The following is a 72089-nucleotide window of genomic DNA, read 5'->3' as shown; positions in this document are numbered from 1 at the left end:
ACCTTGGTCGAAGTCTTCTTCTCCAATGCTGGTGTACCGCCAACAATGGAGCTCAAAATTGGTTTTTCTTGCTCTAGACCATTTCAGCCTGTTTCTTCATGTCAAAACTGATTCTTAGAGTCCCCTAAGCTTATTTATCACCAACCACGCACACCATATACTCTTGAACACACTTAAATCTAAAATTATCCAAGAATATGCATTTTCTTGGATAAAAATGGTGAATCACAATTCGAGACTTTATAAATGTATTTCCCACACTCAAAATATTTATTTTCTCCCCTAGAATGATTTTACAATGTTCATTACTGCCCAGATTTTTCCCAAGTGCAAGAACTCAAAAATTTCTTCTCTTTAAAAAAAAACGATAATTACACTCTCTCTCTTCAATCATTTGCTTCCCTCACTATTTCCATGATTTCTCCTTCAGATTATCATGGTAACACGTTTTAGAATAAGTTTAGAAAATAAGTTAGCGTTTGAAGTGGTAAGTTCCTCTTTTCAAGGAATTCTTTATTTTTTTTCTTTAAAAAAATAAAATAAAATAACTAAGTTCCACAACTGATATTATCAGTTAAATTTCGAAAATTTAACCAATTTTATGAATATTAATCATGTTAAAACAGAAGAAATAAAGTCTCTAAAATGCCCCTTGAACCAATCCCAAACTTGAGGGTATTATGGTCTTTTTGTAAATTCAAATATTTAATATTATGGCAAACCAAAAATTACACATAATATGATAAACTAATTTCAAGCATATTATTATTACTACTATGCTCATAATAATAATAATAATAATAACAATTTTTAATTAAATAAATAACTTAACCCGAGCCGTTATTTATTCACTTGACATTATTCTCCTATTGTGATTCCACAAAAACTCAAACATGAGAAACCATGAATTTTATTTCCATTGGAAGTCATACATATCCAATATTCCATCAAAGGAAAAGAAAAAAAAAATGACAAGGATGCACACAGTAGGAAAATTACGAAATTGCCCTTCCAGGAAAACGGATATTACATTATCGACCTCAAACATATGATTTGCATACCTTCGAGATCGACCAATCATCGCGAGCTCGTTACTTTGGTTTGCCTCAGCCTTAGAAAATAACTTAATTGAGATCGCCCTCTTCGAGCTCGCAGTGGCCAAGCTCGAACCTTCTTGATCGATGCTAGATCGCCAACAAGAAATAACCATGAAATTTATACAAGTGTCGAACACTTGTAATTGTAGCTTCGAGCTTAACTTGTAACCTCGAAACACCTTCGAGGCCACACGTATTTCCGTGCTCAGCGATTCCAACGTCGTCGTTTTAATACCTAGCGAGATTGTCAAACCCAATTCATATAAATGCTGGTGACATGGCACACTTGTTTATTTCAAGCTTACATTTTACGAGCCTTTCGAGACCATGATTTTCATTCTCGAAATTTGGGTGTAACATGTTAATTTTGAAAAATAAACAGTAAAAATGGGTGATTGACTAAATTACAGTGTTCAAAATGGTATGTTAACCCTTATAGAAAATATAAATTATATAAATAGATAATTTACTTTTTATAAATAATTTTTAACTTTTTGAATAAATAGATGATCAAAAGGTTAATTTTTAAAAATAAAGAGTCCAAACGGATAATCGCCAAAATAATCCTTATTATTAAGAAATTCTTGAAAACATGTAGATGTTTGCTATACAATGAACAGTATTATTGAAAACAAAAAAAAACTACAATCAAGATATTTTCACGTGTTTATTTAATGAGCATGTTGTACGAGTATTGTAAAAAAAATTCCTATCACTAATTATTATAACATACGCTTAAACCACGTTTATATGTTCTAGTATTTTAATAAAGCACAGCCAGCCAAAAGCAGAGTAATCAAATTTACGTGGCCTATTAGAATACTATCATTTGATGTTATGGTTTATTTATTTATTTATTATATCTATTGATGGAAATTAAAACTTTACACACCAGATTATTTTACGCTTTTTTTACTATTCATTCAAGTAAAATTTCATAAAATGTTGTTTTCTCTCCCCTCCCCTTTTTCTCTTTTATTAAATTTTTATTCTAGTTCATCTTGTTACCTTGTATTCTGTGGTCTCTTATCTTTCTAACAAATTCTGGCCCACCAGACCAGTAGTAGAAGAAGAAGAAGAAGCCAAATAGGCTTCTTAGACTCGTGAGGTTTATTATATGTATGAAAGAAATTAAAAGCTTCTTGAACAATCTTTCGAAAAAAAGCTTGTTCAACAAGCTTCAGTAGAAGTATCCACATATAAAAGGCCACCGAGATAGAGATAGAGGAGTCAGGACAGGACAGGAGAGAAGAGAAGAAGAACGAAAATAAAAAGCTTTGGAGCAAGGCAAGCTACGCATTTATCGGTTTGATTTATGCTATTCTTTTTCTTTATTGTTATTTTGGTGTGATTAGGTATTGAAATTTAATTTCATTTCATTTTTGTGATTATTGATAGTCTCTACTTTATTTGTCGAAGGTTTTGAGTGATTATTAGCTGATGGCTTTTCCTTTTATTTTGAAGTGTTTTTCACATAAAAGTTTTGTGTCTTTGATTGGGGAACTATGTTCTTCATTTAGCATATATATATATATATATATTCTATTTGGTTCACATTATTTGGAATATATATTGTAGCATCTCTTCATCATCAAATTGATTTTATTTATTTATATGGGCAAATGGGTATTGAAATAAAAAATAAATAGCACCCCACCCAAAGTTAGACTCTAGCTAGGCTTCTACATGAGAAAAATAAAAAGTTGTCTAGAGTGTTGTGGTACTAGAGGTGTGTTGAATCAAGTGTAGCAGGGTGTATGGTAAATTTATTTATCTAATTAAAATAAATGGTTTCTCTAAAAAAAATAATAAGAAATTATAAAATGAAAGGTTGAAATTATACCATAGTAAGGTATTTTTCTGTCTTATTGTAACCACTACCTATTTTTTTTTTTTGGTAATAATTGTATTATTTTAGTTCATGACATTTCAACTTAGTTAGTACCCAATCACATTTTAGTATAGTTGTATCTTTATTCTTTTTAAAAAGTTATAAAGATTTTTAATAATAATTAATTAAAAAAGAAAGAGAGAAATTATATTCGCATCCCAACTTTTTTTTTAACTAAATTTTAAAATTTATATTAGCATCTCTAATATTTTAACTAAATTTATGAGATTATGTTTTAAAAAAATCGATGACAATATAAAATCTATTAAAATAATATTGCTGTTTTCGTTTCAAAACAATTAAAATCTATACAATAAATTAAGAGAAATTGGTGGAAATAGACCCCATTTATAGTGCATTTTGCACAATAACCTACTTTCAAAACATTTTAGCTAAATGGCCTTTTTTATTAATGAATTTTTTGTATTACCCATCTTACCCTTAAAATAAAATAATAATAAATTAAAATTAAAAACTCTAAACTATCATCTTCCTCCTCTCACCCATCCACCCACACCCATCCACAACCACCCACTATCATCCCCCGCCGCCACCGCCACCACCACCACCGGCGACCACCAGCCCTTACCGCCGGCGAACATTGCTCATCACCGGCTGCCACCATTTCTCCACAAATCTGGTTACCACTCATTCAAAAGGTTGGTTTATAAAGCTTTTTTTTATTTTTATAAAATATGAGATTTTTTATATTGTTTTTGTAGATTTAAAATGCAAAATGATTGTTTTAGTATGTTGAAAGTATAAGTAAGAATTTAGGTTTATTTCTAGAGTTTTATGGAGGTTAAACCTTGAAAATCTGAAAAAATTAATGGTGGTTTCGGTTATTTTCGAGATTGAAAAATCCAGAATTTTTTGACAGCTTGTCTAATTTTTCGACAAGGAGTCTAAATTTTAGACCAGTTGTCTAAATTTTAGACCAGTGGTCGTATTTTTTCGACCACCTGTCTAAATTTTCGACCACCTGTCTAAAATTTAGACAGGTGGTCGAAAAAATACGACTACTGGTCTAAAATTTAGACAACTGGTCTAAAATTTAGACTCCTTGTCGAAAAATTAGACAAGCTGTCAAAAAATTCTGGATTTTTCTATCTCGAAAATAACCGAAACCACCATTAATTTTTTCAGATTTTCAAGATTTAACCTCCATAAAACTCAAGAAATAAACCTAAATTCCTACTTATACTTTCAACATACTAAAACAATCATTTTGCATTTTAAATCTACAAAAACAATATAAAAAATCTCATATTTTATAAAAATAAAAAAAGCTTTATAAACCAATATTTTGAATGAATGGTGGCCGGATTTGCGGAGAAATGGTGACAGCCGGTGATGAGCGGTGTTCGCCGGCGGTAGGGGGCGGTGGTCGCCGGTGGTGGTGGTGCCGGTGCCGGTGGCGGCGGGGGATGATAGTGGGTGGTTGTGGATGGGTGTGGGTGGATGGGTGAGAGGAAGAAGATGATAGTTATTATTAGGATTTTTGTTTTTAATTTATTATTATTTTATTTTAAGGGTAAAATGGGTAATATAAAAAATTCATTAATAAAATAGGCTATTTAGCTAAAAACTATTGAAACTAGGCCATAGTGCAAATTGCACTATAAAAATAGGCCATTTTGCCAAGGACCCCATAAATTAATTAAATTTATATTAATACTAGATACAGTAATTTGTAATACATATTTACTTAATTTTATTTTTAGAATTTATTAATTATTTTTATTAAATTTATAAATGTCATATAAATTTTAAATAAGTAAACAATATTATATATAAAAGAATGATAGAAACATATTAAATGAAAAATTAAACTAAAATATTGTTTATGATTTTTTAAAATATATATATAATATAGTAACCTTTTTATACATAAATAATAATTTTTTAAATAAAAATTAAGATGATAAATAAAAATTAAGATGATATATTATATATTATAATTATAATGATATTTTATAATATTTAAATTTATATATATATAAGTATTAAATATATGATTTTGTATTAAATATTATTATAATAATTTTTTATAATATTTAAATTCGTATTAATATAATTAGTAAAACATTAGGATTATATATTATTATTATCATAATAATATTTTATAACATTTAAATTTATATTAATATAATTATTAAATATTTTGTATTACATATTATTATAATAATGATATTTTATAATATTTAAATTTGAATTTATATTAAAATAATTAATAAATATATATTTTTAATTAGTTTTAAAAGTATATTCGGTTAAACATTTAAAATATTCCATTTAAGTTAATAAAATAAATTATTAAAATGAAGAATTTTTGTTATCTACCCACTTATATAGAAGAGAAATAACAATATCTTTTTAAACCAAAACTAATAGGAAATTAATTTTGATAAAACTTGCAAGATAAAATATTACCTTTAGAATTTTTAAAAAAAATCTAGTGTTAAACTAAATACAAGTAAAAAATATATTTTTCCAAAAATAAAAAAATGATCATTTTAATAACTTATTAGTTTCGTACACGTAGATAAGCTATATTCATAATTTCTTTTTATGACAATGTTTATTATAGTAATAATAAATTTTGTGTTAATTTTAAAAAAAATATGAATACTTTATTAGGTTGAATCTATGTTTATCTAAAAAGTCTAATAGTAGCATATCGGTCCAGCAAAAAAATTTAGGGTGCATTTGAAAGTTAGTGTAGTAATTAAGCTACATGTGAAAATACAAAATGCCTTTGAATGGTAGCTAATAATTACATATGAATTTTTTTGTTATGTTTGGAAATACGACTACTAATTATGCAATAAATTTTAATATTATGTAATAATTATTATATGATTGTATTTAGTAATTATACTTTCTCATAGAGGAGTGTAATTGAGACACCTGTAATTACTTATTAATCAAATATGCCAAATGTAGTAATTTTTTATTTACAACCTGTTTTCCAAATGCGAAATAAAAAATTAAGCTAATTTTTGTGAAATTTGATAAAAAAAAAAAAACTGAGAGTCTATTATCTCAAGGTAAAAACACAAACCCTCAGACAAAGTATAAACAAAAATATTAAAATTAGCATGGTAGCTGAAAAAAAAAATCTCTCCCTTCTTGAATATGATGCAGGTTTATTAAATAAGATACGTTGAAGAAGAGTGTTGAGAAGTGTGATAAAATTTGGTTTCGCAGTCTGACGGAATGAATATATTTACTGTTTTTGTTTGGGTTGGGAAAAGGAAGAAGAAGAAGAAGGAGAAAATAAAAAAGGACGGCGCGTGGGGTCGACCACCGGGTCCCCTCTCAGCGCAGAAGGAAAATTGACTACTCTCATCTTCATCGGTTCAGATTCATTCGAGGTCACCTCTCTCTCTCTCTCTTTCAAAATTTATCTTTTCATGTGTATTGTGTTTCATACCTTTTATCTTTTTTATGTTTAATATTCATGGATTTTATAAATTTTTGTATTATTTTGTTTTTTTTATTGTTCCTGTACGACTTAAATGGGATTTCATTTAATTAAACGAAAAGGTGGGTGAAAACGACTTCCATATTCTGTACACTGGTATAGTCTGTGGTCTATGATCGCTTATTTTATTTTATTTTTTTACAGTATGTTATTGTGTGGATGGAGATTAAGCTTGGTGAAGTCAAATGATTATAGATGTATGTGGAAGAAAAAAAAAGTGTTTTTTTGGCTACATTGTTTTTGAATGTATAAGATCTCAATTCTATATTTGTACGTGTATCTACTTAGTTGTACTTTGTGGCAGCTGTTCTGTTCGAATGGACCTACTTATGTTTCAAATGGGCAAAGCTGCATTCTTTTTCCTGTTCATGAATTGAGTCTACTAACAAAACATGGAGATATGCTTTTTTTACACTTCAGTATATCACTTTTCTTTTTCTTTTTCCTTTTGAAACTAGGTTCTCCGCTTAATCTTACAATAGTTGTGGACTAAGAAACTGCAGCAATTGCTATGTAGATATACAAGGACTCGAACCTCAAACCTTATGGGAGCAAATCACAAGCTTAATCGAATTGAGCTACCTCTTTTGGTCAACTTTTGCCTTTTCTGATTCAACTTTTACCCATATCTGGTGGCATATTTCTTCAAATTATTAGTAGTCTAACAAGGGCCAATTTGGAGCTTGCTTTTATTACTTGTATTGTCCCATTTTTCATCAATAATGAATGTAGACAGTACTTAAAAGTCTGAATAATTAATTGTTTCTTTACATATTTTCAAAAGAAAAGCTAGCACAATTTGAAAAAAAAAAAGGAAATCAGCACTTTGATTTTCATATATCTTTTGAGTGGGCATTGTCTGTGGATGTGCTAACATGTAGTTGGGTTTGTCCAAGGAAAAATCACTTCCATAGAGAATATGTAGAATATTTTTTTTTCTTTCTTTCTTATGTTTTAGAAGAAAATCAGAGTGCAAGTTGATGAAGCACCGACACTTATTCTTCACCCGAAGGGAAATTTTGAGGAATTTGATACTATCCGTATGAGAAACTAGATTTCCAAAATTCTTTTTGGTCATCTAATTTGCTCAATTTATTAATTGTAGTTTTAGACCCATTCTCATCATTCTGAAAGAATAAATTGGCGATTACATATTTGATAACATGTTTCCTATTCTCTACAATAGTTGTTTCCATAATTTTTCTTTGTTCACTGAGCTGGTTGAGGGTGCATCACTCATAGGAATTTGATAATATTGATTAGGCGGGTTCTATATCTGATAAGAGGTCCACTTATGGGAATTTGTACTGAACTTTGGGGTATTGTAGACACTTGAAGAAGAAAAAAACTTAGAGTGGCTAGGAATAGAAATATTGAACTCGAAATGGAGTTATTTGTAATGGGGTTTGTGACCTTATTTGAATAAAAAGAATGATAGGACAATTGAAGGCTAGTGTCCAAGGACCCATGAAATTGCATAATGACAACTGGGCATCAATTGACATTGTTCATAATTTGGTTTATCATGATAGAACAAAATATGTAGGATCTGATTGATATTTCATTAAGAAAAAAAATTGAAAGGAGGTTTTGTTAGGATTCCACATTGAGTAAGTGTGAGACTAGTTGGTGGTTTATAACCACTCAGGCACTCTCTCTTAAAAGAGCTAACATCCTCTAATGGGATCCACGTCACAGGAGCGGCAACTCGTAGAAGCCTAGAGTTAGTTGTCGTAGACGTTGGATCAAAAGGAGAGTGTATGTCATATCGACTAAAGATAAGATTAGTTGATAGATATTAGTCACTTAGGCACCCTTCTCATAGACTAATCTTTTGGGAGCGAGTTCTACCCAGGCTGTAACAAGCTTGTGATAGATTGTATTGATTTATTTTCATTATTAGGATGTAAGCGGTAGCAGATGTTACAAAGGCATTTCCAAAGCAGAGTTTCGAGAAGAATATAGGCTAATTGGGGATGACTGATTTTTTTGGGAGTTTGAATTCAAAATTTAGATTGAGTTTTGCAATTTAATTCTCAAGATTGTTTAAGATTTTTTAGAAGTTTTTTTATTTATTTATTTTATTTTGTTAGTTTGTATTTTATCAGATCAGATTTATATTTTTGCAAGGTTACATTTGAGGTCGTTATCTCATACTCTACAAAGATGAGTGTACACTGGTGGACTTAGTTCATCTACCCAACAGAGTTTTTAATTATTTTTAATTTTTACCTATATTTTGTTTTATAGTTTAATCTTCATTTATACATTTCTACTAATATGCCCTTTTGGCTGTTTCCTTTTCTTTTATATATTTGTAAATCTTTCTGAACAGGGAATAATACTTTTTCTTATATCATATTGCTTGCATCATCTCATTCCTCTGCCCATTACTAAACAGATCCGTTTTAAACTCTCATCTGGGCTTTAAGTTCAGTAAAAGATATGCAAGTCTGGAAAGGACACTAGAACTTCTCAGAAACCAAATCAGAGAACCAGATAAAAACAAGGACATCACAGAAGTACCAGTCTTCTACAGCTGTTTAATCGTACTGAGATAGTAAGTAGAAGACTGTCTACTCAGCTCGGTTTCATTTGATGTCTTCTTGGATTGTCCGCAGGAAATATGAGGATCAGCAGCTTCTATCTGATGGAACTGACCACTAAAACAAGCACTTTTTAAATAGCATGGAAATTGCTCTTGGGCCTAGTTATAAAGATTCTTCTTCTTCACTATCTTTATAAGTTCTGTGTAGCACTTGTAAGTCACCTTTCTCTTGTCCTCAGAAAACGAGAATTCTAAGATTTCAAGGATCTTTCTAAATGAGCATGTTAAGATGTATCAAGGTTAGTTCCACTTATCACTTCTTTCTGAAACTAGTTCTCTTCGTCTTTTCGATCTCTCTTTCTCTCGACAGTCCTCCAATATGGAGTGCTATAAAGTAAAAGCAGTGCATTGCTATGTTTTAGCATATCATAAAAATATATGACTCTAATGTTGTTATAAAATGTGTGCTAAATTTGGCCCGTACATGCTAAAAGTGGCATGGCCAAATTTGACATACAATAAATTTGACCTTTTTATTCATCCTTAGGCCACTAATTATTACAATCTATTAATTGCAAACTTTTTAACTATTTAGTTATTTAAATAAATTATTTTTATATTTTTTTCAATAAAAGTAAATGACTTTGTTGATGCACTTGTGCAATGGAGCACAAATGCAAACATTGGGCTAAACGACTCACTTTTTGGGCTAAGGTGGTTTGTGTAATAGAGTACAATTGCAAAAATTAGGCCAAATATAGCATTTGCTTACTTTTTGGGTTAGATTTTGCACAAAATTTACATCGTTAAAGGTGCTTACTATTGATTGCTTTTGGTTTGGTAACAGAAGTTGAGCTTGTGTTCTTGATGTTGTCATATGCCTGTTGCCGATAGTTATGTAAAATAACATGCTATGGTTTATACATGATATCGTTCTTTTCCAATTATGTGATATTTTATACATAGATATTTATCGGGGCCAGAAGACCGTAAATCTAATACATACGTTTTATAAATACTTTAATCATTCTAGCTTGTTCATTTACTTCTTTTTTTTCTTTAAAAGAGAGAACCAATAATAATAAAAAAATGGGGACCAAGTTTCCTCTAAGAAAACTAGTATGAACTTTCCAGATTAGCTGAGAATATTTCTGTCACAATTTAATCTATGGAAAGCTTAACCTGTAAGCCACTAAAACATCTTTAAGCTTATATATTATTATAAAGTCGAAGCCTACAAAGCATCTTTATTTAAGATTTTATTTGTCCCATATAGGTTTTGGTAAGCATCTGAAACAACGCTCTAGCTAGTGGCATGTATTTTTGCGTTTTTTAATTAATTAATTGATTAATTTAAAAGGTTTTGAGGGTGTCTCTTTTTTGGAGCTTTGTAGGGAGTGGAGTAGTTTGTGGTAGTTTTAATTTGTGAAGAGAGTGAGTCTGTGGGTGTTCATTTAGGTTGATTTTGGTGTTTGGTTTTGTTTTTGTGGTTTTTGTACCGAGGTTTTCCTCTGCCACAAGTGAGAGTTCTAATTTCATTTGAGGGAAGGTCAATATTTTGACCTCGGTCTCTTTTTCAAAAATTTTTATCTCAACTCTGAAGTAAGTGCTAGAAGTGTCATATGTCAGTATGCAGTTTTTTTTTTCCTCTTATTTTTCATTAGATTCTATTCTCTTTTTTATTTTTTCAAAAAGAAGAAAAAAAAAGGGAAAAACTTTAAAATCTTATAAAAAGGCCATCATGTTGAAAGAGAAAATATGGCTAGAAGCATGTGCACCTTTATTTTTCTTGAAGAATTTTAGAACAGTAATGTTTGCTTGTAATGCTATTACTAGCTAATGTTTTCGCTGTTGAAGGCCATATACATCGATAGCTATTATGTTTTGTTGAACACCATAACACATGAAAACGTAATTTCTTTATTAATTACAAAAGTAATTACACCAAGAATTGAATATAATATTTTATCACAACACACTCTAAATACTTACATACTTTGTTTTGGAGCACTCACTTATATAGGACTCACTTTTGGGACACTCACTTTGCTACAACCTTGGACACACATTACATTTGTATTTATAGGCTACAAAAGAAACATCCACTTCTTTCTAGAATTTTCTAACTTTATAATTTATTTAACTACTTTCTACATTTTTCTAAATGTTTCTAGAACTCTCTATATATTGTCTAATTAGTTCTAAGTTTCTTCAAGAACTTTCTAGAATGTTTTATGTTCTTCCTAGTATATTCTAGAACATTATAGAATTCTAGAGTATTCTAGATACAGTAATGAATTTTAACACTCCCCCTCATTACCGAATCTCTAAGCTTCTTCTCGTTTGACGAGGTTTAGTTGAGTTCTGAATTTCGAATACTTGATTGTGCTTAGTCCTTTGGTGAATATGTCAGCAACTTGATCATCTGTGTTGATTTGTTGCATCTCTATTTCTTCTTGAAGCACTTTTTCTCTCAAAAAATGATAATGCACTTCCACGTGCTTTGTCCTTGCATGAAATACTGGATTTTCTGTTAAGCGAATAGCAAATTGATTATCACAATAAAGCGGTATTGCATTGTCTGTAGATTGGTGTAGATCCTTCATTAGATGCATCAACCATGTACTTTCCTGAGTTGCCATTGTTGCTGCTCTATATTCTGCTTCAGTGGTTGACAAAGACACCGTTGGTTGCCTTTTTCTATACCAAGATATAGCTCCAGATCCAAGCTTGAATACATACCCAGTAGTTGATCGACGGGTATCATGATCTCCAGCATAATCAGCATCACAGTATCCAACTATCTTAACCTCGTCCCCTTTCTTATATAAGAGACCATAGTTAATGGTATATTTGACATGCCTCAGCATTCGTCGCACTGCTTCCAAATGAGGTTTTTTTGGGTGTTGCATATTCCGACTTGCTACACCAATTGCATACGAGATATCTGGTCGAGTCAATGTTAGATAAATTAGACTACCAACCAGTTGTCGGTACATTGCTCCATCTTGCAAGTCCTTCCCTTCATGCGCGCATAACTTGGCATTAGCTTCCATAGGTGTTGAGATGGGCTTGCACTCGAGCATTCTAAACCTTTGCAATAAATTTCTTGCGTACTTTTGTTGACAGAAATAAACCTTCCTTAGTTCGGTCAACTTCTAATCCAAGGAAGTGTTTCAATTCTCCAAGTTCCTTCACTTGAAAGCAAACTGACAGGTTCTCATTTGTTTGGCAAATTTCTGCTTTATCATCGCCAGTGATGATGAGGTCATCAACATATACCAAAACAATTGCGATCTTTGCTTCTTTTACTTTAACAAATAAGCTTGAATCTGCTTGTGCCATGACATATCCACTCTCCACTAAGAACTCAGCATTCTTGCCATACCATGCTCTTGGAGCCTGCTTCAATCCATAGAGCGCCTTTTTCAGTTTACAAACATACTCAGGATGAACTTTATCCTCAAATCCTCTTGGTTGGATCATGTATATTTCTCGATCTAGCTCTCCATGTAGAAAGGCGTTCTTCACATCCATTTGCCATAGTCTTCAGTCTTTACATTCTGCAAGCGCCAGCAGGGCTCGTATTGTTGTAATCTTGGCAACTGGGCTGAACGTCTTATCATAATCTTGCCCATACTGTTGAGAGAATCCACGAGCTACTAACCAGGCTTTATATCTCTCAATCGATCCATTAGGACGAGTTTTTACCTTGTATACCCATTTGCAGGAAATGAGTTTTACTTCCTTTGGCTTTGGCACTAGCTCCCAAGTTTGATTCTTCTCTAGTGCACTTATCTCTGTTTTCATAGCTTCTATCCATTTGATATTCTGGGACGCTTCTTCATATGTATCTGGTTCTCTGAACTTTTCTTCTTCGGCTACAACAGCATTGGCATACTTAGGATTCGGCTTCCGTGCTCTTGTTGATCTCCGAGGTTGTGGGCTTACTTCTTTAGGTTGAATATCACTTGCATCGTCTGCTGCTCTTTGATGCACTCCTGTTTGCCAAGGACTTTGTGTTGCCTCTTCGTCGTCTTCCTCACTTTGTTTTTCTTCATCCATTCTGGAGTCAAATGTAGCTCAACAATTTGCTCCCCTATCTTCTTTTGCAAATTGTCTTCTATTTCTCTAGAATCTGGCAACTCTTCCTTTTCCTTTTGCGGTGACCACCATGATGAGGCTTCATCAAATACCACATTCCCTGACGTATAACATTTTCCAGTATTAGGATCGCAGCACTTCCACCCTTTCCTTTGGCTATCGTATCCCACAAAGATACATCGAAATGCCTTCTTGTCAAATTTGCTACGTAGATGACTTGGCACGAACACGTAGCATACACAACCAAACACTCGAAAGTGACTTACTGCAGGTTTACAACCTCACAATTTCTCAAAGGGTGAAACAAACCCTAACTTTGCTTGGGGAAGTCTATTGATCACATGAGCTGCTGTCTTCATACCTTCTGCCCAAAATCTTCCTGGAACATTCTTTGCATGTAGCATGCTTCGACACTCTGCAAGGTGTCGATTCTTCCTCTCAGCTACTCCATTCTGTTGTGGTGTATTGGCACATGTGAATTGATGGCATATGCGGCACTCTCGTAGGTACTGAGAAAATTCATCTGATGTGTATTCATCGCCATTGTCTGTTCACAGACATTGAATTTTCTTGTCAACTTCTCCTTCGACTATTTCTTTGAATTCTTTAAATTTTGAAAAAGTTTCGGACTTTTCTTTTATAAGAACACCCATACGTACCGTGAGAAGTCGTCAATAGATGTAACCATGTACCGCATGTCGCTGATCGATGGTTGCTTGACTCGCCCGAATACGTTAGAATGGACTAGCTTCAACGGTGCTTTGGCTTTGAACTTTGAGTCTTCATATGGTAATTGGCAGTTAGCACATACAGTCTCTGTTCTAACTTCGAGTTGAAGAAGACCCTTCAGCACAGATTTCTTCATCATCACCTTGAGTTTATGATAGCTGACATGCCCTAGCCTTGCATGCCACAAATATGTTGTTTCGTTCTTTCGAGTCTTGTCAGACTCTAAACGTCGCCCTTTCATCATTGGTGTTCCAGAAATAGGTCTTGATATATCTTGACATCATGAGGACCGAATACGACATGGTGTCCTGATGTCGTAAATTGTGCTACTGACAGTATGTTTTTCTTCATTCCAGGTACAGGGTAGACATTCTGGAGTGATACTTCTTGTGTACTGAATCGTGGCTTTATTTTTGTTTTACCGATATGGGCAATCGGTAATCTTGAGTTGTTGGCTGTCACTACCACGCGACCACCTTTGTACTCGGTCATGCTTTGCAACTTCTCTTTGTCCCCTGTCATATGATTTGAGCAGCCAGAGTCAATTATCCAATCATTATTGTAGTCGATTGGTCCAGGAACAGTAACTGCCAGAGCTAATTCTCCTTCCTCCACAGTGAAAGATGCTTCAGCGTCCCATTCTTCATTGCTTGCTCGTCTTGCATTTGTCGTGACTACATTGCCCTCTGATGTTTTCTTCTTGGACCAACAATTTTTAGCAATGTGGCCCTTCTTCCTACAGTTGTAGCATTTACCATCAAATTTATTGTTACTCTTAAATTGGTCACCTCGGTTGTCTTTCTTTTGAGCTCCCCTGTTTGGGAGCTTCCATGATGACCATCTTTGTCATCATATCTTCTAGAACCTTTGCTAGAACTTGGCCGTGGTCGACCTTTCTTATTACTACTATAGAGTGCTTCTTCGTCACTCTTTATCGAGACTCCAGATAATTGCTTAGCCAACGCTTCTTGGTCAGCTAGCAAGTTTTCTAATTCAGTAAGAGAAGGTTGGCTTGGCCAATCTTGTATTTCGGCAATAAAACTTCTATATTCAGCTTTTAATCCATGAATAATAATTCTTCTAATTCTGGAGTCTGACATACCAGCAGTAGAGTCTAATGCAGAGATTTCGCGACAAAGAAATTTTATTTTGGTAAAGTATTGACTAATCGTCATGTCGCGTTGTGTGATAGAGAGAAGCTCGCTCTCTAGAAGTTGCAATCTCACATCATTCTTCTTTGTGAATAATGATGCGAAAATATCCCATGCTTCCTTCGGAGTCTTCGATTCCCTGATGTGCTCCAACATTTCATCTTTGATTGTGGTCCGAATAGCAAACAATGCTTTTCCAGCTTTAATCTTCCATTTTTTTAGAGCAGCTGCATCCTCTGGATGTGTGACCTCGTTGCCTTTAACGATCTCCCACAAGTCTTGGCCTTGGAGATATGCCTCCATATGTAACGACCGCGTGTTGTAATTCTGACAGTTAAGTTTCTTAATTCCACTGACCACTTGAAGGTCACCCATCATGGCTTGGCAAAAATTCTATCTTTTCCAAGCAAGCTTGGTTTTGACAACAAACTTTGTAGTACTAAACCACACAGGATTTCTCAAAGAAACTTAATAAACGACTCTAAGAAAGCTTTCTCAATGACAATCTCAAGAAATCTTTTATGATGTGGAAGTTCAGTCAAAGCTGGAACCAAAGAGCATACTTAGAATTTCAAAAGATCTCACAACCTTAGCTCTGATACCAATTGTTGAACACCACAACACGTGAAAACATAATTTTTTTATTAATTACAAAAGTAATTACACCAAGAATTGAATACAATATTTTATCACAACACACTCTAAATACTTACACACTTTATTTTGGAGCACTCACTTATATAGGACTCACTTTGACTCACTTTTGAGACACTCACTTTGCTACAACCTTGGACACACATTACATTCGTATTTATAAGCTACAAAGGAAATATCCACATCTTTCTAGAATTTTCTAACTTTATAATTTATTTAACTACTTTCGATATTTTTCTAAATGTTTCTAGAATTCTCTATATATTGTCTAATTAGTTCTAAGTTTCTTCAAGAACTTTCTAGAATATTCTATGTTCTTCCTAGTATATTCTTGAACATTCTAGAATTCTAGAGCATTCTAGATACGGTAATGACTTTTAACATTTTTTACTTTTTATAATTTTTTTTTCTTCATAAAGTCTTAAGTCTGCATAATTTCCCTACAACGAATGGGATTCTTAAGGAAGCTTTGCAAAAGGCAATGGCTCCAAGTTCCAAATTGATATGATTACAATAGTGGTCACTGGTCTATAATTGTGATTTTGGAAAGTATGCAATTTCTTTACAATGACTGGAATTATAATTACATTTAATACTAGGTACCATCTAAAAGATAGGTAATTTCTCTTTCCTTCTAGTTATCTCACCACTGGGGGATCTATTCATTTTTCTTTTGCTTGAAATTTACTTTTCTACTTGGATCTACCTTGTTTTCACTATGTTACATGGATTGTTTTTAATTTCTTACATGGATTGAGTTTTTAATTTCTTCTGAGCCCTGCAATCTTTCGGAAGCGGGAAACTGTAAGAAATAACTAGATTGAGTGCTAGCTATGGTTATGTATCCAAGTATTAAATTTGTGTCTTGTTTTTGTTCTTGACTATAGATTGTCCATGTTCTGTGCTCTTATGTGACAAAGTGACAAGATCTCAAAATCTTGATACAAAGGTTGAGATTTTTTGTTTTTGTGGTTATGTAATATGCTTTCTTAAGATATCTGATTTCCTTATCCTAATTTTTGAATTGACATTTGTTCTTATACCTTTCAATACTCCTGGGAATCACAGGTTGCAATCTCTTTATTATTTTAGTGTGTTTCAAATGATTCCCTATTTACTGTATTTCTAGGTAGTCATAATTTGAATAAGAACACTCAATATATTGGTAGTATAGACACTTTAGCTGTACTGCCGTTTCTCTCAGGAGCCCTGACTTTAAAAGTTTTTTGTCCAAAATCAGTCTCGTGTCTTTTAGTCTATCCTGCTTTGATTGGACTAGCCACAAGGAAGAAGGTTGTGGTTGTTTTCTCTTCTTGATGCTCTGTGCTTGAACCTCAAGAATTTAAAGTTTATTTCTTTCACTATTACTAGAAGATAATTGTAAAGAAATAAATATTAAATAAATTCTTTTGAAGTTGATAATAAGATATTGTGCTAGGTACACCATATATAATCCGAGGATTAGGTATGTGACATAATACCTCAGCGAATTGATTTTTCTATACTTTGGTTGGAAAAGGTGAAATTACATTGTAACCACTTTTTTTTTCCTAGTCACTTCTTTCTTTCTTTTCCTATTATTTTTTTTTCATCTACGGAAAAACAATTTGTATTAAATCTTGATTTGCTTACTGAGAAGTTATATAGGTCGCATTTAATTGCATTGAGTTTTTTTTTCTTTCTTTTCTTTTTCAGGGGATTATGCATTTATATATAATATTGCTTCGATTCTAGTGTTTAAATTGTCATTACATACTCAGACTCATACTTTAGCAAGAACATGCTATATATTTATAAACTAACTGTTACCTAAATTACCATAGAATTGACAAGATAAAAGCAGAAATAGTACTAAATGAAATATAAATAATAAAAAAAAGAAAAGTGAAGAAAAGCCCATTTATTAAACTCCTTGTCATCTAATCACATGCAGAATCTTGTTGGAGTCGGGACGTTGTTCCAGAAACTGGAATGCATTTAACTAGCCAACCAATTGGCCAAGACAAAGCTGCGATGCTGATGCTAGCACCCCATTGCGCCCAACTCAGCCTCTCAGTACTAGCAAACTTCTTGAGAAACTCCACCATCAACACTTGAAGAAGTATGGTAATTCCAATTATTCCTAAAAATAGCTTGTTCTTGTGTATCCCTTTAAATATATTCTTCTTTTCCAGTTTCCTTGCGTTGAATTCGTTGAAGACTTGGCATAGAACAAAAGTATTGAATATGAGTGTGTTCTTGACCTTTTCATCCACACCAAAGATGGATCTTCCCTTGAATTGTAGAGTCAGCAAGACAGTCACCTGAAACAAGGCATGCGCAATGAGGTTTCTCCACATGATTCTGGTTATTAGAGACTCCTTTCGACCCACGGGCGGCTTCTTCATGAGTTCGTTAGTTGGTTGCTCGGTGGCTAATGCTAAAGCTGCCAATGTGTCCATGATAAGATTCACCCACAAAAGCTGGACAGCAGTCAAAGGGACTTTACCAGAAGACACAGCGGCAACAAAGTTGATGACCAGAGCGGCAACATTCACAGTAAGTTGAAACTGAATGAATTTCTGAATGTTGTTGTATACACACCTACCCCATTTTAGAACGGTCACTACTGAATTAAAGTTATCATCCAATATAATAATATCTGAGCTTTCCTTTGCCACTTCAGTGCCTTGGATCCCCATTGAAAGCCCGATATCCGCTTCCTTGAGAGCCGGTGCATCATTCGTTCCATCCCCAGTGACTGCAACCACGTGGCCTTTTTGCTTCAAGCATTGTACCATTAGAAGCTTGTCAAATGGGGATGACCTAGCCATAATGCGGATTCTTTCGACTTTTTCTCTTCGCTCTTCTGGTGAATAATTCCTAAATTGCACCCCTTCAACTATAGCTTCACTTTCTAAATCCTTGTCAGGTTTTAGAATGCCACAATCAATTGCTATAGCTCTTGCTGTGTGCACATTGTCGCCTGTTATCATTTTGATGCTTACACCGGCAGCAATGCAAGTCTCTACGGCAACCTTAACTTCTGGCCGACATGGGTCCTTCAGACCTGCAACACCAAGTAAAGTAAGTCCATTTTCTTTATTCTTTTCGTTAACCTGTCCATTTTCTCCTTCAAGTTCTCTATGGGCAAAGGCAATGCATCTCAAGCTTTTGGCAGCCATATTCTGGATGTTTGTTTCAATGCATTTTCTTTCTTCATTATTAATCGGTCTAATGACTCCATCTCTGTCATAATAATTTGAGCACATGGCGAGGACAATTTCAGCAGCTCCCTTCCAGTGGGCTTGAAGAGTCTGTTCGTGCTTTCTCCTTATCAAAACTCCACTCATCTTTTTCTCTGAATTGAAGGCCTCTACTTTGATTATATCGCATTGCAGTGTCACTGCATCCATATCCAATCCCAAACTGAAAACCGCCCATGAAAGTATTGCTTTCTCGGTTGGGCTGCCAGAAATCTCAGGAGCTGATTCAGGACTTGGCTTATAAACACTCCCTGTGGTGTTTAAACCAATGGATTCTTGCAGTAAGCTAACAACAGTTGGAGACATCTGTGATGCGCTGTTCTCACTCATAGGTTCTTTGCCAAGCCACACCTCTGTCACCTTCATCTCATTTAAAGTAAGAGTTCCTGTTTTGTCAGTGCAAATTGTTGTGGCTGACCCCATTGTCTCACAAGCAGAGAGTTTTCGAACCATCGCATTGTCTTTCATCATTCTCTTCATTGAATAAGCAAGAGTAAGAGTGACAGCAAGGGGCAGGCCTTCAGGAATTGCCACCACGACGATGGTGACTGCTGCTGCAATAATGCCTAGAACGACATTCATGATATCATCAAACTTTGTCTTGCTGCCATTGAATTCCCTCAATCCTTTATCATCAGTGGTGTGCCCTGTGAAATAGCGAGCCATCAAAACTACAAGAACAAGTGCAGCAACAGACAGACCAACCTTTCCAATCAAAGATGTCATCTTCTCGAGCCGTGCTTGCAAAGGCGTCTCCTCATCCAAGTCTCGACTTACCGAGCTCGTCATCTCTCCCCAAACTGTGTTCATGCCCACAGAAGTCACAAGCATGGTACAGAACCCATCTGCCACCTTTGTTCCGGACAACAAAAAGGGATTCCTAGCGGCATTGATCTCAACATGGTCGCTTTCTCCGGTCATACTCGACTCGTCCACCTTCAAAGAATGACCTTTCAAAAACAGTCCATCAGCTGGAATTTGATCGCCAATCTTCAAGCAAACAACGTCCCCCACTACAATGTCAAAGATGGATATGGGCTGACGTCGTCCATTTCTAACCACTTCCACGCTTATGTCACTACTCTTTGTGGAAAGTTTCTGGAATTGTCTTGACTGATTAAAGTTAGACACAGCAGAGACAACAACCACGAGAAAGACTGCGAAAATAATACTTCCCCCGTCAAACCATCCATCTTTCAAGCCATGTTGTTTGATACCAAACCCTAAAGAAAGCAGGGCACAAACCAAGAGTATGATAATAACGGTATCTTTGAATGCATCATACACAAATGACAGAAACCCTTTTACAGGCTGCTTTCGGTATTCATTGGCTCCAAAGACAATTTTTCTACGTAACAAATCAGAATTTGTACTACTAATACCACTCTTGACATCAGTTTCAAGAGTTTCAACTAATCGTTCGACTCCTCCATATTGACTCATGAGACTGTCAAAGTTCTTAGCCCTAACAATATCAGCAAGATCTTTCGGATCAATATTATCAAGAAAAGAAAGATGTTCATTACCAGCAGGCTTGTCATCGGCGTCGGCTGAGGGCTGGACGTCAATGGCGACGTAGGATAGGGAGCGCAAAAGGTTTGCTTTGTTTTCATGAACATTCTTGGCTAGGAAACGAAGAGCCCTAGTGAAGGATATGGCCATGAAAGCCAACCTCCATCTGCGTTTGTGGGATTTCGAGGGTGACCCAGTTTCGAGCTCATGCTCGTGCATGGCTGTTTGCAAGAGTTTTCCAGACCTTAGAGACATGAATAATATTGACTGTTTGATGAACACACTACTAGAGCAATTTAATGTAAAGCTTGCTTAACATAGTAACACTGTGAAAAAGAAAGAGGCGATGAGGACTTTATATACAAAGATTATGTGGTTAAAGGTTAGGGAGAAGGAGCTCTGCAGCTTCCTAGAAAGTATCAGGACGGTTTCATGCAATTTAATAGCTTTAATAATAATAAGGTAAATATAGATAAAGATAAATAACGTTTATCCATATATTTTTTTCTAAATAAATTATTTCGAATAATTATTTCCCATATTAATATTTGAAGATGATCAAAACAAGGTGCTGTTTCGTTGTGCGTCCACTTGGCAATGCTTGAAAGTAATTATGTGTCATGCAATTATGTAGTAAAACATGTTTAGGTTGAAGACTTCGTCTTTTGATATAAATATAAATATATTTATATTTATTGATATCGTTTTATTGGTGCATATTTGCCCCCAATGGTGATATCATAATTTGAGTAATGAATGACAGAAATCAGTACGTCTTGTCAAATATCAAATAAATAATATAAATGTGGAAAATAATGAGAATAAAATGCATACGAGTTTGCTTGAAATGTTAGGAAAATGAATTAATTGTAGAAAATAATCTAAATTTATTAATTTGTCAATTTTCTATATGCTTGAATATAACAATATGAATATGTTGGTACATTCTTAATTTACACATTATCTTAAGGGGTACTTTGACAAAATGATCAGTTTTTTGAAGTAATTTTGCACTCTGATTTAATTTTGATAATTTTTTGCAAAATAGCTTCCGACACACTAGATAGTTTGTCGAAATTTTTCAGATAGGGTTGCACATCGGGTGGGTTTTTCGGGTTCGGGTTGGTTGGGTTTAAGTTTTTTGGGTGGGAAAGATTAATGCCGAAACTACCCGAAATAATGTCAGGTGTAGTCGGGTTCGGGTTTGTTCGGGTGGGGGAGGACTAATACCGAACCCAACTGAAATGGTTTCGGATGTGGTCGAGTTTGGGGTGGGTCGGGCGTGATGGGTAAAAAAATACCTCGGTGACTAAGTGATCTCTACTGCTGGGTGCTGTCGCCGCCCTTTGCCACCTTGTCGACCACCACTGAACCGAGGCAAGACCCGCACAGAAGCTGCAAGCCTAGGATGCCAAGAGAGATGACAGAGGAGGAGAGAGGATGTGGGGTGGCGTATTGGGTCTTGGAGAAGAGAAAAGGTCGGGATGTGTGGTGGTTGCAGACCTCACAGTGGGGGGCTGTGTGGTAGTCGGTGATGAAGAAAAGGAGAGATAAAGACTGAGAGAGAGGTTGAGAGGGTCGAACGAAGAAGAGAAAGGGAGAGGGAAAGAAGAGAGAGGGGGAGAGGCAGGGGTAATGATTAGAATAGGGTTATTATTATTTTTTATTTTAAATCTAAAAAACACTTAAAAAGAACTAAAATATAAAAAAAAAAAAAATCAAGTGCACCCAAACCCGACCTCGACGCGAATACGATCGGGTGTATAAATAACACCCGAACTCGACTCGAAGTATAGGTCGGGTTGAGCCCGATTAGACCCGAACAGTTGAGTTTTGTTTTTTTTTTTGGATTTTGCAGGTCGGGTTTGGGTGCAGCGGGTTTTCGGGTATTGATGTGCATCCCTAATTTGGTGAAATTTTAGACATAGGTTATTTTGTAAAAAATTATCACAACTAGACCAGAGTGATAAATGACTTAAAAAAAAAGATCATTTTCACCAATTATTCTATCTTAATTTACATATTATGACGTGTAATTAATTTCAACTATACAATGAAAGATGATATGATCTCTACTTAAAAATATTCATGGTTAAAACTAAATATATATTATAGTGTATAATTAGAGTGTATAAATTAAAAGTGTGTATTTTTTAATAAAATAGGTCTTTTAAGTCTTAAGAGTACTGTCATTCTACAGTGTTAGGAAATTATCATTTTCATTTTTCCCTCATGATTTTATGCAGTTTACACAATTTTTCTTCCCATTCCAAATTTTAATAAACAATTGAATGATTCTCTCCCCCACAATGAAACATTCTTCTTTGCTATGCATATATAAACTGCATGCATGTTATCACGCACTTTAGGTTTTTTTTCTCTCCTAGAAGTGATCATGCACTTTACGTTTTGCTTATTTTCTTTTCTCATGTTGTGAAGTTACTCGGCACTTTTCACGAGACTTGACCATTTCGTTTACTTGACTTGGGGTCAATTTAATATTTTATTTTTATTTATTTCATTATTAAACAATAACATCATTTAACAAAAGATTCAATAACTCGGAAGGGGCATCGCCACTTCTAATAATACGATGGGCTTGAAAACTAGAAGCTCTAGCCAAGTGATGAGCAAATGAGGAATTTTGATAAAACATTAGACAAATCAGAAATAATAAGCTTTTGCAGTCTTTGATAATTAGGCCAAACATATATACCATCTCAACTTCACTACTAATGGCTTGCACTGATGGAGCCCAAGACATACTTAATCCAACTCAATGCTTCTTTGACTCCCAGAGCTTCGGCTAAGTACTTGAGGTTTAACTCTTCCAGCTTTGCTAAACACCCTTGCCTCTATTAAATTTCCCTCTGAATTTCTTTCCACACAATTGAATCCATGTCTACCTTCATTGTCAAAAGTAGTAGCATCTACATATATCTTGATCATGTTTTCAAGTGGCTTTGTTCAGTGCTCTTTTTTCTTCTTCGGTTAATTGTTGGTTAATATTTCCACTGTTTCCAACCGTTAGTATAGTGACCATACAAGAATGAGCATGTTTATTAAAAAAAAAAACAGTCCCCCATCTACACTATTCTTATCTTTAATGTGTGTTTCTTGTATGCAATCATGATATCCTTTACTGCATGTTTGGTTACCGGAATTGATATTGGAATGGAATCACATATTCTATTCCTTTGTTTGCTTTGGAATTTTAATTTTTGGAATAACTTTCCAATAGAGTTAAAGTTTCTTTAGATGGTGGAATTTGCATACAAGGTCCTTTCCAAAATAATATTAAAAGTAAAATGTTTGTCAAAAAATAAATAAAAGTAAAACCACCATTTTACCCAAGCCTTTTTCTACACAAATTAGGAATTAAAACCCTATTAACTATTGCTTCATATTAAAAACATTAGGGTTATTATATTTGTACTCCAAAATTTGATTAAGACACCTTATTTTTATTAAAAATTCATATATAATATATATTTTTATCAACTTATGCTTATATTTTTCTAATTTTTTTTTCTTTTTCATATTCTACAAAATACATATAAATAATATATATTTTAAATATTTATATAAAATAAAAATTAAAACAGAAAAAATATAAATTTTTTTTACAAAAAGAGTTTTTTTTCTAAAAAATTATACATTACTTAAAAAAAAATATGAAAATAAGATAAAATAAAGTTATTGAAATTAACAACAAAATAATTTAAAGAATATAAAAAAATATATATATTGAGAAAAAGTGTTAAAAATAATTTTTTGTAATTAATGGGGTGACTATATTAATTTTTGGGGTGCAAATATAATGATCCAAACATAATGTAGGTAATGGTAATTCAAACGATCCTAGATTATCCCAATATGTAGAATTATAAATTATATACTATATTTGGTAGTTTTATATTCGGTCATATTTTATTATTATTTATTTAAAATTTATCATTGTGTTAATACATTCAAAATTATTTTTAGTCTATTATAATCTAAATAATATTTCTAATTTAAAAAAGATAATTTAAAGTATCTAAAAGAGTAATATTATTTTCTATTGTATTTAAATCATAAATATATTTTTAATTTACTTATATTTTGTATATTAAAAAAAATAAAATAGAGATATTTTGGCCAATACACCACTCATTATTCCATTTCATTCCAACACCAAAACAAACAAAATAATTATGATTCCAATATTTATTCTAAAACTAAATCAAACAACATAATAACATTCCCATTACCATTCTTATCACATTTCAAATACTATTATAATTTCATTCCACTGAACAAGCAAATACCACCTTAATACCATTTATAATTAATAATAACACAAAACAAAATTATCACTATAAGGTAAACCTAAAAAAATCCTGGATGGTTGTTATAGTAGGGTGGGATATGGGTGGATGCTCCTTGTTCCCGCAACCCTAGTCGTGGTTCAAAGCTTTAGAGGGTGGTTGTCCTTGCTTTCGCAATATGGTCATGGGTTTTTGGCCTCTCGAGTCTGCCTAGCTCCGTGGTGTTCCGCCAACGCGATGGCAGCTAGCTAGGAAGAAGGTGGCTAAGTTATGCTTCCTGATTTATCTACCCCATCATGCTTGGACTACTGGTTTTCGGAGTGCTTGACCTACAAATTTGGGTTGTTTTAGACCATCTCCAAAGTTGGGTTTCTCCAAAGTTGGGTTTTATGTAAGATTTATAATAGCTCTATTAATTCAACCAAAATAATAAAATAATAATGATATCGATCATCAAAGTCATTTCATATTCCGATGAGATGATCGAGATATTGTTGAAACTTTTTGTTATGAATTATTAAAAATAGGAAAATGTCTTTGAGTTCCTTTAGTACTGAGTTACCTAATATTATTTTTAGCACTTTTTTGGAGGTGTACATAGTGGTGACTTTAGCTTTGGGGATGTACCTCAGGGATTACACGAGTGCTCGCCTTACCACCACAAGTGCGTTGTGTCTTAAAGAAAGCAACTTAGTCTGCAAGTAATTTCGTTCCTCTCGTTTTCTACAGAGTCATTTCGTTGACTTCAAGTCTTTTGCAATAAGTACAATATCAATGAAGCTTAATTTCTAAGTGGAAGAGTACTGAATCTGGAAGCCTTGCAGTGGAAGGTCATGTGGTCCTGTGGAAAATAATGGACATACATATATATATATATATATATGTATATTGAGGTCTTTTTCATTGAATATATAGACTAGAGTAGGTCATCAATGTTGGAAGTCTTACTCCATTGTCCATAAATAGAAGATGGTATAGTTTTTGGCATTTCCCAAAAAAGTGGGTCGTTTTCTAGATATATATTATCTGCTGCAATCTTCAGTTAATTCCACATCTATATATAATTATATTATAAAACGTAAACGTAAGGGAATGGTTGTTGTCGTGTCTATCAATTCGTTTGGTCCTCATTAACGTCAACTTTATGATTTCATTGTAGTTGAAGAGGTACGTAGGAAAAGCAGATGTCAACTCCTTTTCACTAAATATCCTTCGAGAGCTTTTGACAGAAGATTTTGAACCCAAATTATTTGAACATGGTTAATTAATAAAAGACTTCACACGCTTAAATTTAATGTGCACTGAAACGAGTTTGGGTTTTGAGAGAATTTCACAGTTCAAATTCAACATGCGTGTTTGAAATTTACTGGAATCGCCCTCTCACAACTATGAAAAGTACAGTATCATTTATAGCTAGTTCTATTCAGTTAGAAAAACCTCAAATCTCAAGTATACATTATGTACTACGTTGTTTACTATTGGCCGGAAATTTTCCAACCAAATTCAAAATGAGTAAAAGACTCAGTAGGTAGTTTTTTCAAGGTAAATTACACAATAGTTGAAGTCAAATTTGAGAAAGAGCAATTGTACGCGAAGATAATGCAAATAAACGTCGAATATTGTTTTTTTTTTTTTTGAAGGAATGATATATTGTTAATGTGTTCGGCTTTGACGAATGACATATGTTAACAATTATAGTATTTTGAGTAACATGTTCACACAAAATACTGTATTTACCAAAAAAAAAAGAGAAATAACAAATTCATTTTTTTTTTCAATTAATTATTACGTGGAGGAGGGATTTAACTTAAGGTTATGCTGTTCTATCAGTGTTTTAGACAGATGTTTGGATACCGATCGAAACTCTATTCCAACTACGTTAAGACAGGTGTTTTTGGATGTTGCGACACTAGGCAACGAAATTTGAAGCTGTAATTTCCTTTCTTGTTTTATTTATGAGTTGTAATGTGGTGTAAAGTCAAATAATTGTATTTTCTTGATTGGTTTTTGTTATTTCTTTGTAATAAAGTGTTAGAATTATTATATGGACTAATATAATCATAAATATTATTTCATAATCACAACTATTAACTAAAGTGTCTATCAATTAACAATAACCATAATGGGATGGTTCACACTTACTAATTGTATTAGAGACACATGGTGGCATCCTAATGACTATGTGTTGGCTCATTAAACTATAGTCCACCATCTCTATTATAATGAGCCCAATTAGCCCAATAATACCCCTTAGGGTAAGATGGCATAATACATATGGTGTATGTAGTGGTAATTGGGTGTAAGGTGGTATTTGGTAAGGGTTTGCTCTCCATAAGCACTCTCTTGTATTACATTTGTTCTTGTGTGTTGTTTTGGGCAGATTCAAAGGGATAAAGATGAGCATTGGAAATTCAATGTCAAGCGTAGGAGGTATGTCATCTTTGTGTAATTAATGTCCTAAATAAAATGTGATCTTGGTTCTTGCATGAGCATTGACTATTGTTGTTAAATCTGATTTATGATTATAATGCTCATAATGTGTTTCTAATCTATCAATTAGTATCATGAGCAAGGTCATTTGATTTTTAGGGCATGTATTTTAGACATAAAATCATTTTTTTAAATCTGATTTTTGCACAAAATTTCGAAATAATGCTATTCTAATGTGGGAAATCGGGTTTGATAATGAGTGTTGAGTTTTAACTAATTTTTTGGGCAAAAATTTCATGTTTGTTGCTGTGAAAACCAAGCTTTTATTGAAGCTCATCAATGGAGGAAACCCATTTCGGCTTCATAGTTCTTTGATAGTTTTTCGGGTAGAATGGATGGTAAAAATCGAATGGAGAAGGGAAGAAAACCTAAGTGACGGTGGCCAAAATGGTGGTTGTAGATGGTAGTTTCAGGCTGGTCGGACCGTGACCCGTGCGCCTGGTTTGGAGTTCAGGGACGACACAAACGACGTGTCGTTTCTTCAACATATTGGGCTGTCGTTTTTATCAAACGACATGTCATTTTAAAAATGAAATGTCGTACAGACATTTTTTTTTTTTTTAAAACAGAGGCATTTTTCACTACTAGAAAAAATTCTTTTAATAACACCGAAAATGTGTTATCAAAACATACGATAACACTTTCTGATGTATTAAGACCGACTATGTTATCGTAGGTCAGGGTACTTTACATAACACTTTATCAGTGTTATACAGATGTGTTATTGTACTGTCAACGATAACACAATTTCTGTGTTATTTTAATATATAGATAAGTGTTTAATTATGTTATTTATAGTCGATTATATAACACTTTTTTTGTGTTATACTACACTCTAGTATAACATTTTTTTTGTGTTATACTATACTTTAGTATAACACTTTTTTTGTGTTATACTACACTTTAGTATAACACATTTTTTTGTGTTATACTACACTTTAGTATAACACATGTGTTATATTAGCTTAGAGAAACATAATCTTTTTTTACTTGCACAAAACTATGAAAACAAATATGAAAGTTGAAGCCAAATAAGGTAACATAAATAGATTTTTATTAATTACTCATATGTAATTACAATATTTAGTATACTAGTCTAGGCTTAAGAAATCATATTACAACATAATTTATGCCCAATTCTGATTCCTTTATCACTAAATACAAAACAAGAAATGTATACAAAAATTAGTGAAATACATTCTTTCATTCTAAAGGCCTCAACTATAAATGTTGTCAAGAATTGCTCCAAAGAAATCATCTCAATATACCTGCACATTGTAAAAAAAAAATCCTTTTATTATTAAGAACATAAGACTTAAGCTAGTTTCCACCTGTAAGCATATAAAGTTTAAATTAAATTTGTAATAACTCCAAAACTTGACGAAACAGCAGGGTATAGCAAGATGTACTACCATGCAAAACGACTGAAGCAACAAAACATGCAACTTAAAACAATAAGCTAAACAAACAAAGAGAAAATTCCACTTCCATAGTTATGAAGATTTAAAGCAACAATAGCTCTTACACTAGAGGAACACATAATTACAAAATGAGATTTATAGAATAAGAATATCAATGAAAAATGTATAAATGATGATAATACTTAGCGACAGAGATGGTACTTATCTAAGAAGAATAAGAAGAAACACATTGCTAGATAAAATTATATTGCAAATAAAACAAACTCACAAACGTACCTTGACGGAACAGTAATTTGCTCCCATTCTGAGCAATTGACCTTTTTGACATGCAGCCTTAAAATATTTGTTAGTCCCCTGAGCCAAAAAAGTATTAAGACGTGTAAGCAAATACAGATTATGATCAAGGCAGAATATTATTACTCTTAATGACTACAGCTCTGAACAAATTATCAACCACAACAGGAGAGAATCATTTAAAAATATGCTTTGTGCTTTCACCCCTTGAGCCCCAGTAATTTTAGAAGGAGAAAAGCACAAGAGAATAAAATTAAATCAAAGTGGAATCCTACTTGCTGATAAATTATTTCCATCAGCAAACAACAAATCATAAAGCAGAACAACCCTCTTAACAAAACAAACACCTTAAACTTAAAGATATTTCACCTTAATCGTGGATCACTTGTACAAGGTGTAAAGAACCAACCTTGACCGCAACTATAACCATAATAGATCAGCTGCGACGATCAATTAGAAGAGTTTAGCTGGTAAAATAAATAAGCATTGTGCTTTTTTTCCAGCAGGGTACATTTACATCAAGATACAAATATCCAAATAACAATTTTAGTTCTAAAAAATCATTGGTAATAGTCCGTAATCATAAGACTTTTCACATAATAAGATAACAAACCAAACCTTATTAGAAATTGGTCCTTGTGCCAGGTAAGGTTTCTCATTACGTAAATGATGAAAGCCGTAAGCCACCTGAGCATCCATTCCTGTAATATAGATCCAAAAAATAAGGAGGCTTGTGTAGAATGATAAAAAATACAGCCCTGGTCTGCTTCATATAAAACTAAGAGGGAGAGAACCACACACACACATATACTAATACAGAATAATTATCAGCTCTTAGACAAGTCAAAAATCACACAAACATACCTATGCTAAAGTAATTATAAAATACTCCTTCATAACAAGTCTTTTTCTCAGGCAACTCCCCTTCAATCTCCAACCCCTACATTTAAATACATTTCACCTATTTAGGTTAATTTGTTCACATGAAAATAAATAAATTTAATACTTCACATTTTACAAAGACTAACACAAAACATATTCTAAGTTTAATATGCAGCACATCAAAGATTTCAAAACAAAGTTCATTTTCTTACAAGCAATTAAAAAATAGCTTTAAAAAAAGTTAAATTTTCCATGTTTATATTGTTTTATATATCTTGACGATTAGAATAAATCTCTCTAGATACAAACACTAGAATGAAAACAGGAAAAAAAAAACAATTAATTACATCAAAACTTCAAAAATCCCATCAACTAGCCTCTACAATTTTATTTTTCTGCATGAATTATAAGATTCAAAAGAATGATGCACGAGAAATTGCCTAATGTCACATCTAGCATTATACACAATCCAAAGCAAAGTAATAGATTATATGCTATAATGCTATATAGTCCACCTTCTCACTGATTATTCTTACTTAAAAAAAAACTTTTGTGAGGCTTGAACAATATGAGAACCTAATATTTCATAGTAGAGCAACAACACAGATATTAGGCCCATAACGCAACCTGATCGTTATAATGGCAGAGCATTAATCAACAATGGTCTGCAAAGCAACAGCACAAAGTCCAATCTTTCATAGCAGAGCAACAGCACAAAGTCCAATCTTTCAGATATCTGCAGCAGTAACAACAATGGCAGAGCATTAATCAATTAACAGCTCAATCACAGAACACTAATCGAACGGTTAAGCATAAATATTCATAGAAGTGATCTAACCTTCTCAGTAGATCCAAACTGTACTAGTCCTCGTGGTTCAACCGGTACTACCACAATGGTCTGCAAAGTGAGTTTGATTGTTAATAATTCTGAGTTGTGAGCTAGAATCGAACAACTTTGACAACATATGAGAAGAAACCATAAAATTTATAACACAAGTTTCTACCATACTAATCTCAATTAAAGTACTCAAAAAGAAAAAAATTGTACCTTTATTCCAGAGGAAAAATGATAGCAAACCTCAGAATCATCCTGTAGAGTGAAAGAAAATTCACAAAATAAGCAAACATAACAAGAATTCTAACTTCAAAAAATTCAACATATGTATGTGATTTCAACTCTAAAAACTGAAAAAGAAAGAAGAAATACCTGAAATGTGTGTTTATTTTCAATAGATCTGAAAGAATTCCATTCCCCACTTGGCCCATCAGCTTGAATCCATTGGTACTTCCCATTTAAAGCAGTTTGACCAATAATTCTACATTGACACATATACAAACAACAAACATTAATGTATAGTTTCATGAAAATTCAGAGAAGCATCAAAATATGAGCAATGCAGAAGAAAGAGCACATTGTCCAACCATGGAAAACAGAAAAATTATATAAGTTTCATGCAAGTCAACACCTGAAATCAAGAATTTCAACATCTAGGAGTAATTATACACAATTATGTTAGGAAAAGAGATGCTTACCGCCCATGTAAAAAGAAGGCTGAATTTTTCCCTTTCCTTTCCTGTGTTCACCAACTGAAAACAGACAAAGTCTACTAAGTAACTTTCTAACAACAATATCATATTCTAGATCATGCTGAAATATTCACACACTTATTTAAGTTACACTTGTATAGAATTTAAAAATAAAGGTTATATTTCTGTATTAATTATGCTCGTGCTAAAAATTCCTACACAATCTAATGCATCAAATTTTAACAATAAGACCTACTTCTAACATTCGATATGAAAATACCAAGTTACCAACCTAATAGCTTCAGGATCATTTTTTAAAGCCTGCAAATGCTCAGAATTGGTTGACAGACCACCATTGGAAGACACTCTTTCTGTTTTACCTGAGTCACTGATGTCTCGTGATTGTGTGACTGAACACTGTGTTGATGAACGTTTAATGGCATAAGAAGCTGCACTCTCATCTTCATTTATCTCTTCAATTACTAAGCCTAAAAATAAATCAAAAATAAAATAAAACTTACAAAGTTTAACATAAAGCTCCATACGAACTTCATGCAAAGTAATGAACTAACATCAACTGAAAATAAAATAAGTACAAAATTAACAAACCTCTTGGTGCATGTGCACCTCCCTCCTTCAGTAATCTTTCCTCAGCATCCCTGTTAAAACAATATATGCTAGTTAAAAAAAGAAAAAGAAGGAACAATTGATGTTAATCTGCTATAACAAAGTCCAAGAAGATCATTCACAAGAAATCACACCTCAAGACCTCTGCAATTGTTTCATCATCAGGAGAAACTTCATGAGCCTTGATAAGATCAGAGACAGCATCCTAACAACAAGAATGTCCCCCAATGGTTGGCAGGGCAAATGTATAAACATCCTTCAGAAGACATTTATTATAAGCATTATTTTCTGAAACAATTTTTTTATTATAAGATCAGAACTGATAGATTGAAAATGAGAAAATACAAAAGCAATATTAGATAACAAACAGTCCTCTAGCTTTGGTGCTATTATTATAAATGTCTTGATTATTAATCACAGTTGACTGATATATAGTATAATAGAAAGAAAAAGGAAGACAACTTAATACCTCATAACCTTCCTTTATGCATTCATCAAACTGCTTTGTTTTCAAGTAACAAAAAATGGAAAATTGCCCGTCCTCTAAGTCACACTAATAATTTTTTAAGCTATAAACGAAACTACTATATAGGATTTGGGCCACAGCTTTCCTATCAGTAAGAGGGTTAAAGCTTATGGAAGGTAGTTGTTTCAGTTGAGGCATCTAGCCAACTTGCATAGGCCTCATCTCTATAGAAAGCAATGAAAAATATTTCCCTATAACTTGCTGAAGGTTTTCCTTTCATCTCTAAAGGGAACCACAAGCGAATTTGGCAAATAGGTTCCTGATCTAAAGGTCTCAGGTATACATATCCTATAACTATAATAATGGGGTATTCTTTCCCTTTTAAGTACTTTCTGCTCCCTGTTTATCAAAACGAAAGTTAAGATTGCTAACATCCTGTGGTGCTAGTAATTATTAATAAAGTTGGTGTACCAAACAAATAAAATAGTTCATTTCGTTTTGGCAGCACTACAAATGACAAAATCCACACTACCCTCTAAGTCAATAAAACAAAAGTTAATGAATTTAACGTTCAAAATGTATTGAGAATAAAACTTAAGCTTAGGCATACTATCTTTCATCGTGTACGTGGCCAACTTAATGCAATGCTTACTGAGCCATAAAAATTAAGAATCTCAATGTTAACATTAAAATTTCTCAAAATGCAAAAGTAAAAGATCAGAAAAAACAAACCTGTTTCTTCAGCATCTGAGCTCCATTCAATTCATAAGTGATATGGGCATCAAGACGTGTACGAATAGCTGCTATCTCTTCAGGCGTTGAGTTAGCCATCTTACAGTAGGATTTGAACCTTTCCTCCCACACAAACTCACACACCCAACCACTTGAGTTAGCCAAGTGACTATAATTAATTTTATTTAAAATATTAATTTTGCAATTTTGTTAAACTAAATTATTTTGAATTTATTAATATAATTTATTGATCAAAACAAAAATAAATATAAAAATTTCCCACAACTTGACAACCCAGCTCAACCTAATAAAGCATGTGCAAAATCCACAAATTTCCAATGCGCCAAAATGACAGATTAGAATTCGATCTTTAAAGTTATCATTGTCATTTCATAATATTTTTTCCACGTGATGAAATTGGGAAAAAGAAAAATGACAATTTAAAATTACATCTAAGAGACAGAATTAGAGGGAAGTACCACTCTAATTAATGATTTTTGGAAACAATAAAAATTTAACTAGTGTATCATGCTAAAAAACATTATGAATATAGTATTATTATTGAGGGAAATGCTTTGTAAAGATAAATTTAATGAAAAAGTTTGTGAAATAATTTTCAAAAGAACTATTTGCAAGTTAGCTTCTATTTTAAGGATGTTTCAAGGATTTATGCTGATCAAAGTAGTCTTCTCAACAACACTCGTACATACTTCTCAGGGTGTCAAGTGTATTGAGAAGATTATTTCGAAAACAATATTTTAACATAAGCTATTTTGGCAAGGTAATGTTTTAAGTTCATTTTTCTATGACAAGTTTATTATAATTATGATTTCTAAAGTTCCAATAAAGATTTCATGAGATATCTATTTATATTAATTATATTAAAAAAAAAAGAGGAAAAAGATAATGCTAGTAATTCTAACTCCAAGATGTTAATATCAATCGATGTAGCATATTAGTTGCAACATTTTCAGTTGGTGAATTTATAACATTCATATGATACATCAAATGAATGTATGACAAACTCACCTACCACATCAATTGGTATCAAAATTCAGGATCCTCAGCATTGTTAGCAGTTAAAAAAACATCCAAACATTGAGTATTTTTTTTTACTATTGTAAGTGATCTAATGCTTGAATCAATGGATTCTTATATGATATATCATGTCCCCATTTTCTGCTCCTCTATATCTCACCACTCACCAGCAAACAACTCAATTAAATGACAATCAATGCACATGTAAGGATAAATAAATAAAACAAAATATCATTTTGTGGTGGGACATAGAACAAACAGAGAAAAATGGGAACAATAGATTTGAATCCTAAATCAATGCAATTTGAGTCAAAGCACAAAAATCGAGGTATACCCAAAAATGAGCGCCAAACAAATTAAATTTGGCACCATAGTTATTTACCTTCCATATGAACATATAAAACGATGTTATTGCAGCTTTGTTGCTCAAATCAACCGACTTGGCATTAGTCCAGAGTATTGAAGCCAAAATTGTGTGTCCCAATACCTAATCAAGGAAATACATATAAAAAAATCAACATTCACAGTACTAATCATCGTTGAGCCCTTGACATCGTAGCAAGAGGAAAAAACAACAAAGATAGTAATATTTGTGACAATACACCCAATCATTTTAAAGAGCTTTACTTTCTACAAAATTAGTATCTCAAACATTACCGTAATGACTTTGCTCCACAAGAAGCCAGATGATGCTCCTACTAAAAGTGCAACTGTATAAGCAATTTCAAGTAGTGAAATGCATATCCAAAACACCTGCACAATGTGATTTAGTATGGGAACAAAATAAGGTGTTCAAAAAGTGGTAACAAAATAGGCTAACATTTAATACTAACCCGCTTTTGACCCAAGCGCACTGTAAAAGATCGGATGCCATAAATCCTGTCTCCATCAATATCAGGTATATCCTACACATTATTCAACAACAGAAAAAAAAAAAAAAATATTTCAACTATGTCTGAGTTTGGTGTGCCCAACCAAGCAGAAAGGGAAAGCACACAACATAGTTCTATGGAAAAAAAACAAAAGTTGATACCTTAAATAATGCTATAACAACTGAGAAGAAGCTCATAAATGCAGTTGCAAAGATGAGAGGCCTTGAGAAGGCAGCTGGCCTTTTAAAGACATGGGTTTGAAAATCAATGCATATTTCAGTACTTGGAATCATTGAAATCTTTTCAATTTAAAAAAAAAAATTATTGAAATCTGAAACGCATTACTATTATAATTTACATGATCATAGTAACAAATGGCTAAAATATGCAACTATTTGGTAAAACAGATACCCAAATAAACATTACTCCTTCCCCTTCTATTTATATGATACATGTTCCTTTTCATTTACATTCTTAATATCTATGTCATGCATGATTTAGTTCTTTTTAGTTTATATCCATACAATAAATGGCATAATGAAAACTTATTTTTATTAAAAGACAATCAGCTTTGGGCACAAGAAATAAGAATTGGATCATGCATAGTATGAGTAGAAAGAGACATCCAAAGTTCAACTTGGCTTGCAACAAGAGGAATATATATAACATAACCTGCATGTGAAGAAAAAAAGCTAGTTGAACAATCACTGCTCGAACCGCGAGAATGCACATTGCTGCAACTAAAGCAAATCTCTTCCATCTCAAAAGGGGCACCTGACATGAAAGGTGTTAAGCTACCAAGTGAGAAACATATTCTGTAAAGTTTCCACCTTAACCTTTTGTCATTAGGTGACATAAAACTAAGTATATATTTCAAAATATTCGCTGATAAGGCATTGTATATGAAAAATTCTGAGATTAGACAAACTCACATTGGTTGAATAAGCAGTTCCCAATGCAAAACTGATGAATAGGGCCCAAAATAATGGCCATGACCCAACAATCCATCCAAGGCCAAAACTCTGAAAAATAAAGTGATAGGTAGTCAGAATATTATAGGCTGCAAATACACAATAATAAGTTTACAATATTTTGCACAATACATTAATACAGAAAGCTAATTCCCATACCAGAACAGAAAAGGATGCGACAATCATGACACCAGTTTGAATTGAATATTCCCCTGACGCCAACGAAAGATATGGCTTGTTAACCTCTGATGAAATACTCCACAGATATCTAGAGTTAGGCAATCCTTGATGTATCCCATGTAACCATGTAGAATTGTAGATAGTCTCTCTAGAAGAAAAAAAAAATATTATGACAAAGAACTAGGAACTGGTGTAGTGACCTTATGCTCAAATGTAAGAATAAAATATATGCATTTTCTTCATTCAAAATTAAGAGAATGTAAGACAGTAAGAGCTAAGAGCTACCTTGTCTATATCAATATCATACAACTGATTCAAACCAACAATGTAAATGTTCATTAAGAGGGTAGCTGCAACAGCCTGAATTGAAAAGATCAAATTCATAAGAACGAAATTCATGGTGTGAATTAAAAAAAAGTAGTTCAAAGTATTTTAAGCTTCACCTCCAACATCCCAGCAAAAAATAATGGTGAAAAGTCTGTAAGCTTCTCGACTGCAAGTAGGGAAACTGAGACTATGCTCAATGCCTGCTTCCAGAAAAAATAGGATGAGTCTCCAAAAATTGATAGGAAACAATATTATCAATAAATTGAAGTTTAAATGAATGAGATTAATATAATGACTATTCTGGGACTGCCCCACTAAATTTAAATAACCTACCGTGCCTATGACTGTATGTGGCCGAGAAAACCTATAGAAAGCATCCAAGGAATCTTTAACGGAGTTCAAAACATTTTTTGGCTCCGATTCAAGAGGTTGTCCATCAGCAGCATTAACCAGGAATCTTTTATTTGGTCTCTGGTAGGATATAGATGTTTCAATGCAATGCTTCAATGAACTGGGTTGTAACCCAGCACAGCAATGTTTTTCTCTCACATTCCAAGCTATAAACCTTGATACATTGTATGCCGCATTTGAACTTGCATTCTCAAAAAAATAAAAAAAGACATAAAAAAAATCTCACAATTAGCATATTGGAAACTGTTAACTAATTATTCCCATGAACAAAACTTTTTTTTTTTCAAAACCAAAGACAAACATATATCAAAAGCAAAACCTTTTGGAAAAAGTTCATGTTTTCAATCAAGGATAACAGAGGACCTGTTCTATTTGACCTGGTTATAGAAAATAACATCATTGAACTTATGTCCCAGCAGTGGGTTATGTCAAAAATCTAATGATTCTAATCAAAGTTTTTAACCAACTGGAAAACCAGTTGATGCAGCACAAGCACAAATGCCAATGCCCTCTAATCAGAGAGAGCAACAAAGCTTACAATAAAGCAAGTTTATACGACCCCTTTTACATTGCAGCAAGGTTGTCCATTAGTTACATTTCAGCATCAACCATTTTTCAACCCCTTTATTAAAGAATATATATGAACAGTAAACAGAGGAACTCATCCAATTTTATAACATTTTGGCTAAGTAAGATGTGTGAAGGAAGAAACTTAAGTGATTCGATAAAGGTCCTACAAGAAAAAGGGCCTAAGAAAAAAAGACAAATATGATTTCTGTTATACAAGAAAAAGAAAACATAAAAGTGTGTGAAACGATTCAACCACTGAATTAGAACCAAAAATTAAAAAACAAGATAAACTAATAAGAGGGCCTTGCTAATCACATGAAACTAGAACAAAAAATTAGAGAGTTGCACTTAAAATTTACGAACAACAGGGATTTAAAAAGAAACAACACTACTTGTATTCACTTGTACTATTTATATTAAGAAAAAAATACAAGGAAGTAGTTACATGATTTATAAGGGCACCAAATTTACCCGATTTCCAGCACAGCTAGGAAGACTCCAAAAATACACCTGGAATTTTAAAAAAACTCACAATTAGAAAAAACTCCCAATATAAACAAGTTGTAAAATAGTTTCACATCAACATGCAATTGTTGCTATCTTTTTTCTCTGCAGTGTCAACATAAACATAGAAGTCTCATTTAGTCTACTAAACAACAGCATCAAGGTAAACTACCTAAATATCCAATACTTTACAAACACATCAAACTTACAGAGGTTCTTATCTTGTCTTTTGAAACAAGATCATCGTCCACTAGACTTTGGACAACATCTTTCACGGACTGGGTAATCACACCTTTCTTTGGTCCTAATTTCTCAAGTTCCTTAAGCTGAAACCAACAATAAAATCAAGACAAGTCTTCCATTTTATTATGAAAACAAAGAAAAAAAAACTCAATGCGTTTTAAAAAAAAATCATATACTTCTTCGAGGAGATTGTTTATAAACTTATTATTAATATACCATGGTCATGAAATAACCAATAAAAAATTATAGAGCATTACATATATAAAATGGAATGCTCCAGCGAAAGACCTCTTTTCTTCGACTGTAATAAAACCCAATAATTAAAATTATTAAGAAAAAATATTCTGAATGAATAAAACACTAAATTAAACTGTCGATACTTTATTAAATTATAAGAAAGCAAATAAAATGTAGATAATAAGTATGTAATATCACTGAATCAACGACATCTAGAATCTAGATTAATATGAGTATAATAATTACTTAGAAGTCATCTAAGATTCAAAGCCATGTATCTTTTCATCAATCAAACAAAGCAGAAAACTAAAGATCGAGAATTAGGGTCCACGCCCCCATTTCCTCTTTAGTTTCTCTAATTTAAGCTTCGATGTTCTTCAAGAACTCAGAAACCCAAGAACTAAAATTGGGATTTTGAGTCATTTTTTCACAACATTTCAATAAATCAGAGGTGAAATTGGTTAACCCAAAGCCTAGGATATATCAAATCAACATAGAAAGGCTAGTTCTACCTATATCAAATCAGAATGAAGAAGAGAGAGAAGAAAGGGAGCTAGAGAGAGAGCAAGGGAAAAGCATTTGGTGATGGTGACGAGAACATTACCTAATTTCAATGTTCAAGGACAGTGGAAGGATCCATCCATCAGCCTTTCTATCTCCACAGCGCTGACCTGCACTTTCCACCTAGTTCACCGATCTCACGAGTCTGATTTGGCCAAAGCCTCCAAGGAAGATCATGCCTCCTATATCGCCTTCGAATGTGGTGTAGATTGTCTTTCGTGAAGGGGAGTGAGAGACCGAGAGAGATAGGTCTGGGAAATGAGACACGGGAAATGGGAAATGAGACACTGGAAATGGGTATACCAGGAAGAGAAATAGAGAAGAAAATGAGATACGAGAGAGTATACCAGGAAGAGAAAGAGAGAAGAAAATGAGACACGGGAGAGTATACCAGGAAGAGAAAGAGAGAAGAAAATGAGGGAAATGGGTACACGGGAGTCTACTATAGAAAAAACTTAGTGATTTGGCGCTATTTTATTTTCACTTGCCGCCTCAAATTTTCCTAATATACAATAACTCTTTTTAAATAGTATTATAATGATGTGTTATGGTAATGTGTGTTTGGTGTAGTGTTTTGGGCGCGTGGGGGCGCGTAAGTGGTCTTTTTTGGACCAATTTTGACCATTTCACTCCTTTGTCCATATCCTACCATTTGTACATGTTTATGCACAGATTAATTCATGGATTTCATGTTGGGTTTTATGCCCTTATAAAACCATGTCGGACATGTAGCACGATTTCATATTATCAATAAAAGTAGTAGAAATCATTTAGTTTGATAACCGTGTTGCTTGCTTGTTTTATTTCATGATTATTGAAATAATACAAACATTTATAAAATCCTGAACATATGGATAGATACAATTATAGTGACTAGGTCACAATGGATTATAGTTCTAATTATATGTTCAAAAGAACGAGTCCTAAGATTAGATCAGTGCATTGGATTTTCACTGATTAGGCAATCTACGATATGATCTACTTACACATTCAGGGTGTGATGTCTTGTCCAAGGCATCGACCAAGTAGATAAGATCGGATGTATTTAGTTACATCAGACTAGGACCGATATTGATCATTGGTTGATAAATAAGTATCGTTGTTATCAAATCTAATCAATGTCACAACGTTGACCATATGTTTAGTCGATCTTAATTCTAAGTGATAATATTCTGCTAATTATATTATTTAAATCTTTTGACTTGTTCTTACCAGCTTACCCTACGGTCTAGCCCATACTTACATCTTGGAGATTTATTAGTGTAATTGAGTGGGAGTATTATTCATAGATACGAAATCTATAACTTCTGTATGAGAAGTGAAAAGATGATTTCCTTAATTGCTTTGTTCAAAAGGTTAAATGATTGAGATCTCATTTCTGTGATTAAGTTCACGGAAATATCATTTATAAGGAACTTAGTGGGAGTTAAGGATAAAATACTGATGAGGGGTAAAACGGTAATTTGCACCCAGCTCGTTAGTAAGTCATCGATAGATGATTGACTGATTGTAATGGTTATAACAATGGATAACGTATTTATGGTTTTGAAAATACGTTCTATGAATTCAAGAGATCAATTCTGAGTCTATAGTGGAGTCACGAGGAATTAATAAGTTAGTGAAATTATTCGTAAATAAATTCACGGTAACTTGTTGGAGCTTGATTTTATGGATCCACGGTCCCCGCATCACCTTTGAGTAAATCATCTAGAATGTCTCAATTAATTGATTTAATTATCAATTAGGATTTTTTAAATTTGACTAGGTCAATTTTGGAAAATTTACAGAGATATGCGATTTAGAAAATAAAAGAGAATCTTTGGGTAAATTTATTAATATTGATAAATTTGTATCAATATAAATAAATAATATTAAATCAAGTTTCAAATTATAATTAGTTAATTTGAATAAGGATTTAATTAATTAATTAAAAAATAAATAAATAAAATGTTTTGAATTTAGGCCCAGTTGGGATTTAAATTCAAAACAAAGAGATTGTGCACAAGTCCATTTATGGCAGCCCAAGGCTTTTATTTTTGTTCATTATTTTTAATTAATTTAAAGTTAAATAAATCTCATTAAGTTGCATATATAAGGAATATGATATCTAGGGTTTTCATAAGCAAGTGAGTTTCAGTTGATTGGTAAGTGAAAACCTAGACAGTCTAACCTTTCTTGGCCTCTCTCTTCTTCTTCTCTTCAAGATCTCTATCTCATGTGTTGAGAACCAGCCCACACTAGTTCTAAGTTGATCAAAGGCTTGGTGAGGAAGACTGTATTGATGATCTTGTTCAATCTCTTGATAATACTTTGCTACAGAAAGGAATCAATGGTTAGAGAGATTGAAAGATGGAGTTGTTCCAGTTCCGCTGCGTAATGTAAGTTTTTACTTTACTCTGTATTTGTATCAATTTCATAGGAGCATGTTCTAGGAATTTGCATGTTTTTTTATAATATGTAAATTGTATGAAAATAAATAAAGATCCTGCAATGATTTTTTCCAACATTTCATTTCATAATTGTATTTACATATAATCTTTTTGTGGCATAAACATGATTATTTGTTGACAATGGTGAATGCTTATTGTCTTACCTGTCGTAAGATTAAGCATGCTAAACTATTCAGTGATGAGGAACATTTAAATATCTATTTATTTAAATTTTGTGTTTTTTCCTCCAAAATCATATTAAATTCCATATGAGTAATTAATTATTCTATCAATAATAATTGCGTGGTAAGGATGCTTAATATGGTGAAGAAAATCTATTGAATTTTATGAACCACAATTTGTCTATCCTCTAGATAGTAAATTAATGTATCTGGTCATAATGTTTAATAGATTGTTCTTACCTGTGAATGAGTTCTATCTTTTGTTTATTTAAGAACTCTAGCATATACAATGATCATTTGTTATTTTACGATCATTTGTTTATGAGAAAAAAGCACAAATGACATGATTTTGTTATAACATGCATTTAATAGTTATTGCTCTTGTTTCTCATTCAACTCTAAGATATTCTAAAGCCTCTGCTGTCTTGACATGCGACCAACCACAAGTAGTGGGTTGAGTCTATCACGATGAACTTGAATTTCATGAAAATGGACTTGGTCTTGAGAATTGATGCACCATCTAAGCCTGTTGATGATGCTACTGAGAAGGATAAGACATTCTATGAGAACTGGGAACACTCCAATCATTGTTGCTTGATGCTCATGAGATATCACATGGATGAATCCATTCGTGATAATATTCCTAAGTTTGAAAATGCAAAAGATTTTCTAGCTGCCATTAAGGAAAAGTACAAGAAATTCTCAAAGAATGAGAAGAATGAACACTTGAACATGCTCCATCACACCATTTATGATGGTTCAAGTGACATCAGGGCTCACATTGACAATCTCATGGGCTATTATCAAAAACTTAAGGCCATGGGTATGGACATTGGTGAGGATTACATGGTATGGTTGGTTGTGACAGTCAGAATCCCGTGATCCGCAAGGAGAAAGACCGGGTAAAAGCTGTGCAATCCCGCATCGCCTGGGGAAGGTCATGTGTGATGATTCTAAGACTGTGTAGGTATGGGACTACACAGTTGAAGATGACTTAAATGGATTGATAGATACCACTTATGCCAACAAGATGCATCTTCTTTTCGGTAGCTCATCACTTGAGAACTGCAAAGTTAAGCGTGCTTGACCTGGAGTAATCTCATGATAGGTGACCTCCTGGGAAGTTTTCCCAGGAAGCGTGCGAGTGAGGACAAAGCACGCTGGAAAGACTCGTGTTGGTTTGCAAGGCCAATCGTCATTCCAGGAAGCAGCCATAGTGACGTGGGGCATTACATTGGTGATGGAGACCATTCCATCTCAGTTTGATGTGACCAGATCAAGCTACAATGCTCAGAAAAGAGCAATGGACTGTTGGGGAGATGTTTGCTATTCTTGCCAAGGAAGAGGAGGACATGACAAGAGGTAGGGCAAGAAGCATCTCTATGTTGACAAATCCTAACAATCCAAACAATCCTCACGAAGGAAAGTTCACTTCCAATAACTCTAGTGACCAAAAGCCTCCTACGAAGAAAGCTTTTAGTTCTAAAGGGAATGAACAGTCAGACTCATCCCTAATGGTCATAAGAATGAGTTTTTCAAAGGGAAGTGCAACTTTTGCCAAAACTTTGGGCACGAGAAAGTTGATTGTCGAAAGCTCAAAGCTCACATGTAACGCCCTGGATAGCCAAGACCGTTACACTGTGTGTTTATAAAGTGCCAGACTTGCTAACCAAGTCATTAAAGTAAAAACGTGTTACTGAAATAGTAGAGGAACTAGGGTTAAAAGTGTTTTGGTCTCAAAAGTTACATTTTCATTACTAAACATTGTCTCGTTACTTGGGATCCCAAAAATGACAGTTTAAAGGTCATTTACAAAATTTACAAGGTTTAAATACATTAGCAGCCATACTAAGGCAAAATGAGTAGTTAGGTAATCTCTGTCATGACACACTAATCAATCATGGTGATCGAACGGCTGGCTATGTACATTTCACCTCGGAGCTCTCCACCTCAGGCCTGGTTCAGCTTGCTCTTGCCTTTACCTGCACCACGTAGCACCCGTGAGCCAAGGCCCAGCAAGAAAACACAACAATAATAGAGCACGCACATCTAGCTGTCAAGTCAATTACACATATAGCATCTCATAAACTCAAGCATATCAATAGTCAAGTATTTCATATACTAAGCATCTCAGCTCATAACACACAATGCACAGACGATAACCAGGGCTAGCGCTCACAGGCTGCTCCCTCTGTTATCCTATTGTTTCTGGCTCCCAGTGGCCAATTCGCGCCCCGTGCGCTAAATTCATGAACGGTACTCTTAGACCGCTTATACGTGTCCCTTGGCATAATACCAACGATGACACAAAACACCTCTCGGGAGCACTTAGTCCCATTCACAACCATACATTCGGGTGCAGTTTTCTTACCTTTAGCTTTTATATGAGTTAGTTACGGGCGATACTCCGTGAGCACGATCCGATCCTTGAGCCCTAGCTTAACACCTAGTCACAACCATGAAGAAAGACACCATCAACAACCTTAAATGAGCTTCCAAGCCAAGTTCTAGTACTCAGAACATTGAACTTCACCAAATATGGTAAAAGACTCAACCCCGAGCACCCTAGGTTAAATTCCCAAGCCTAAAATCTCAAAATCCCAAAATCCCTTAAGCGCCGCGGCATAGGCCACCCATGCCGTGGCATGGCCCCCAAACAGAGCCAACCAAGACACAAAAACAGGTAAGGGCCGCGGCATTGCTTGGACCATGCCGCGGCCCGCCCTTCTTCCTCAGCATGCAACACCCCTTGAAGGGCCGCGGCTCTCCAAGAACCATGCTGCGACCCGACCCTTCGAACCCAGAAAAAACTCCATTTTCAACCTCCAAACCTCACCTAAAGCTATCCCAAAGCCCCCAAACCAAAACCAATTAACTCCCAACCTTTTTAACATGAATTAAGCAACATAATTCCCCAGAAAACACAGCCCAACACACTTCAATCTCTTCCTTCCAACTTCTGAAATCCAAACCCAAAGAACTTAAAACCAGCCATGATAACCCCCAAATTCAACCATCAAACTATAATTTAAACCTTACCTCAGTTGTAGAATCGATTCTCCAAGAGTCCCCTGACCTATCTTCAAAGTCCCTAGCCTCAATTTCCACCTTGAATGTCAAAACCATAACCATTTAAAACTCAGTCATTTCTTTAAGTTCCTAACCCCAAAAACGAAAATTCAGAACTTACCTTAACTCTATCTCAGACCTTGATCAGTTCCTGAGCTAATCCTCCAGATTACTTCCTTCAATTCCCAAAGACACAGCTCAATCCCAGCAGTTCCCTCTCAAACTCAATAGTTTTTCCTTTGTTTTTCTGTGTTTTTCCTTCCTTTGGTTTCCTTTGAGCGTAAAAGTGAGCTGAGAGAGGTATACTTAGTCGGTTTGTGTTTTCTTCTAAAGACTTCCTTAAGTCTAACTTATCCATTAAGTTAATCCCAAGGCTCGGGGTACCGGAACCGTCCCCGAGGCCAAAATGGTAAAATCCCCCAATATTCCCGCCTAGACATCCTAACCTCAAATATATCTCCAATTATTTATTTTCATCACTCGATAGTCTAAATCACTATTTGACACCTAAAATACCCCTGACTTCCCAAAATCAATTATAATACCTCGTTGTGCCTTTTCCCGCTATCTAGCCCTAGGATCGCCTCGAGTCGCTGGCTGCAGATTTATCCACATCATAATGTGGTTCTCGCATATATCTCAAACATTTATATCACATCATCATATAATATAATCAATTATCATGTAAGCTTCATTAAACATATAATTACTCAATAAATCACAATTATTCTAGTAATGCCCTCCTGGCACACTAATCAAGGCCCTTAAGCCTTATTAGTGAATTTGGGTCGTTACATCACATAGAGAAAAAATGTAATTGTCTTGTGATGGTTTGTTTAGAATCCAATATTATTGATGTGCCCTCAAATTCTTGATGGTTAGATACTGGAGTCACAATTCATGTTACAAATTCCTTGCAGGCAGTGACAAGTCGAAGAAGACCGAGTAGTCTGGAGTAGCATGTGTACATGGGAGACAATACAAAAGTCCAAGTTGAATTTTCAGGGACAATTAGATTACAGTTGAATATAGGATATTTTTTGGAGCTACAAGATGTTGCTTATATACCCTTTATTAGGAGAAATTTGATTTCTGTATCTATTTTGGATAGACTAGGTTATAGTTTTCTTTTTGGAACTGGAAAACTTACTTTGTAACGTGATTATATTTTGGTTGGAAATTGAACTTTATGTGGAAATTTATATAAACTTGATTTGTATGATGTTGCTTATATTTCTTCTACCTCTTTTCATAATACTGTTGTTGGTTCAAAACGTGCAAGATTAGATTTGAAATATTCTATGTTGTGGCACAAATGTTTAGGCCATATCTCTAGAGACAGAATGGAAAGGTTGGTCAAAGATGGGGATCTTGATTTTTCAGATTTCATTGTCTGTGTTGATTGTATTAAAGGAAAGTTAACTGCCAAGGTTAGAAAGAGTAAAACAGATAAGTGCACAGGATTGTTGGAGTTGATTCACTGATACATGTGGACCATTTATTCCACCTACCATGGGTGGTTATAAATACTTCATCGCCTTTATGGATGATTTTTCCCAATATGACCATGTAGAGCTCATTCGTGAAAAATCTGAATCTTTGGATGCGTTTAAGATTTTTAAGAAGAATGTTGAGCTTCAAAAGGGGAAGAAGATCATGGCAATTGATTCCGATAGAGGTGGAGATTATTATGGGCGTTATGATGAAAATGGAAGGAACCCCAGGCCTTTCGCTAGGTACTTACAGGAATGTGGCATTGATGCAAGATATACAATACCAGGAACACCCCAACATTTTGGAATTGCTGAAAGGAGAAATCGCACTCTTCTTGACATGGTGCGGTGTATGTTGATACATTCTAGTTTTCCAGAGTTTTTATGGGGTGAGGTATTAAAGACTGCAACTTATATCTTGAATCAAGTACCTGGCAAGTTTGTCCCAAAAACGCCTTATGAGCTATGGTCAAGTAAGAAATCAAGCTTGCGTCATTTTCATGTTTGGGGTTGCAAAGCAGAAGTGAGGCCCTACAATGCACAATCTAAGAAACTTGATCCAAAGACCATTAGTAGCTATTTCGTAGGCTACACCATTGGATCAAGGGGTTCTAGATTTTATTGCCGATCCCACACCACCAGAGTTATAGAATCAGATAAAGCTGTCTATTTTGAAGATGAATTTGGTTCAAGTCAAGGGTCAAGAGAAATTATTTTCAGGGAAGAACGCATTTTTATCCCTGTACCTATCGCTTCTGATCCCATTGATGACCCTATGATTGAACAGATTCTAGTAGAAACTCATGATGAACCTCAGAATCAGGAACAATCAATGTGAAAATCTTGATGTTAGGGATGATGAAGTTATGGTGAGAAGATCACTGAGAACCCACCTACTATTCTTGATGACTACCTTATTTATTTGCAGGAACATGAGTTTGATGTGGGAGACACTTCTGATCTAGTCACTTATCAAGAAGCCATGAGTAATCCTAAATCTGTGTTGTGGATGGATACAATGAAAGAAGAATTGAGTTCTATGTCACAAAATGAAGTTTGGGAGTTGGTTGAACTACCCAAAGGTTGTAGACCCATTGGATGAAAATGGGTGTATAAGATCAAACGTGACTCGAATGGGCAAGTGGAAAGGTATAAGGCTAGGCTTGTGGCAAAAGGCTATAGCCAGAGAGAAGGTATTGATTTCAAAGAAACCTTTTCACCTGTTTCTAATAAAGATTTGTTACGAATCATTATGGCTGTAGTGACTCATTTTGATCTAGAACTCAATCAAATGGATGTGAGGACCGCCTTCTTGAATGGAGATCTTTCTGAAGATGTTTACATGACTCAACCTGTTGGTTTTGAGATGTTTGGCAAAGAACACATGGTTTGCAAGCTCAATAAGTCTATCTATGGGCTTAAACAAGCATCAAGGTAGTGGTATCTAAAGTTTGATATGTTTGTCACTGCAAATGGCTTCAATGGGAATGTAGTAGATCAATGTCTATACATGAAGGTCAGTGGGAGCAGCTTTATTTTTCTAGTATTGTATGTGTAACAACATTCTGCTTGCATCTAATAATTCTGACCTATTGTCTGAGACAAAACAAATGTTGTTTAGCCACTTTGATATGAAAGATCTTGGTGAGGCCTTATATGTGCTTAGGATTTAGATTCTTTGGGATAGGGCTAATGGTATTCTTCGTTTTTCTCTGAAAATATACATTGATTGGATCTTGAAAAGATTCAATATGCATGCTTGTTCTCCGAGGAAGGCACCAATAGTGAAGGGTGACAAGTTCTCAAAGGCTCAATGTCCACAGAATGATAAAGATAGAGATGAAATGAAAGTCGTTCCTTATGCATCGCTAGTTGGTAGCTTGATGTATGCTCAAGTATGCACACGCCCTGATATTGCTTTTGTTGTCGGTGTGTTGGGTAGATACTTGATGATCCTGGGCCTAGCCATTGGAAAACGGCTAAGAAAGTCATGAAGTATCTTCAGGGTACTAAGAATCATATGTTGACTTACTGGAGAGCTGACACTCTTGATATAGTTGGGTTCAGTGACGCCGATTATGCAGGATGCGTGGATGATAAAAAGTCCATTTCAGGCTACATTTATATGATGGCTGGATGAGTTGTTTCATGGAAAAGTGTCAAGCAAACACTCACATACACCTCTACGATGGAGGTAGAGTATATGACGTGTTATGAGGCATATATGGCTGCAGAATTTCATTTCAGCATTGAGTGTTGTAGACTCTATTTCGAGGCCACTGAAATTGTATTGTGACAACTCTGCAGCAATAGCTTTCTCTAAGAACACTAGGAGTACTTCTCGCTCAAATCATATTGATATAAAGTACTATTTTGTTAAAGAGAAAGTCGTTGAGTCCCTCATTTCTATTGAGTGCACGCCTATCACTAGCATGTTAGTAGACCCACTAACGAAAGACTTACCTATATGTGTGTTTTTAGAGCACGTTACCCGAATGTGATTGTCAGGAGCCTAGCTTGTTGAGCTCAGTAGGAGTTTTGTTATTTATGTATTGAACATGCTAGTATTTTGTATGGATTGCTTATAGCTTGTGTTTTGTTTTGAACATGCATAATGATATTTGAAGTCACTTCTTATTGTTGTTATTATATATATATATATTATTGTTCATAGAAGTGACCGGTACAAAAGGAGATGAATGCACATAATCTCAATATTTTGTACCTCATGCATGTTTGGTTTGATAGTTAATGGTTGTTATGGTATTTAAATGTCTACAGGGCTAAGTCATATGTAATATATGTATCCTATTGGTATGATATTATGTATGATTTATTTGACTGCCATATGTGTGTTAGACAATATTGTGGTGGTTTGATTATATTGTCCAAGTGGGAGAATGTTAGAATTATTATATGGACTAATATAATCACAAACATTATTCCATAATCACAACCATTAACTAAAGTGCCTATCAATTGACAATAACCATAATAGGATGGTTCACACTCACTAATTGCATTAGAGACACATGGTGGCACCCTAATGACTATGTGTTGACCTATTAAACTATAGTCCACCACCTCTATCATAGTGAGCCCAATAATACCCCTTAGGGTAAGAGGGCATAATACATATGGTGTATGTAGTGGTAATTGGGTGTAAGGTGGTATTTGGTAACGGTTGCTCTCCATAAGGTATCTCTTGCATTACATTTGATTTGGTGTGTTGTTTTGGGCAGATTCAAAGGGATAAAGATGAGCATTGGAGACTCAATGTCAAGCTTAGGAGGTATGTCCATCTTTGTGTAATTAATGCCCTAAATAAAATGTGATATTGGTTCTTGCATGAGCATTGACTATTGCTGTTAAATCTAATTTATGATTAAAATGCTCATAATGTGTTTCTAATCTATCATAAAGAAGGATATAGAAGATTGTAGAGAGAATAAAAAAAATGGAAAGTAGTCAAATAGGTATGGTAGCAAAAAAGAAAGTATTAGAATTGTCTTGTTTTCTTTTGTTTCGTAATCTTGAACCATTATTATAAGGGTAATTGGTGGCGAACCCCATTATCTTTATCTTTTGTTATACTTAATCCTCGTTCTTTTCCTTTTTTTTTACGGTAAAATCTTCCAATCCCTCAATCTGTTAACAAATCCACACCTTCCGTTTGTTTTGACTCTTGCTTGCCTACATGCACTACTACAAAAATGGTCATTTGTGACAGTTCACAACTGCTACAATTGATTCTTTGCGTTAGTTTTAAAAGTGAAGTGGAATCTGATGACACAAACCAGCCTGACATTGGCGTCAATGCTCCACTGTCACAAACCTGACATTTGTGGCAATTTTCCACTGACGCAAACGTCTAACATTTGTGTCAGTGCCCAACTGCAACAAATGTCAGGTTTGTGACAGTGGGGCACTGACGCAAATGGCTGTCTGGTTTTACGTAGACATTTGCGTCAGTGCCCCACTGACGCAAACCTGACGTTAGTGTCAGTTAGGCACTGACACTAACGATATCGTTAACAACGTTAGTGCCTAACTGACGCAAACAGTTCCAACTACACCGTCAATGTTACAATTGATGCAAATACCCTTTCATTTGTGGCAGTGCCCAACTGCCACAAATGCTAATTCTTGATCAACGGTGTCAGTCAACTACGTGTTTGACTGACACAAAATGAGTATTTTGATGTAGTAATGGACATATATGGTCATCTTAAGCCAATGTCACATCGTTAATTTTTAATTATTTTAAATTAAAAATCAATTTTGATATTTAAATTAATTTAAAATATAAAAAATCATTTTAATTTGAAATAGATTAAAAAATTTAAATTATTATTAAAAATATCACTAATAAAACAATAAATTTGATTTTAAATTAAAAAATTAAAGTAAATAAATTTAACTAATCAAATAAGCTGAAATCTCATATCAACAATATAAAAATTAAAAACTAACCTAAAAGTCCAAACCCAAGAACAAGAAATTGAAACCAACCTCATATTTCAAAAGATTCAAAAATATATATATATTTTTTAAATCTGAACTAAAATAAATTTTTTTTAAAAAGAACCCTATTTTTGAAAATCAAACCATATATTAAGAACACTAACACTAACCTAAATTTCTAAAGAACAACCAAGAACCTTAGCCCAAGTCCCATTGTCTAACCCCAAATCTCGTCCCAACCACCCCAGCCTCAAATCCCTGAGTTTAGTTGTACTATTGATTCTGAGTTTGCACGACGATGGTGGTCGAAAAATGGCCCAAAGCCTCATGATGACGTACGACTTCGAATGACTAGTTGAGGCTTATCGACAGCGCGCGAGGATGCGAGCTTCGGGGGTCGGCAGTTTCACCTGTGTGGCGCATGTTGGAGATGGGCGGCCGGATGGTCATCATTGGCAGCTATACAGAGAGTTTCGCAAAGAGAGAGAGAAATAGTTTTTATTTTTATTTTATTATTAATTAATTTAAATACTTTTATTCATTTTTTAATTTAAAATAGTTAAAAATTATGACGTAGTATTAGTTTAGATGGTTACATGGATCATAATTTATAAACTGGATAGTCCATGCTGGTGGATAAGAGCCAAAATTAACGGAGGTTGTCAATTTGCCAACGAAATAGTAGATTAGAATGTTTAGCGGTTAAAAAAAATCGAGAAGAGCCTAAGTGTAGCAAAATGTAAAGATAATAGAGTTTTGACGCCCATTACTCTTATTATAACTCCTACATGTTTTGGTTGTATTCTTGACCATTTGCTCAAGCTAAGGAACCTAGTGTGGTTTATTTATTTTTATCAGTTTTCTGTTGATTATTTATACGTGGTGTTTACTATTTGTTACTTATTGTGTTTTGTGAATTAGTCATGATTTTATTTTCGCATAACACATTACCAAACCATCCAAATTGCACCAACCCATACGCACCATGTGGTTTTGAACTATTTATCTTTTGTGGTGACCGCACTACACTGCATACATATAAATATAATACTTTTTTTTTTTTTTACATAATTTGTAATATTATCAATTAAGTTCAAGATTTATTCATATGTACATTCTATTTTCTAAATTTTTTTAGGTTTAACTTTCTATTTTAATTGTGTTGCAAATTTTATTTGAAGTTTGAAATTGGTTTAATTAAACAATTATAACTTTTTTCAAATTGTAAAAAATTTAAATAAATCACAAACTACCGAAATCGAAAACAGAAGGTACCAAATAAGTATATTCCCTTATATTTATCCAATTTGGCAATTTGGTGGAAAGGTAAAATTTTGAATTAATTTACTTAAGATATTAAAATAATATTAATTAAATAATAAGATACTAAATTAGTTTCATCCCGAACACTATAATATTAAAATAGTATATTTACAATTAAAAAAAAAAGTATATTTTCAATATGAGTAATGCTTCGTACATTCTCAATACACTGTATTTAATTTTAGCCACATAATTTTTAATTATATAATTAAAATTAAATATATATTATAGTGTTAATTTTTGTGTACACCGAGAGTGTCCCATTCATTACTTTACAATATAATTTTTTTTGACAAAGATAATCTTACAATATATAATAATGGATATAAGTACTTTTTTTTATACAAAGTAAATTTTTTTCTTTAATATTTACATCAAATTGAAATAGTATTAATTAAATAATATATTACTAAGTTAATAATATTGGAGTATTTTATGGTAGGGGTTTCAAAAAGAGCCCCATCGGTGTGACTCTTTTGTAAATCTGACCTGTGAATAATTTTTGACGCAATTTTTTTTATGATCGTGTATATTGTAGTTATTTAGAGCATCCTGCAAATTTTCAGAAAATTCTGAATAATTTACAGTGCCGAAAATTAGGTTTAAACATGCTATTTTCCACACACAAAAAAATTATTCACTAGTGCAACAATCTGTTTTTAAACTAGTTTTCGGCATTGTAAATTATTCAGAATTTTCTTAAAATTTGCAGGATTCTCTAAATAACTACAATATACACGATCATAAAAAAGAATCGCGCCGAAAACTGTTCACGGGTTGAGAACAGAAAAGAGACACACCGGTAGGACTCTTTTTAAAGCCCCTACCAAAGAAATTTCCAATAATATTATAGAGAAACAATATATTTACTTTATAATTAAACATTTATTTGATTTAAAATTAAACTTATGCTCTTCAAAAGCTAAAAAAAAGGTGAATAAAACTTAAGGTCCCCAAACTTCATTAGTTGTATCACTTAAGTCCTTAATATTTTTTTGTAGCAATTAGAACTCATCATTCACTTTTTGGCTCACATAGGTCCCAGGTTATATTTTATTAAATATTAGAAAAAAAAAGATATTTTAACAAAAAAAAATTAACATAGCTCCTATTTTTTCTTTAAATCCCTTTTAATTAATTAATTAATTAATTAATTATTAAAAAATATATTATTTTGGGAAATTTTGACCTAAATAATTTCTTCAAATATTAAGAAATAATAATAAAAAATATTTTCTATTATACCTTTAAAATTTTGAATATATCACTTATATATTAATTAATTTATTATTTTTAATAAAAATATTGATATGCTTTAAATTTTAGAAGTAAGAATTATTAAGAGTGTTCCTATCTATATCATTTTTTTTCTCACTACATACATTTTTATTTAAACTCATAGAAAGTAATAAAAAAAAATTTATATGCATGGAAATAATTTTTAATAATTCATGAGGAGTTAAAATAAAAATGTGTGTAGTGAGAAAAAAATGAAGGTATAGATAGAAGTACCTTTAATAAGTTTCATGTTTCTAAAATTTAAAGTATGTAAATTTTTTTATTAAAAATGATAAAATAGTTAATATATAAATGGTACAAGAAATATTTTAGAAGTATAATAGAAAATAAAGTTTTATTATTTTATAACATTTGATAAGAATATTTATTTTAATTTATCAAAATAATATATTTAGTGATAATTAATTAATTAAAATGGCCTTAAAGGAAAAAATGGGTGCTATGTGAATATTTTAGTTAAAATCCTATTTTATTCTTATAAATTATAATTTATTTAATAAATATAATATTGGAAACCTGTGTGCTATGTAATTATAATTTATAAGTTGGGACCTAAGTGATATAATTAAAGAAGTATGGGACCCAATTGGTATTTACCTTAATAAAGAAAATCAATTCTTTCCAAACCCTCTCACTCTCAAGTCTCTCTCCTTCCAATCCAGGATGGTGTTAGTCTCTTGTGTTTCCTTCGTACCAAATGAAGAGGACGACTGGGCCCCTCTTCCCAGCAAAAGATGTATTCTCCGTACACATTAAATTGAAAAAACAACAAAAACAAAGAATCGATCGAGGTTAGCCCTCATTCAAAGTTCATATTTTTGTTAGTGACTTTGCGTTTTGTGCCAATGTTTCTTTTTTATACTAATCCTTTTGATAAACACGACAGTTCTCCATTTAAGTATTTTTATGTTTGGTTAATTCGTTTATTTCAACACATTGTAACAAATGTTTTTTGTAATTTTTTTCCGCGAACAAGTCGAGTGCACTTGCTATTTCCAAGTAAAGATTTGCATTTGAAACAGAACTTAGTTTCAAAGTTTGCCTTTTAAATTTGTCTCACGAGAAAAGCTTTATTTTTTGTACTTAAAAACTGATTCAGATACTAGATGAATTAGTTATCTGCAATTAGTTTGAGATACGAATCAGCTGAGCCTATATTATAGCCAGTATTAGTAGTTTAGGAATGAGCTTTTGTAACATATGGTCCTAGACTTCAATAGTAATTGACCCTTTTTGGTCTGTGGAAGAATCATTTGAGTTTTGACAGTGATCAATCTTAAAACGGTAATAATATGTTTGCAAAGTTCATGAATACTAAAAACTATTAGTCATGATGAAGAAGGTGGTGGCATGGTATGTTTAAGAACTCAATTATGCTGTCTTTACAGGTATAAATTGCATTTGTCTACATATAACATGACAACAATGAGATATGTGTCTTTGATCGTTTAGTTGGGCCATGGCCACTTGACATTACATGATAGGAGAAAGTGAGGACCGAGATGGGTATTTTTAATTCAATACTTTACAGCTAAAATGCACTTGGTACAGTATATCTGTAAATGAAAATGGATACTTTATCTTTTGTTATAATATGCACTACGATTTTGTTAATTGCTTGATTAGCTGGAAACTCTTATTCCAAATTTTCCACACTTCTTACAATTCTGGTGTCAAATAGAAATGCTCTTCTGCTTAGTTTCGTTGGCATATAATCTTTTCTCAGAAATACATGTTTCTTCAGTTTGCAATTCTGATGTCATGATTTTAATATATTGATCACTTCATCTCATTGATTTCATCACATTTGTTTTCGTTCCTCATTTGTGCTTTTGTGTTAGGTATAAGTTGAACAACTCTGAATATCATCAGCATTAGCTGGCATGTGGAGGAGTAATGCCCACTTTTTGTGTCTTCTTGAATTTCTACATGAGAAAAAATAGGCAGGGGGTCCAGCTCTATAGATTTGCATCTTTTATTTAATGGAATTGAGCACTAAGATTTCATGGAGGCTTAACTTTCTTTTAATTGGTCCTGAAACTATTGAGGAAACTAAAAGAATTCAAGAAAATTTTAGTTAGCATGTCTTAAGGCCAGTTGCATTAAGTAAGACAGCGTAATGCACCCTTTGCAAACATCGTCAAGTTCTTTGATAATCGATTGTTCTTTGGTTAAAGAATCTTCAGTCCTTAGAGATGGAAATGTCTAAATCTTCTCTACCACAGCCACAACTCGTCCACTTGCATCTTCATTGTTATTTTACTTGTGTACCTCCATTGGATGGGAAAGCATCTATTGACCCATATTTTGTCTTTTGCAATAACAAGAGATTTTTTATGCTCGTCATAGATCATGCAAGATTTTTCCTTAGTGCTATCATTAATCCCCAGCATTGAGTAGGTTCTATTCAAATGTAGGACCAAGAGTACTTCATTGATGTGTCTCTGGTCTTTTCCTTGTGTCTGGCAATAATTCTGTTGCCACCAATCACCATTTACAATTTTGTTTACTGTCTTGATTTTATCAAGATTAAAATTACTTTCATCTTTGGTCATATCATGTTTTCTTCATAAAGGTTAGCTTGGTAATTTTATTTTAAACAGCAAATGTTTCTATCTGTCCAAACTTTTACAATATTGTCTCTGTGGCTTTTTCTTCGTGCGTGTGAATCTCTGTGTGTCAATCTGTAATTTTCATGAGCTTCTTTAGAGCCCATTAATTCTACAGTTGTATCTATTTTCATGAGCTTCTTTAGAGCCCATTAATTCTACAGTTGTATATTTTTTTTAGACGCTTCAATTGCTACAATAATAGGCTTTTTATGGATATTACTATTCCATCAACTCAAGAATAGTTGTCTTTTGCAAATTGTCCAATTTTCTTCTCAAAGTAATCTAGTGGTGCGTACCTTTTCATTGTCTTGAAACTCCTCTTACAACTTATCTGATAATGCTTTAGTTGTTTTGGCTCTCATGATCCTTCGAAAATATGTTTCAGAAGGCAAATTGTAATGCTAAGAGTGTGAGAGATAATATGTTTTGATTCTCTTTTAGTTAGCTCTTTCTTCAGTGATGCATTTAAAGAGGAACTATTTCAGAGATAGTAAATTCCTCACTATCATCAACATCCCATAAATCTTGTGCACACATTTAGGTTATCATTTTAATAGACAAAAAATTACAAGTTTTGTCATGAAAAAATAAAATTGGAATTGTTGGACAAAATGCCATGATTTATACTGATAGTCAAACAAGGCTCTACCACTAATTGAATAGTTAGTTAGTGTTTACTGTATAGAGTGTGGATATAGTTGAAAATTGTTTTTTTTTCTTCTCCAATTCATTATTCTTTTTAGCCGATTGTCTTACTTACATTCAACCACGTACTTTTATAGAATTTTTTTTTTCCACTTATGATGATAATATATGAATCGATTTTCTTCTTTCTTTTTATTTATTCATTATTTCTCTTAACTAGAATTCTCTAGGAATGTGGAGCACTTTTTAATAGTAACTACTTTTAAGGTAACCATGTAACATAGATTTGGTATCAAGTGCTACCTGTTGTTATGTATCCAAGTACCTAATTTGTGTTTTATTGTTGTTCATGATTATAGGTTGTCCATGTTCTATGTGTTATCAACACATGGCGTGACAAGTTGAATTGAAGGGTTCAAAGGGCACCGGATCTCAATTCTTGATGCAAAAGGTCGAGCTTTTCTTTTTCTTTTTGCATTTATTTTGTTGAAACTATAGGCCCCCGCCCAATCTGTAATATTTGAGAACGAAATTTTATTGTTTCCTCATCCTAATTGTTCATTTAACAAATGTATCACTATCAAATTTCACATTTTTTATTCTCAATTTTTTTTCTTAATCAGTGGTAGCACATCTTATACGATCTCAAGATGAGAATCAATGTGACAATATAAGCACAGGTTGCAAATGCTTCATTGTTATCTAGTGAATATGTTTAAAACTCTTGCTATTGCTATTTTGCTAGATAATTAGAATCAAATAAAAGCACTTTGATTAAAATTATTTTAGCTGTGTTGTCATTTCTTTCAAGAGTCAAGACTTTGTATGATTAATTCTAAACCCCACAAGAACGTTATGCTTAGTACCTGTTTATACATGATAAGTTTCTCTAAACTAGCTTGAAAATTAAGTTTAATTGTCATCTATTTTTCTGGAAAATATGTATTTGTCGAAATCAACAATAAAGAGTATAGAAAATCTATTACACACAAAAAAGGAGTAATAATGCCATAAAATTTCAATGAAAGCCACCTCAAAAAACTACTATAAGCTACAAGTATGTATGAAATTATATAAAAAGAAACCTAAATTATGAAAATCTTTACTTCATATAATGAGATACTGTGCTAGGTTCACAGAATTTAATTGGTAGTTGAAATTGCCTTATTATTATTATATTTTTTTGGGTTGAATAGAATCATTTTTTATTCAAAAAGAAAAAAAAATTGCATTTTTTTTCTTTATTACTTTTGAGTTAGAGAAGGTTGCATTCTATTTGTGTAAATCAAATCATGTGGTAGAATCATTAGGATGAAAATCAGTTTATGGTTATATGCAAACAAAACAAAATGATAATGTGCATGTAAAGCACATTATACAGTGTGAATGTAAAGCACGGCAACATGCATTTTAAAGTGATAATGTGCTTCATTTCTACTGTTCAAACTACTATTAACAGATGCCAACTCATTCTTTTCTACATAACAAAACAAAATGACTACTTAGCAATAAATGCTCATGATCCTAACCCTACCATTACGAAATCTTTCACAAAGAAAAAATAAAATAAAGAACAAACTACGCAAACGAACACATTGCTACTGTCTTTTAACTTGCAGGATCTACTTGGAGTCAGACCTTGCTTCCAGAAACTGGAATGCACTTGACGAGCCAACCAATGGGCCAAGACAAAGCTGCAATGCCAATGCTCGCACCCCATTGCCCCCAATTCAGCCTCTCAGTACTAGCAAACTTCTTCAGAAACTCCACCATCAACACTTGAAGCAGTATAGTAACTCCAATTATACCCAAAAATAGTTTGTTCTTGTGTATCCCTTCAAATATATTCTTCTTTTCCAGTTTTCTTGCGTTGAATTCGTTGAAGACTTGGCATAGCACAAAAGTATTGAATATGAGTGTGTTCTTGACCTTTTCATCCACACCAAAGATGGATCTCCCCTTGAATTGTAGAGTCAGCAAGACAGTCACCTGAAACAAGGCATGTACAATGAGGTTTCTCCACATGATTCTGGTTATGAGAGGCTCCTTTCGACCCACCGGCGGCTTCTTCATGAGTTCATTAGTTGGTTGCTCAGTGGCTAATGCTAAAGCTGCCAATGTATCCATGATAAGGTTCACCCACAAAAGCTGGACAGCAGTCAATGGGACTTTACCAGAAGACACAGATGCAACAAAATTGATGACCAGAGCAGCCACATTCACAGTAAGCTGAAACTGAATGAATTTCTGAATGTTGTTGTATACACACCTGCCCCATCTTAGAACGGTTACCACTGAAGTGAAATTATCATCCAAGATAACTATGTCCGAGCTTTCCTTGGCTACTTCAGTTCCTTGGATCCCCATTGAAAGCCCAATATCCGCTTCCTTAAGAGCTGGTGCATCGTTTGTTCCATCTCCAGTGACTGCTACTACGTGACCTTTTTGCTTCAAGCACTCAACCATTAAAAGTTTGTCAAATGGGGATGATCTAGCCATGACACGGATTCTTTCAACTTTCTCCATTCTTTCTTGTTGTGAATAATTCCTGAACTTCACCCCTTCAACTATAGCATCACTACTTTCCATATCCTCATCAGGTTTTAGAATCCCACAATCAATTGCAATAGCTCTTGCAGTGTGGACATTATCACCCGTTATCATTTTAATGTTCACACCGGCAGCAGTGCAAGTCTCAACTGCCACCCTAACTCCCGGTCGGCACGGGTCCTTTAGCCCTGCTAGAGCAAGTAACGTGAGTTTACTTTCTTCAAGCTTCTCATGAACCTGTTCATCTCCATCAAGTTTTTTATGGGCAAAGGCAATGCATCTCAAGCTTTTGGCAGCCATATTCTGGATGTTTGTTTCAATACATCTTCTTTCTTTGTCATTCATGACCCTAACTGTTCCATCTCTGTCATAATACCTTGAGCACATGGCAAGGAGCATTTCAGCAGCGCCTTTCCAGTGGGTTTGAAGAGTCTTCTCATGCTTTCTTCGTATTAATACTCCACTCCTCTTTTTCTCTGAATTGAAGGACTCTACTTGGATTATCTCACATTGTGTCTTCACTTCATCTATATCCAACTCCAAGCTGAATACTGCCCATGAAAGTATTGCTTTCTCAGTTGGGCTACCAGAAATCTCAAGAGCAGATACAGGACTTTGCTTATAAATACTTCCAGTGGTGTTTAAACCAATGGATTCCTGCAGTAAGCTGATAACTGTTGGAGACATTTGTAACACACCATCCTCACTCAAAGGTTCTTTGCCAAGCCAAACCTCCACCACCTTCATCTCATTCAAAGTAAGAGTTCCTGTTTTGTCAGTACAAATTGTTGTGGCTGATCCCATTGTCTCACAAGCAGAGAGCTTTCGAACCATTGCATTGTCTTTCATCATTCTCTTCATTGAATACGCAAGAGTAAGAGTAACAGCAAGCGGCAGACCTTCAGGAATTGCTACCACAACGATTGTCACTGCTGCAGCAATAATGCCTAGAACAGCATTCATGATATCATCAATCTTGGTCTGGCTGCCATTGAATTCCCTCGATCCCTTATCATCAGTGGTGTGCCCTGTGAAATAACGCACCATCAAAACGACAAGAACAAGTGCAGCAACAGACAGACCAACCTTTCCTATTAAAGATGTCAACTTCTCCAGCCGTGCTTGCAAAGGCGTCTCCTCATCCAAGTCCCGACTTACTGAGCTCATCATCTCTCCCCAAGACGTGTTCATGCCCACAGAAGTCACAAGCATGGTTCCAAACCCATCAGCCACCTTTGTTCCCGATAACAGGAAGGGATTCCCAGCGGCATTGATCTCAACATGGTCGCTTTCACCGGTCATACTCGACTCATCCACTTTCAAAGCATGGCCTTCCAAGAATAACCCATCAGCCGGAATCTGATCACCAATCTTCAAGCAAACGACGTCACCCACCACAATGTCAAAGATGGATATTGGATGACGTCGTCCATCTCTAACCACTTCCACCCTTATGTCACTGCTCTTTGTGGAAAGCTTCTGAAATTGTCTAGACTGATTGAAGTTGGACACAGCAGAGACACCAACGACGAGAAAGACTGCAAAAATAATACTCCCCCCATCAAACCAACCGTCTTTCCAGCCATGTTGCTTGATACCAAACCCTAAAGAGAGCAGGGCACAAGCCAAGAGAATGATAATAACGGTGTCTTTGAACGCATCAAACACAAAAGTCAGAAACCCTTTTGCAGGTGGCTTTTGGTATTCATTAGCACCAAGAACATTCTTTCTATATATGAAATCAGCATCACTACTATTAATAATACCATCCTGACATCAGTTTCAAGGGTTTTAGCTAATTCTTTGACTCCTCCATATTGACTAATGAGACTTTCAATGTTCTTAGCCCTAACAATATCAGCAAGAGCTTTCGGATCAATATTATCAAGAAAGGAAAAATGATCATTACCACCTGATGCTATCTTGTCGTCTCGATTCTCGGCGTCGGCGGTGGAGGGGAGGACATCAATGGAGACGTATGAGAGGGAGCGCAAAAGGGTTGCTTTGCTTTCACGTACGTTCTTGGCAAGATAACGAAGAGTTGTAGTGAAGGATATGGCAGTGAAAGCCAACCTCCATTTGCGTTTGTGGGATTTGGTTGGTGAGCCAGTTTCGGCTTCGTTCTGCTCATCATGCATGGCTATTTGAAAGGGTTTTCTTGGCATCAGAGACATGGATATGGATTGTTAAGTTGAGTCTTGAGAAAAAGAAGGAGAAGAAGAAGCAGGTATTCACTATATATTTACTGACACACAATACGAACAAAGGAAAGTAAAAACAAAAACGATTGAAGGAGTTGGAGGTAATGAGAAACTGAGAATTAATGTACACATATATATTTTACATATTACATACGTGGCGCCTTCAGTTACATTTAGAAGGTGATGAGAAAGATCACTGTGTCTTCCTGGAAATTACTAATTTTTTTTTGTTGACAAAACGTGGATCCAAATTACATATTTGGGGAAATGATAATTTTTTTTCTTAAAAAAAAAAGGAAAATTACTTAATTCATTTTGAAGATTTGGTACGTAGATGTGGCACAAATAAATTAATGTCATAACTCCTAAATGACACTTGTAGATTTTTTTTTTCTTTTGTGGCTCTTGTAGTTGTAGATTTTATTTTAATTTCACATTGTTTGTACTCTAATAATTCTCTTTACATGTGTTGGAGAATGCTTCTAAAAGCACTTTTAGCCTTAGAAAAAGTAAAAACTATTCTAAAATTATGGGTGGATCTTTATATATTAACCTTTATCTTTTAAAAAGATATTCTTCCTTAAGCGAGTAAAATTTGACATAAGCAATTTTGGTTATAACTGTTTTTTTAATAAGTTTTTCTTTATAATTATAGGCCAATTTTTGGGTGCACCCCCAGAAACAGGTACACTGGTATACCCCCTTTATTTTTGTATCTATATAATTTTCGACACAATTTTTTATAACATGTGCATTGTAGTTATTTAGAAAAAAATTTATATTTTTTTGGACATTGTATTTTGTCTAATTACCTGTTTGGTTCTGTGTTTTGATAAATGACTTTTTGGATCCTGTGTTTTGATAAATGACTTTTTCGACTCTGTGTTTTGTAAAATGTGGTTCAAATAGAACCATAAACTCGATTTTGGTCAAAGTTTTCAGAACTAAAATTACAAATAATTCACAAAACTAACAATTTAAAACAAAAATAAAATAATTTTGCCGAACAACTGTGTTGTTATATTTTATTTTTTTTCATCAAAATTATGTTTAGGGGTCTATTTGAACCATTTTACAAAACACAGTGTCCAGGAATTTGTCAAAACACAGTGTCCAAACAGGTAATGAGACAAAACACAAGGTTCAGAAAAATATAAACCCTTTAGAAAATCTTACAAAATTTTAAGAAATTCTTAATAATTTACAGTGTCAAAAATAATGCTAAAAAATTTGTTGCACGTGTGACTATTTTTTTATGCGCCTAAAAATTAATCTATTTGAAACTGGGTTTTGACATTGTAAATTATTTAAAATTTCTTAAAAATCTGTCAAATAACTCTAAATAACTATAATATAAATCGTGATAAAAAAATTTGTGGCAAAAAATTATCCAATTACCAAAAACGGAAAGGGTACACCCGTGCACCTTTTTGGGGTGTACCCCATAATTATATATATATATATATATATTTTAAAAATATCACAATAACAAATATATATTTATTAATAACTTAGACTATTTTTAGTATATGTTAAATTGAAATAATTTTTAGTATGTGTGAAATTTAATGTAATTACACAATATATTACATTGTGAGGAAACAAAAGAAGATATTTAGTTTTATTATTTTAATTGTTTTTACTTTTTTTTTTATATATATCTTTAATAATATTTAATTACTTTATCTGATTTTTAAATATTTAAAAACTAATAAAATATATATATTTTTAAAAATTATGTGACATGCCATATTTTTAATGATTATGACTAATTTAAACGACGTGGTCCAACTAAAACTCGACATATAATTGACCGATAACGTTGAGATATGGACGCTTGTAAAGAAAGTGTAACGAAAAATGTTTATGTCCAAAATAATAAGATATTGAAATGATAATTTAAAAAACTTAAATATTTTCACCGCTAATTACTCATTCTTAAACCTAAAATTTTATTTTGACATACGTTGACTGTTCACAAAGAAAAAAGTTCTATGATCAATTTGATAGAGTGGTAACTTATGTAATAATTAATTTATTGCTATGTTGTTGGAAAAATCCGTTAGAAGATGAAGATTGCTAATAGAAATAATGCTTTCGACAATTTTCTTAAGAGATTTTTTGTAAAGTTCGACTAATTTTTTTAGCCAAATTAATTAGCCTTTGATTTGATAGGGCCTTTATATATTGTTAATTTAATCAGTAAAACTTCTAAAAACCAATAGTAATGTGAAACGTAAATTTATCAGTCTTCATATAGGAAGGTTATTTTTTTAAAGCTCCTTGTCTAGATGTGGATTGTTTTTTTTTTTTTTTTATATTTTTTTATATCATATAAAGTTGATGGCATGTAATCAAAATAGTTAGTAAAAATAATGTATGTTTGCTTTACCTGTTCGAAAGTTTATTTTATTTAATGATAACAAAAAGAAAAGAAGATTTTATTTTTATTTTTATTTTTGAAAAAGGAAAGACGATTGATTGGGAAACATGAATTAATATTATATAAATGAGATCCTTGAAGATGAAGCATATTCATAAATGAAATTACGTGGAATATTTACTTTCTAAGACGAAGACAGTTAAGTTACGGTTTCTTTAGCTAGGGTTCTTTATTTCTTTACATCCAAGTAATATTTTCTTTTGTATACTCAATTTCTTTGTAGTGTGTTCCTTGAGTCATCTGCAAAAACGTCACTTTTGAGTGTTTTGATTAACATCGACTACATTTCTGGGTGAACCAGCTGCTCATTTTCTATGGTGTTAATGTTAAGCCTCTTGATCTTGAGTCAGTCACCACTGACTGGTCAATTGACTCATTTTCCAAGTAGGTTGCGCTTGACTTTGTTGACTTGACGTGTGTTGTGTTGTACACGATGACCTAAATCAGTTTCAACATAATTTTCAGTATTCTCGAACCAGTTTGGTATTTTTTTTTTTTTTAAGTTTAAACCTATATACTTTTGACAAAAGTTCTGTCAAACAAATAATTTTTTTTATTAAGAAGCTAAAATTAGAATCTAAAGTTGGTAGATTTTAGTTTTGACATAGTTTCAGTATTCTCAAAGTGTAGTAGGTAGTCTAGTAGATTTTAGTTGGAGAAATATTATATTGTATCATTCTAGGAAAATAATAAAAAAAAACTTTACTTTGTATCAAAATATAGACTTGAAATCTTATATTTTTAATGATAGTCATTTAGTATCTTTTAACTTGAAATTCTATATATTGACATCCTAAATTTAAATTTGATTATAATCAAATTGGCCTCAATTATATGAGTTTTAAATATAAATTTAATTACTTAATTACATATAACTATAGACAATTTGGACGTATTGATAAAATTTTATTGATCAATTTTGAATTCAGGGTACCAAATATATACAATTTCAAATTATATAGTACCAAATGAATATTATTAAAAACATAAGGGTGTGATTGGTATGTGATTAAGATTCAATTTTATGATTCCAAAAACTAAAAATAAGTGTACCTACAATAATCTATGAATGGTTGATCATTTCCTAAAACAAAATCAGAGAATATGATTTTAAACTTTTGTCTATATAATTGAAAACGAAAAAATATTGTTTTCTCTATTTTTTGATTTTTTTCACTGTTACTTATTTCCATTGTGTTAGTATATATAATATATATTTATATATATATGCGTGTATTTTTAATAGTTAGTATACATGGATGATTACTTTAATATTATTGGATTAAAATGTGTATTTATTATAAAAATATAATATTGTAAACTTTTCATTTTTCAAATATATGTCAATTTTTAAATATAGCTAGTGTCTCTCATTAGTTGTAAACAACATTAATTATGACAAAAAAAAAACTAAATTCGAAATTAATGTAGAAAAAAAAATATTTATTTGTTAGTGACTTGCTATACCAAGTTACTATGTTGTCACATCACACATCTATAGATAGTAACCATTGAGAAGTCTTCCATATATATATATATATATACTGAAGCAATAAAACACTTATATACTGAAGCAAATTTATGAATTTAATCAAGGCATTATTATTAAATTTTATTTAATTAAATTTATTGATAAATCAAAATTTAATATCATAGGTACAATCTATGTATATAGAATATATAAAATTAAAATAATATTCAGATTCAGTTGAACCAATTACATGTTCAAATTTAATACTAATCATAGATTCAGTTTTTTTATAACTAAAAAACAGTTTACAGACATTGAACCAATCACATTTTCAGAAATATGTTTTTAGTTACTAAATTCAGATTTTCATTTCAGAATCTCACTTTTCAAAAATACAGTTTTCCAACCACGAACCAATCAGCCCCTAAAATATCATATTTGTATTTGGATAAAACACATAGAAGCAAATGATTATTTATTATTTTAATTTCAACCTGATTTCAGTATTCTACGAGTGTAGTAGATAGCCTTAGGGCTAGTTTCATATTCCGGGTGTAGTAGATATAGCCTTAGGGCTACTTTGGTAAAGTTTTTAAAAAGTTAAAAGTTAGTTAAAGTTAGAATCTCAAATTGGTATAATTCAACCTTAATTAATTTTAGTTTATATAGAAAAAATTAAAAGTGTTTTTATATATTTACTTAATATTAAATATTATTTAAAATAAAAATTAAATTGATTAAAAAAATTAAATTGTGAAAAATATTTAAGATTTTTTTATTTTACTCCAATTTTTTTATATGTTTATTAGATATTTTAAAATATTTTTATTTTAGTAATTTAATATCAACAAATCATTCTAATTATTTATCAAATATTATAATATTATTTTTTATGTCACAAAACTTTTAAATTATAATTTACTAAAACATACACTAGTTTCATACTTCAGCTGCTTTTTTTTTTTTTTAACAACACAACTAAAATTGATTGAGCTGATTGTTAAAATTTATTTTTATTTGTAAAGTTTCTAAATGCCAATAACAATCCAACATTTGGACGGGTCGTGAAATATGGTGCAAAGTCCTTACTATTACATTTCATTACTATTTTAGATAATGTTTGGAAGTAACTGCTACCTTTTAAAATATATGATATATTAGTTATCAATTTAAAATAAAATTTTCACATTTTTTAAAATAATTATACTAATTCTCATATCTTCGTTTAAAATTAGAGGATATAATTGAGATTTCTTAAAAACCTCCAATTGCATGATTATAATATAATTACTTAATTAAAAAAACATATATGATTTAATAATTCTCACTAATTATATCAAATTTCAAATATCATATTACTTTTTAAAAACACCCTTTAATTTATATTGTTTGGATGAGATGTAAATTAGGCCAATCTATATTGCAATTATAAAAGTTAATGCCACAATGTAGTAAAATTAAATACTTGGATTTTGCTATTTTTATTCTCTCTTTCGCGCCTCTCCCTCTCCCTTTTAGAAACTAGGGTTTTCTTTAAGATTTCTTGGTTGGAGTGCCACCAGCGCTTTTAGGGTTTAGGTGGTGCTTCAGTCGAGAGGCCCTTTCCTCTTGCAGATGGTTGCTGGATGGTGGCTTGGGCGATGTTTCTCTGGCTTCATTCGAATCCTTTAGTCGCGACATTCCATCCTTAGTCCTCACACGATGAACTCTACTCCTCTGTGGCTCTTGGATCTGGTCAATGGTGGTGGGTTGTTGGATCTTGTGATCGACGACCTCGGGAGTGGGGTGGCTGGTTCAAAAACTTCGACTATAGGATGGTGGTGCTCTAGAGTGTACTATTAGCGGCGACAATCAAGAAGAAAATTAGGTAAGAAAAATCCCATGTTTTTTTTTTAATTTTCAAATTTATTAGGGGCGACTTACAAAAGTCACCCCTAATAATAATCCGTTTTAAACAAATTTAACTGAGTTGATATTAGTGGCGAAAATGTATTGTCACCGCTAATAACAATATTATTAAGAATGATTTTTAGTCACCCCTAATAGTGTCGCCCCTAAAAATCATTTTTCTTGTAGTGTGTATTCAGTTTGGTTACCCTTTATTTTGGTCATGTTGATTGTGAGATTTGAGTGGGTCTTTAAGCATTGCCTGTCTTGTAGGATTGTGGCCTATTTTAACCAGCGAACGAAAGTTTATTTCCTTTTAGAAAAAAGATGCCACAAGGTAGTTGTGAACTTTTTACGCAAGTTTGACGATTTCAAATCTTCATATTGAGAGTGACTTGTTTGATTTGGTTAGGAGTAATGAAAACAAAAAAAATGCTTAATGAAGTAAAAATTAATGTGAATGAAAAAATTAACAATTTTTTTTATTATAATAACTTTTCTACCTATTTCAAAAGGATAACCATTCTACTAAAATAGTAGAAAACCATTATATAAAAATGCTATTCTAACACTTTATAATACGGTTAAAAAAGAATAAAAATGAATTCTTTTTCATTCTATTTTATTACTACCAACCAAACATAAAGTTCTGACATGCACTATTTTGATGGTAGGACATTGTTAATTGTCTTTAGAATGATGCGTATATACATGTAATAATGTTTGGCATCAGCTGATTACCACGGGTTGAAAGTTATTTTCCTTAATGATGATAACAAAAGGAAACAAGATGTAAAGCTAAGCAAAATGGATATAAGTAGAAATAGTTTGCTATATTTTCACTTCTATTCGATCCATTGATATACAACTAAACAACTAATTTATAATTTATTTTTATGTAAAAATGCATTTATGTAAAATGAAATTACATGGAACTTTCTAAGACAAGTCTTCAACTAGGGTTCTTAATTTCTTTACATCCAAGCATATTTTCTTCTCTATATATACTCAAAATTTTAGTACGTATTTGGCCTCGAGTCTATGCAAAACGTCCCTTTTGAGTGTTTTGATTAATATCGAGTACCTTTTCTCGATGAACATCAGCTCATTTTCTATGGTCTTAAGCCTCGTGAATCAGTCTCGATTGTCGTCACAAGTAATTAACTCATCAGTTTAATCAGTCATTCCATAGTACGAACTTGACTTTGTTGACCTTGACAAGTGTTCCCACACCATACGATAAGCTATAATCAGTTTCAACCTAATTTCCAGTGCTCTCGGAGAGTAGTGGATATATAGCCTTAGCCAATAACAATTTCGGTTGAATTTAGAAAAGGACGTCAAGCTTTTATTTAAGTTTTTGTTATATCTATTTATTGTATAATATATTTTCTCAAAGCAAAATCCATAAACAAAACTTAATTAATATCATAACTGTGGTGACAATTATTAATGCCGTATGACTAGGTAGGGATCGATGAACAAAATACTTGCTTTACTGAGAACGTTTCCTAAGGGTTATGAACTACCCCTACACGTAATTTTTTTTTTTTTTACTAAAGACCTTATTTCTCGTAAATATGCATGAATCATGAAGTAAAAATCTCAGAATAATGGAGAAGTGTCTTCCAATCATCAAATACACTTATTAGGTTAAAACTTCCATAAAGTCTTACTCTATATTTGAAATAACTCTTATATAGTCATAATTTTTTTTTTTAAAATTTGTGACCTATTATAAATATAAATAATAAGTTAAAATATTTTTCGATTCCGCTTTTAGAAAATATGCATACATACCGTTATAATTGTGTTAATAGTAAATATATTTACATATATATATATATATATACTATCTTATACATACTAAAAATTCATGATAAATTAATTATAAATTTAGACTTGTAAAATAATTTTGTATATTTCCAACATTATATAGAAATATATACGTTGTGTAACGTCCTCCGAATCCAAGACCGTTACACTGTGTAATTAAATAGTGCTTAACTCGCTAAGCTAGTCATTCAGACTTAAAATGTGTAATTAAAACTAACTACAGGTTTAGGTACTAAAAATGTCAGTCAAAAGTCAACCATTTCATTAAAAGAGTTTGAGTCAATACATGGGATCCCGACAAAGTTTAAAACTGTTACAAACTCAAAATGAATACAAAAGCCGACCTAAGCGGCAAAATCAAGGTCCAACCCTAGTTCCAATAGATACCCTCGGCCGTGGCGGTTGAGTAGGCCGCATATGTACACCCTGCCCCTGAAGCACTCCAACTCATGGCTGGTCCAACTTTTATTTCCCTTTACCTGCACCATTTAGCACACGTGAGCCAAGGCTCAACAAGAAAACATAATTATACTCATAAGCAGTAAATCATTAGAACACAGACTCATAATTAGCATGCCTAACATTAATAACCCTACTTGTGCATGCAATCAATCTAGATAAGTGACTATAAAGCCACGCCAGGGCCCGTTGCCCAATTCCCTATATAACCAGCCTTAGGGCTGGCCAAGCGTACATGGCACTTATTATTTCAAGCGGCCGTAGGGCTGTTCAAGTATATATCACGCTTTCGGGTTAGCTGAACCACATCGGATGGCGTTCAACATGCTATTGTCGCCCTCGACTCATAAGCCGGACCTTTAAACTCTCGACTTATAAGCCGAGCCTTGTAAACCCTCAACTTATAAGCCAAGCCTTGTAAACCCTTGACTTATAGGTCGAGCCTTTCAACCAGATATATATATCCTCGACTAATAAGCCAAAATTTTAATAAGATGTCATAGATAGATCATCGACTTATAAGCCAAGCTTTAAATCAGATACAATAGATAGATCCTCGACTTATAAGCCGAGCTTTTCAGTCGAATATAATCGATAAATTCTCGACTTATAAACCGAGCCTTTCAATCGGATATCATAGATAACCCTTGACTTATAAGTTGAGCCTTTCGAACAAATATAACAGATAACCCTTGACTTATAAGCCAAGCCTTTCAATCAGAGTTACAAATAAGCAGTCATTACTTAACATAGTAAACACATTGCAATCGACATGTTTAACAGAACATTCTAAGCATGCATGGTTATAACCATGTTCTATAACTTGGCCAAGCCCTAAACACAGACCGAATGCAGTTTTCTTACCTCTGGTCCTGAGTAAATAGTGCATGACGACCCCGAGTACGATCCTTTCCTCCCGAGCCTAACAATTCACCCTAGTCACAACCACATCAAGGAATAATTATAAGGAAACGAACTAATAAAGGGTTCCAGACTGAGTCCTAGCCTCCGAGACCCTGAATTCTACTAACCTGGGTAGTTGAACCATTCCCTAGCCCTTAGGTTTGGGTTCCTATAACCCAAAACCTGATTTCTAATTTTTCCCCAATTAGAGCCGCGGAGCCCCCCAATAAGGGTCGCAGTGCAAAAATTCAGAGAGCCCCAAGCCCAAAACCTTAGGGCACGTGTCGCAGCGGTAGGCAGTTTGAGGCACCTCCTTGCCCCTCTGAGTTCATAAAAGTCACAGCGCCGCGACGCGACTTGTGAACCCAGAAAAACCAGCGATTTTAAAAATTGCCAACTTCCCGAAAATCATCCCAAAACATGATTTTAACAAGTTTCGACCATAATAATGGTCCCAGTAGCTGAGATCATCAAAACCAATCTTAAAACTCAATCAAAATCTCTTAAACTTAGAATTCCAATACAACTTCAAAACCCATAGAAAACCAAAAACTAAACTTAGATAATTGAGGTGCCTCTGCTAGAATTCGAATCCCTAGCTGGTACTCCTAGCTTTAGAAACCTCCAACTTGCCCCAAATCTCCATAAAAATTCAAATTCTCTTTCAAAACCTCAAAGCTTAAAGAGAGAGAGAGAGAGAGAGAGAGAGAGAGAGAGAGAGAGAGAGAGAGAGAGAGAGAGAGAGAGAGAGAGAGAGAGAGAGACATGTGTGCGTGAGAGAGAAAGTTCTGTTTTTTTGTATTCCTCTGTTTTCCTTCCCCCTGAGTTGATAAACTCAGCTGCAATAGCTTAAGGGTCAAAAAGACCAAAATGCCACTAAGGCGAAACTTCCCTCTCAAAGCCCATTAAGGGCAAAATCATCATTTACACTCCAGTCTCACATTATACTTAAAATTCCCAATTAATTCCGCTAAATCCGGAATATCACTATATTTCCCAAAATTCGATTCATACTCTAGTGAGTCCCGATAATTCACCGAATTACCGAAATACCCCTTGGCTCGCCCCGAGCCAAGTATAAATCTTCCGTTGTGACTAAACTGCTATCTTGCTCAAAAGGATTGACTCATGCCGAATATCTCAAATATATCAACATAATAATGTGGTCTCAATCATATAATCACAATTATACTCTCAACATGTCAAAATTACAAATATGGCCATTTAAATAAAAGTGGGCCTGTTTCGTACATTTAATACCCTTAAACATGCATAATTAGTCATATAATAATATAACCCTTGCAATTCACATAATCACATAAATATTAAATTAATTCACATATAAACACATAATATTCCTATATTTCCCTTATGAGCCACTAATCAAGACACTAAGCCTTATTATGAATTTTGGGACGCTACAAATATCCCCTCCTTATAGAAATTTAACCCTCGAAATTTACCTGAACAACTTGAGATACTGATCTTGCATGTCTGACTCTGATTCCCAAGTCGCTTCTTCGACCTTGCTGTTCGTCCATAATACCTTAACCAAAGGTATGGTTATGTTCCTCAATACTTTATCCTTTCTATCCAAGAGTTGAACTAGTTGCTCCTCATAGGACAAATTTGTCTGTAGCTCCAGATCCTCATAACTCAACACATGAGTTACATCTAACACATATATTTCTGAAGCATTGAAATATGGAATACATTACGAAACCCTGACAGCGATGGGGGTA

The 72089-nt window shown here is 33.2% G+C and overlaps 4 protein-coding genes, 2 long non-coding RNA genes and 1 pseudogene across 6 annotated transcripts; 1 reads left to right on the top strand and 6 right to left on the bottom strand.

Moving 5' to 3' along the window:
* The first annotated feature begins 2219 nt into the window (after nt 1–2219).
* LOC133790751 (uncharacterized) lies at nt 2220–7245 on the top strand. Its single transcript, XR_009874065.1, has 3 exons — nt 2220–2403; nt 6136–6365; nt 6934–7245. It is a non-coding gene; the product is annotated as an uncharacterized LOC133790751 (long non-coding RNA).
* A 4105-nt stretch (nt 7246–11350) lies between these two features.
* Nucleotides 11351–12079, bottom strand: LOC133791408 (secreted RxLR effector protein 161-like). The gene has a single exon (XM_062229337.1). It carries the CDS (start codon nt 12077–12079, stop codon nt 11351–11353), a length of 729 nt encoding a protein of 242 aa, XP_062085321.1.
* Nucleotides 12080–17195: 5116 nt separating this feature from the next.
* Nucleotides 17196–20713, bottom strand: LOC133790750 (putative calcium-transporting ATPase 13, plasma membrane-type). The gene has a single exon (XM_062228507.1). It carries the CDS (start codon nt 20671–20673, stop codon nt 17581–17583), a length of 3093 nt encoding a protein of 1030 aa, XP_062084491.1. The 5' UTR covers nt 20674–20713; the 3' UTR covers nt 17196–17580.
* A 7964-nt stretch (nt 20714–28677) lies between these two features.
* LOC133791407 (diacylglycerol kinase 3-like) lies at nt 28678–29895 on the bottom strand. The gene is made up of 5 exons (XM_062229335.1): nt 29798–29895; nt 29552–29634; nt 29303–29373; nt 28916–28993; nt 28678–28744 (listed from the first exon to the last, which is right to left on the bottom strand). Exons 2-5 carry the CDS (start codon nt 29630–29632, stop codon nt 28678–28680), a joined length of 297 nt encoding a protein of 98 aa, XP_062085319.1. The 5' UTR covers nt 29633–29634; nt 29798–29895.
* A 1887-nt stretch (nt 29896–31782) lies between these two features.
* Nucleotides 31783–32193, bottom strand: LOC133789474 (uncharacterized). Its single transcript, XR_009873566.1, has 3 exons — nt 32104–32193; nt 31952–32001; nt 31783–31830 (listed from the first exon to the last, which is right to left on the bottom strand). It is a non-coding gene; the product is annotated as an uncharacterized LOC133789474 (long non-coding RNA).
* Nucleotides 32194–34491: 2298 nt separating this feature from the next.
* On the bottom strand, nt 34492–38508 carry LOC133791406 (homogentisate phytyltransferase 1, chloroplastic-like). Its single transcript, XM_062229334.1, has 13 exons — nt 38500–38508; nt 38250–38366; nt 38121–38145; nt 36889–37187; nt 36672–36755; nt 36514–36588; nt 36208–36291; nt 36010–36099; nt 35753–35851; nt 35239–35337; nt 35039–35110; nt 34863–34958; nt 34492–34692 (listed from the first exon to the last, which is right to left on the bottom strand). The coding sequence occupies exons 1-13, from the start codon at nt 38506–38508 to the stop codon at nt 34495–34497; spliced, it is 1347 nt and encodes a 448-aa protein (XP_062085318.1). The 3' UTR covers nt 34492–34494.
* Nucleotides 38509–57909: 19401 nt separating this feature from the next.
* Nucleotides 57910–61747, bottom strand: LOC133790749 (putative calcium-transporting ATPase 13, plasma membrane-type; annotated as a pseudogene).
* Between the last annotated feature and the right edge of the window lie 10342 nt (nt 61748–72089).

The sequence above is a fragment of the Humulus lupulus genome, chromosome 7 (assembly GCF_963169125.1).
Source record: "Humulus lupulus chromosome 7, drHumLupu1.1, whole genome shotgun sequence".
In the NCBI taxonomy this organism is placed as follows: domain Eukaryota; kingdom Viridiplantae; phylum Streptophyta; class Magnoliopsida; order Rosales; family Cannabaceae; genus Humulus; species Humulus lupulus.
The sequence above is the reverse complement of the archived record's forward strand: the minus strand, read 5'-3'. Positions and strand labels throughout refer to the sequence as shown.

Coding starts and splice junctions, on each gene's coding strand:
- LOC133791408 (XM_062229337.1), bottom strand. CDS start 12,079: ATGGAAGCTAATGCCAAGTTATGCGCGCATGAAGGGAAGGACTTGCAA.
- LOC133790750 (XM_062228507.1), bottom strand. CDS start 20,673: ATGTCTCTAAGGTCTGGAAAACTCTTGCAAACAGCCATGCACGAGCAT.
- LOC133791407 (XM_062229335.1), bottom strand. CDS start 29,632: ATGGATGCTCAGGTGGCTTACGGCTTTCATCATTTACGTAATGAGAAA. Junction 29,374..29,551: donor AAGGACCAATTTCTAATAAG/GTTTGGTTTGTT, acceptor TGATCGTCGCAG/CTGATCTATTATGGTTATAG. Junction 28,994..29,302: donor ACAAGTGATCCACGATTAAG/GTGAAATATCTT, acceptor TTTTTGGCTCAG/GGGACTAACAAATATTTTAA.
- LOC133791406 (XM_062229334.1), bottom strand. Junction 36,292..36,513: donor ATGATATTGATATAGACAAG/GTAGCTCTTAGC, acceptor ATTTCATCAGAG/GTTAACAAGCCATATCTTTC. Junction 34,693..34,862: donor TGTGGAGCAAAGTCATTACG/GTAATGTTTGAG, acceptor TTCCTTGATTAG/GTATTGGGACACACAATTTT.